At 38.0% G+C, this 50,788-nt stretch overlaps 1 protein-coding gene across 1 annotated transcript; it reads right to left on the minus strand.

Annotated features, from left to right (window-relative positions):
* Positions 1-4,852: 4,852 nt before the first annotated feature.
* IL15 (interleukin 15) lies at positions 4,853-32,465 on the minus strand. The gene is made up of 7 exons (XM_009581193.1): positions 32,412-32,465; positions 12,242-12,379; positions 8,558-8,667; positions 7,215-7,296; positions 6,683-6,724; positions 5,545-5,688; positions 4,853-4,966 (listed from the first exon to the last, which is right to left on the minus strand). Exons 1-7 carry the CDS (start codon positions 32,463-32,465, stop codon positions 4,853-4,855), a joined length of 684 nt encoding a protein of 227 aa, XP_009579488.1.
* Between the last annotated feature and the right edge of the window lie 18,323 nt (positions 32,466-50,788).

Here is a 50,788-nt window from a genome sequence, read left to right on the forward strand (position 1 = left end):
AGATTCACAAGGATGACAGAGCACTTAGTTTGGGTTTAGTGGGCAGTAGAACCACAATATCTGTGATGCAGCTCCCTAGGCAAATGAGTTGACTAAAAATTGTGCATGTAATTTACGTACTTTGAATGGGTAGTGATGTGATTATCTAGTGCTGTGTGTCATAGGAGAGCTACTTTGCAACATGCCTCTCTCCTAGTCGGTTTACCTGGAGGCCATGACCTACTGGGCAGTAGTTTTCCGTGTAAATGCAAATGTCCTTTACCTTGCTTTACAAAATAGATGATACTTCTGGAAACATTCGCTGTTCCTCTGGTGTGATAGGAGGTTAGCATTGTTGCGCCAGTGTAGCCACGTCAATCCCTATGATCTGCTGCACCTGCATGTCTCGTATTCCTACTTAGAGACAGAAGTACTGAAAAATAGAACAGTTCTTTGGTACTCAGAAATGTAACTGGCAAAACGTGCAGGCAATGGTAACTCAATGACATTTTCTGTTAAGGCATGTAACAATATCGCTATTTTTCAGGTACTGAACTAGACTTATGAAAAAAAACTGAATCTCCGTTGAAATCTCTGTTGGGCCTGTTCAGAAAGCTGCAGCAGGAAAAACAAGAAAGAGCAGGCTGTTGCTTTCAGGGGATTAAATCAACATACGCTGTACTGGCTTCTAGAGTAGCTACCCTCCTTGGCTTCTATTAAACTTTGAATCTGGACCCTTGATTGAGGGGCTAAAGCAGTTGAAGCACTTCTTTAGCTGTAGAGAATGCCTGTTGATATATATATATAGCAAATACACTGTTTGTCCTCCTTTGTAAGTGTTACCACTGTACCTTGGGCTGACTGACTCAAATGTTCATTGTTTCTCTGAGCTTTTGCCACACGGAGCTGGAATGGTTCCTAAAGTATGTTTCTGTTATTTTTGTCACACAGCCATATGAACAAGATGGATAATTTGAAATTGCTGCTGAGCCCCCAGCTACTTCACTGCAGGCAAAGAATCCCTTTTTTTTAATCTTTTCCCCAAAACAGTGAAGCTCCCAACAAGACAGAGAGTTGCAGTTCAGAATTTGCCTTTTTCCACTAGCATTAATGATTCTGGCTTTCACAAAGTTCTCATTTCCAAATGAACTAGCATCAGTGAACACTTATACCAATCCCTTAAAAGGGGATTTGAATGGAGAAAAAGGTGAAACCACTCATACCATCACTCAAGTCAAATGAGGAGTCATCTGCTTCTGTCTGGGCAAAACAGACCATCAGCTATAGACCTGCGGTACTCTATTAGCCTGCCCTTTGCTTGCTCTTAAGGTTCCCACGGCGGCTGGCTTCCCACTGAAGGCATCTTGGCCATAAAAACAGCATCTCCTTGGTTAAAGAAGGGACAAATGGACCACTACCTCTGGTCAGTGATTAATTATTACAGACTTATGCATCCATATGGGTAAATGCCTAAGGAGGGCCACTCAGATGTAAAAACTTACTTTGGTTATCAGAGGAGAATACTCCTTCAGTGTACTCAACAGTGATAATGCCATATTACTAGCTTAATTAAATCACTGTATAACCGTGGTCAGAAATTGAACTGACTTAAAAAATTGTGGGGAAACTGTCAGGTGCGATTTTTAAGGTCCAAATGTCTGCTAGGGAAATGAAATTGATAAGACATGCTGTGCCCTGTAATTGTAAAAGACAGTCGGACATTGCAGAAACTGAAATCTGTTGAACATGCAGCATAGATGGACTGCTTAAAAGAAAATCTGGACTGCAGAAATTATTCGTTAAATTCTCTTATGTGTTTTAAGAGGGAGGTATAAATATACTGATGCTGATCCAGAACTGACTTTAAACTGTGAGGACTTTCAAGCGTCTCCTGTGGAATTATCTGCACAGTGCCTGATCAACAGGTGCTCGAATGTTCGGAGCCACTGGAGGGAACGTTCTATTGATAAGCAACCAATATTTATCTTCAGGGTCTAATAAAACAACAAGAAGGCAGAGGATGTCAGACATCATCTGCACTAGTGCTACTTGCATTATCCTGTTAAAATGTAGACAGAAATATGGATACTGAATACAGGGAAAGGAAAAATAGATTTTAAATTATTTTAAATATAAAAGAATTATGTAGTCCAAAACTTCTGTGGAATAGCATTATTCTTCTCTTCTGGTGTCAAAAGGTAGTTATTTTTCTTTCTGAACATAGAAAAACTCTGCTATGAGTCACCTTAGTCCCAAACTGAATTGGATTAATTGGAGAAAATATAATATTAATCTTTTTCTTAATATTTACCAACAGTAGTCGGAAAAGATTAGATACTAAATGCCACACAAATGACTAGACCTTGTGTAGAAGAAATACTTTCCTCAACATAGGGATGTTTACTTCAGAAGTAGGCACCCTGAATTAGTTTTTACTGCTCTGCCTGCAGTACCAAGTCAGATCAGATTCATGCATGTCTTAGTCATATTGAATCTTTTCCTCTGGGACATGTACGAATTCCCTCACTAAAAAAAATACCAACCTGGCCTTAATTTAGTCCATCTTCTATACTGATCAGATAATTTCTTATAACCATAGGATTCAGGATGTAGTAAAGCTTTCAACTGGCAGCTTAGCTCTCAGGAAAAGGAAAACCCCAGGAGAAATATTGGAGAACTAGATTAGCAAATGGCCTTTTTTGGTTTTAGAATATGCATCTGGAACAGGTGGAGGTGAAATGAAATAAAAGAGATATGGCCAATGTCCAACAGAAAGTGGCTAACAGGGTGACAATCTGAGTGGTCAAAGACTTAGCAATATTCTTTTGGAAGACAAATTCACAGTATTTAACATACTTGCCACTGGTAAATGATTTAATGAAAAACAGAATAAAATTGATCAGGTAACTGTTTTTCACAATGGCCAAGATAAAGAAAACTATCTAAGCAAAGGAGCTGTTTGTTTCTCTCATCATGAATATTGCTGGACTGTGTCTCAAGCTTCCTCAAAGCTAGAAATAAGGAAAATCCTTTTATCTTTTTGATTAAAGAACACAGTTGTAACTCGGTGTTACCTTACCTAGGTATTACATGCCTATGCATGTGACATCAAGTAAGAGAAAATCATATTCAATGCATAGCATTGTTTTAAGGAAAGATTTAAGATGTAGGACCAGTTTACTTCATCCAAACTATGTAATAAACACTTCTTTCATTGATGTTTTGCAGTCACAAATAATTTATTTTTCCTGTGATACCTCTGCTATTATTTAATCCTGATATCAATGTGCTTATGAATTTACCAATCAGTTAGTCTATAAGTCACCTGGAAGATGACATCCACTGTGCTCACATTTGTGTTCTTTCTCTTACAGTTTACTGGAGATTCAGCTCCTCAGAGTGCTGAAGATTGACTCTTGGGAGTAACCCAACAATAAGGGAGTACGAGACAGTGTATTTGTTGCCATAATGAGATTGAGACTTCCTTCCTGGTAAGTGGACAGCTGAATGACTCAGCCATTTATCAAATGAAGATAGGGAAATGGAGGCGCCTGGAGGAAAGAATTACTTATTATGGATAGCATTTGGTATGACATGGTTATGAATTATGAAGAAAGCGGTTACTTTAGAAAGAACTGAAAGAAGACTATGCAACATTTCAGAACTACCAGGGGACAGGTGACTTTGCATTGAGTCTTAGAAATACAGTTATCATGATTTCCAATAACTGGTCAAAAGTGATTCCTGCCTTCAAAGTTCTTATCCCAAAAGGAGACCAAAGTTACAAACTCTACTACATAGGAAAGATTTCTACCGCATAGAATTTTTTTTGTGTGTGTAAGAGACTTGGTCACCTGTTTTATTCAGAGAATGAAATTTACGGTACTTTTCTTCGGTTGAAGTTTAGATTTAAATCTTTGGTAATTGCTAAAGGAACTGTAGTAATTACCATAATGACTAAGGTAGTGTCAGAGGTAACAAATGAGTTAACAAAGCATGTTCTGTCGTTGGACAGTGGAACCAAGCACCAGCATTACTGTCTGTTGAGAAGACTGGAGATAATTTTTAATACCCTTACGCTACCATTGTACAAAAGGGAAAAAAAGTCAAGGAACAATCTCTAAATAAATATTCTAATTTTTTACTTTGAATTCTTAAGTAAGACAAGTAATTGGGTTTACCTGAAAACCATAGTAGAAATAAATATATAAGAGATAGCCCATAGACCTTTAAGACAAATAAGCCTCAGCTTGTGTTTTGACACTAGTTCATTGAAGGAATGTAGTGAGAAAAAAAAAAGCAAGGAAAACTGTCAGACATGACTAACAAGAGAAGTGAGAGATGAGCTAGGATCTTCTAGGAGCACAGATGGTAAAGGGATAGATTTCAGATAACAAAAATAGCTATAGCCAAAGGCTTTAACAGGGTATAATAATTTTATATTAGTAATAATAATAGAAGAGCTTTTCTCTGAAACCCCATTCAGTTAGCCCTGAACTGATGTTCATGAGGAGGTTCCCACTGCAGATATCCTGAGATCCTCTTAAAGAATTTTGTTGAAAGGTTGGTAAGTTAGGCAGGATTTCTTTTCCTAAGATGGACTTACCAAAAAATAAAGACACTTTACATCAAGAAGAAGCTTTAAACCCTGTTAAATTCCTTTCATTTATATTTCATAAGTAATATAATTTGTATGTATTCAGTTATGAATACATTGTGAATGACAGGGATTTTATTTATTATTCTTTGTTTATGTGTTATGCTATGTAAGTAGGATTGTAAGTGATGTTCTTTCCAGTTTATTGTTGGCAATAATCTAATTTCTCTGAGGAAGTTTGTGAAAGAATCTTGGTTCCCCGCTTGTGTCTTTTGGTCAGTGCTTGCATTCCTTCTGTATAACCTTTACAAAACTCTCTATAAATTCTGTAAAATTTTTTTCTTCATACTCTTCGCATTCTTTGCATTTTGCTGATGTTGTGGAATTCAACTGAAAAAGAAAATGCAATAGTAAAGCAGGATACTGATCTATTTGTTCTGATAGAGAACTAACCCTTGTTTGTCCTGTTTTTGTGAATAATTCCAATGCAGTCAATGGCTACAGAAAGCATTGCTGGAGGCTTCCACGGTACTTCTGCGCAGTTCCTGGCTTGCTTTCTGAGAAGGATCAGCTTTCAAAGATACAGCACTTCAATGAGAGATGCAAGTGGCTATCCCTTTGAAAATTAGGATACCTTTCTGTATGTGTCTGAGCATACCTGATTTGAGATACTGAAGTTACAAACTGTTATTTATACATACACATTCAAACACCCTGACATATGTATGCATGCACAGTCAAAAGTATTTGCTTTGATGGGAATCCTGAAAGTGTTTTTCTAAAAAACACTAAATTCTGCTTTTTCATCATTGTATGTGTAGCTTTTTCATTGTTATATGTACAGGTTACTGGATCTCATTTGCTTTTATCTGTACCGTCCCACCTTACATATAACAAAAGAGGTATTTCTGCTACTGAAGAAATTCTTTTGATTTGCCTTTTTTCCACAGACTGTTGGTGTTACTTACTTTGTTATTTTCTAAGCTTGCGTTTCCATTTTTCCATATGTTCAATACATCCTGTGTTTTACTACAATTTTTGATAAGACATTCCTGAAGAATCACTTTCGTCTCTAACAAAAAGCATCTCATTACAGGTTCTTGGCATTCTTTCTGAAAAAAATGAAGTTGTAATTGTTTTACGATTAAAAAGGAATAAGTGAATGTAAGATATAATTTACCACAAAGTAGCTGATTTTTATATACTACATATCCCTTCTTACTATTCAAATACTTTTAAATATCTGCAAAGATTGGCTGTAAGAGCTAACAACATAAAGGCCAGCCAATTTGCTAAGATGATGTGAAACACAGTGTCTTGATGAAGAACATAGAAAAATAACTAATTAGTGTAGGAATTTGGGGTATAATTAAACATAGTGGAATTAAATTAGTATTATTCTTAGTAGTTCTATAGCACTTTCATTCAGAGATCTGAATTCAAAATAGGTAGGGGAGAAGAGAAAGTAGGTATTACCTGTATTTCACAAATTAAAGAAAAAGAAGCAGAGGTACTGATTTCTCCATTAAGTCAACAATAAAGCCAAGAATAAATCCCAGATTGTCTGACTTTCATATCAGACTGTCCCACTTCAAGAAAATCTTCCTGACATTGCCAGGTATTAAATCAGCCCTTACAATAGATTAACCTCTCTGGCTCAGTTCAGTTAAAAGAATGTGTGTGCACATGGCAAAAGCAGAGAAACGCACAGGTAGATGCTAACAGTTACTCTCCATGTTCCACTTCTTTGGTATTTTATTCCATTAAATAGCTTTGGAAGTATTTTCTTTGTCACTTTTTTCCTTCCTCAAATTACAAATGAATACCAACATTATTTTAGCAGTGTTTGCTTTGATAAGACCATTTTGGATCATCCTTTTTAATTGATTAATTTTAATAGCTGGTGATTCAATAAAAATAATTAATACCTGCTTACATAATTTATCATAAGTACTTGAACTAACAGAACTGTTCCTTCCAAGGCAAACTACCTGATTTCTGAAACTTTTCTCAAATTAGACCAAGGCTGCCTTAGGAGAAAGTTGCCAATGAAGAAATGAAGCTACCATATTAGACCAGTTTTGGTCAAATTTTAAGTTTACTTACATCCTCATCTGTGTTTGCAGTATATAAACTGACATCAATGTCCTAAAAGAAAACAAGAGTTAGAATTATGAATGTTAACTAAGAAATTTAGAGATAATAAAGCTAACTCTGCAAGACATGGATTAGCTCCAAGTTCAAAGGCTCAATCCATCTAGGTACTGGGAGGCAGCAAGTCATGGGATCTTGAAGTTACCTAGAAACCTGCAGGATGGGCTTCACTGTGAGGAGGACTCATCAGAATTGAATCCCATAATACTTCCTCCAAAGGAGCTAACTCCCAAGCCCACTGCCCCTTTTCTTAGAAAAAGTGAGAAAGAAAATAATATTTAATTTTAGAGTCTGAAGTATTTGGTCAACTCCAATTCCCTTTAACCTTCTATTCCTTTGCTTCCACCCATGAAACAGCATTATACAAACACCATCCCTTTTCCGGCTCCCTGTCACTGACACTTATTAGCTGAGTACAGTGCTAAATATTTAATTATGTCTGCTCCTATGATTATATGAAATGCTGACTTTCCTATGAACTTACTTTGGATGTCTTGATCTGCTCCAAATCTTTCAGAACTTCCGCCCACTTGCAATGACCTGCTGCTGTCTTTGGTACATAAGCACTAGAACAGAAGAAAACCAGTGACCATTAGGCTAAACAGTGGGTATACACAACGTTTATGCTGAAAAGAGTCAGACGTTATTAAGATACTACAGATACATTGTTTATGTATATATATACAAATAGTAAATGTGTGGGGCAAGTATATTCGACAAATCTTAAAATCATATAGATACATTAAAACTGTATCTCAGAGTCACACACTGTATAAAGAGTCAATGTGTTTTTTAAAAAGACCAGTTTTATAGAACATAATGCAAGAGAAAGGTTCAACTACTTAATGTAAAATACTTATAATTCTTTTAAAGCCTACAAAAAAATCACAAATTTCAAAGTCTCTTATACTGAAAATTTCCCCCCCTGCTACTATGGAATTTCTACCTTAAGCCCTGTAGAAATATCATTTGTCATTTTAGATGTAATTTTTTGCGTACAGGAAAGCTTCCTCCTATTATGGATAAGATTTTGCTCAAAGTGAACCACTAAAGGGTGGAAAGAAGATTTCCTTCTCTTTGGAAGATTTTTGGAATGTGAATTGTTTTAATGTGTCCCCACTTGGATCCTTAATTTGCATGCCTTTCAGTACTGCTGTACTATAAATAATATACGACAATGTAGAGAAAGACAGACCAATTGTTTTGGGAAGTTGGTTTAAAACAAGCAGTTGTTAAACATTTAAGCCTTAACCAAAGGCTCAAAAATTACAAGATTTTTGGGAAAGGGAAAAAACGGGGTTTATAACGAGAATCAGAGGACACTTACTTACCATGTTTTTGCCAGGGGGAGAGAGAGAGAAGAAATATCAGATCTTAGCAAGGAGATTTGACTGAAGGGGCACAAGGAGAAAACAAGTGGCGCATGTAGGCCCTAGAAGCAGGGCCAGTTTTCTAAGACAGAAAACTGGAGTGAGAATGGAAGGAGGCGTCTCACATACATAATTCAGCATACATATTTAAAAATGTTCACATGTGGTGTTTTTTCATTGCAAAGACATATGGCAATTGATGGAGGTCTTTAAATGCAACAATTCCAACAACTTGAGGGTTATCACGGAGATTAGGGCCAAGATGCATTCTTGACCAGACTGAGCCTGGTCAAAGACAGAATAAAGTAAGGGACCGTGGCCTGTGAAGCCATGGGGGACTGCATATCATGGCAGGAGAGGATCCACTCTCTAAAGTGACTGGAGGCAAGTAACAGCTGTAATAGTAAAAATAAATAATTTGTATTTATTATCTAATTAACATTGACTTTGTAGTTACCATAGGAAGAAGATGATTAGTCCCATCTCATTCTTTAAAAGGCAAAAGAAATGGCTGTTCAGGAGAAGATACAGCTGATATTGCAGACAAATACTTTTCAGGTGTGTTTTCTGAAAGACACAACCAAGATGATAGCTTGTCACAATCTGATTTCACAGAATTTTGCATTAGTACTGACTTAATTAACTAATTTGACAAGACATCCAATCAAGATAAGACTACCTGTTGTGTCTAGATTGAAAGACCAACTGATTTGTAGCTTGCAGAAATATATAATCACTTTAGAAAACAGTTGGTAGAAAATCAGATGGTGAAGACACACTGCAAAAATCTGAACTCATCCTGGGCTCCCTATTTATTTATGTGTTCATACTGCAGACTGCAATATTAAAGCACTTTTGTTTTGTTTTCCATCCATCTCTCCCTAGCTACCTTTTGCCACCCAAATTCTATGAATTACCGACAGCTGTAACATTACTTACAATGTTGTGTTTGCATATATATGAAATTCTGCATCGAATACATCAAATGCTATATATATGTGTATAGATCTTAAATATAGTATTTAGATATGGTATATATACTTTTTTACATAGTGTATGTATATCTATTAGTGGGAAGTGATGCATTTAAGAATTCTGTCAGTGGAGTCTGGCAACTGGAAATAAGGAGGGGGTGAGAGCTGTGCATTGACCACCAGCAAATGTTTCACCGTGCACAGCCTGGGAACCTTTGTTCCAAAGTCACAAGCCCTTTGATTTAAGCTGATACGGTTCCTTCACAGAGCTAGGTTAATTATCTGCAACTGTGCTTTTGATCCAAGGTTTTATTTCTTATCATATGCGCAACACTTTTTTATTAACTGACTCAAACAATGGTTTTTAGCAGTAGTTTATTTACATACTAACTTGCAAGTGAATATTTAAAAATGGACCAGAGAACATAATAAAACAAGAGCTAGCACTGTACAGTGGTAAAAATATGAAAATGGGAGGTCAATCCATACATTGTCAGGTTTGCAGCTAACTTGCTGAAAGCCACCTAACTGTTATTAAAGCATCTACTGGCAAAGCCAGGAGACTAATATTTACATGTGTCACAGGGGACTTCTGAAGAGTATTTGTAACAAATATTTGTTACTCTCTTAAATAGAAAATGTTTTAAATATGTTGCAATAATTTTGTTTCCAATTATTTTGTTTCCAAAACCCAAAGATATAGCCGAAATAGCATAGTAACCTAATCACTACATAAATTCCACACTCAATAATGAAAAGCAGTGCCAGACCCTTTTATCACCCATGTGTCCAAAAGCTGTTAAATAAGAAGTATGTAAGTGAATGATAAATAGATAATCTAAATTAAAGTAAGGCCAGAGCAAGTAATATCTCATCCATCTTCTGAACTATTTCAGTATGGAACATGCTGTGTTATTGTTACCCAAAGTGTGTCTAAATACAAGACTCAAGCTGTCACTGTTTCCACAACAAATGGAAATCGAAAATATGTGAGTATTAAAACCAAAATATTATGTATATAAATACAATAAATATTTTCCAAACATACAAGAATGTAATGGGAAAGAAATATTGTGGTCAAAAGAGCTAAATCGTTTTGTTATAGTATGACAGAAAGACACTAATCTTTCCACAATTTGATCTGAAATTTGTCATGGTGTTGTTTTTGTTTGGGTTGGGTGTTTATTTTGTTTGTTTGTTTTTTTAAATCTGCATACTAACTGTTTTGATTTGATTAGCCAATCCTTAAAAAATATCCTATTTTGGGTTTTGGCTTTTTTTTTAATTGCTATTTAATTGAAGTTCAAATGTAGCCTTACGGGGAAACTCAAAGTACATTTAAAGAAATTTAAAATCTGATTTGTTGGACACAGCTGAAGAAAACATGTTTTAATCTCATGTTTAATTTTTTTAAAACATGTTTTAACAAAATTATTTGAAATGTATTAGAAACATTTCACAGTAGGTAAACATTTTGATCATTTTATAAGCCAGTTTTTATCAAATGAGATGAGGTGGCTACAAATGAAAATATGAAAGACTTATGTTGGGTCCATAAGCACTTACCAGCTTTGTGTTTCATAATTAGTATAATGGGGCCTTAAAAAGCTGATTTGAGGGAGAGTTCCAGTCCAAATGCGTTGTCAAATCTATGCTGTAGAACAAAGTGTTCAAGGTAAGGAAAATAATACATTACGTACCTAATGAATAATGGGCCAGGGTTATCATTAGTTTGTCATTTGTTTCCTTTTTTTAATAATTGTTCACTGTGATGACAATGGAACACTGTGTTCTTAATGATTAATGAAGTTGTCTTGGTCTTTGGTTTTCTTAAATATGGTAGGTAACTATTTTATTGTAATGAAATAATCATTGCTAATTTAAAATAAAAGCTTCATTTTTAGAAGTAATAGAGAACCTGTACTGCTTGCAAATATATAAAAAATATACTACATGCATGCTTTAAAGAGTATTCCATTTGTTTATAGATAAAGTGGTTCTTAACATCCAGTAGATCGCCTCACACATTCCTTTCAGCAATTCAGGGCCATTTTCTACTTGAATTTCTTAATTATTTCATCCAAACTGTTATTCAACAACACAAGGAACGTTAGTTCACTTACATGCTTTGACAAATTATTCTTGTCACACGTTGTAATTAAAAAATTTCCTTTGGCTAGTGCCAGTTTTTCATTTCTTATTCTGTTTAATCATTAACCAATTCCTCTCTGTCTTCATTACGTCTGTGATACTTACTACTGTTTTATGGAAGCTTGAACTTTGGACAAGGGAGCAGCTCATATTTAAATACATAGATACTTTTATCTGTAGCTTATGTCCTGATAACCTGCAACTCTAGGTTAAGGATTAAAGCCTTTGTAAGTGAATATATGTTATTGCAAAATGCAGTTGAGAATTATGAAATACACAATAATCTGTTTGGAAAAAGAATGCTGTTTTCTTATAATGATGTAAAAATTAAGCACTTCAAGAGCAGTTACCACTGAGTAAAATCTGCGCCACAGTGGTACTGTTTTCTGTTTAAGGAAGGAAATGTATAAGCAAATGACAAAACTTTTCTTTAATAAGGCAGAAACAGTTGCTGATTTTGCTGGTTTGGCTGTCACAAAAACTATAATCTAGGTCAAAAGAAAATATTCATATATCTCTGCAGTATTTAAGTTACATGTGAAGGAAAGTACTGAAAGCTAAAATTACATGTCTCTCCCTACATACCATATATCTAAATGTCTTTATTAAGATTTGCTTATAAATTTCTCAGTGAATCCTTGATATGTGATATTTATAACTAAGAAAGTTTAGTTCCTGTGCAAGCTGGTTTTACCTGCAAAGGTCCACTATTTTTTGTTGCTTATTTTGAACTGCATTTTTATTCTTAGTTAGAGAATTTAGATCCTGAACTTACAAATCCTTGACCATTGCTTGTTTATGTGTGCATATGCTTTCAATACTGTTCTTCAGCCTAAAACAGCTCTTTCCTTCATTGGGGTCCCTCTTTGATAAGTAAGTAGATAGCAGTCTTGTCTCAGCCTCCATTTTGCTAGAGTATTGTACTAGGTCTAGTCGGGATGGAGTTAATTTTCTTTGTAGTAGGTGGTATGGTGCTATGTTTTAGATTTGTGACTGAAACAGTGTTAATAACTCACCAATGTTTTAGCTGTTGCTGAACAGTGCTTGCAAGGCCGTCTCTTTTTCTCACTCTGCTCTCCGCTATCACCCCCAACAAGTAGGCTGGGGGTGCACAAGAGGTTGAGAGATGACATGGCCAGGACAGCTGACCCAAACTGAGCAGAGAGATACATCACACCATATAACATCATACCCAGCATTAAAAGGAGGGGGGTAGTTTTTCAAAGGTAACCTTTGCTCGAAGACTGCCTGGGCATCGGTCTGCTGGTGGGAGCTGATGAGTGTTTCCTTTTGCATTATTTGGGGGGTTTTTTGGTCTTTTTTTTTCTTTACTTATTAAACTGTCTTTATCTCAATCCCTGAGTTTTTCTCACTTTTACCCTTCCAGTTCTTTCTCCTGTCTGGCTGGGGTGGGGAGTGAGCAAGTGACTGGGTGGCAGCTTAGCTGCCAGCCAGGGCCAACCCACTACAATTATGCAATGCAATCTCTTGAAGACATTTGCCTCCATTTCCATGATCTTCCTAGCAGTCCTCATCTGCTTCATTTTTCTTCCAAACAAGTGACCAGAAGCATACAATATACTGAGATCTCACAAAGGATTTAGAAACTGGTACTAATATTTTCCCCTTCCATGGGAAATAGGGAAATGGCTTGTGCCAGTGTTTTCTTCATGACTGTATCACGCTGGTGGCTCATCCTTCAATAATATGTTCCCCTGCCAGAACTTTATGTCCGTTTCTTTCAGAATCCTGGAATGTCTGAAGAATCTTTCACTATTTGAAAAAAAACCTCCCCCTCAAAAAAAAAACCCCAAACCCAAAATCTAACATGCTTAATTTTTGGATACTCTCAATTTATCCCTAACTTCTTAACCTCTAGCACACAGCTTTTTTCTTGATCGGTCCTTTCTCCTTTTGCCTCTGGGCTTTCTGGCTAGGTTCAGCGGTGCTGATAGGCATCACTAGTCCTTCCATTCCTTACTCCTGTAAGTAAATCATCCTCCTCAGACGGTTCTCTCTTAGGACACCCTGTATTCCATTTTTGTTCATCCTTGGCTTCTTGGTTTCCCTCTCTTTTTTGTGTGTTTGATGTGTTGCTCTTCCCTTATTTGTTGCCACGTAATGTTTTGTTTCTGCCCATTTCTCGTCTTCATTCTCTTCATTCTGCGATATACCTGTTCTTGCACATCCTATTTTAGTCAGCCTCTACTTCTGCCCTGTTCTACAGATGTGTGTCCTCAACTCTTTTACTTCTTGTGCAATAAAGGGCTGTAAATATTCTCTTCTTTTCTCTGTTACTACTGCAAATTTCCCTCTAAAATTGTACCATCACCTCCAGCTGTCTCTAGTCCTTGGACGTTTTATTGAGCAACATCTCAGGCATAAAGTGTTTTTTTCAGATGCATATTCAAGTACTGCCTACATCGTGCAGAGCTGATTCATTTGTGATGTTTCTGCAATTCTTCTCCTTCAGTGTCTCCTTTGCCATAATAATTATAGCCTCCTTTAGAGAACTCTGCTTCCTCAACACGAAATCTCATCCTACAGCTCCTGTTCTGCTGTTCTCTGTTGGCTCCACTAATTAATTGTTCTGTCCTCTTGTGCTAGGGCAATCCCTTTTAAGGGGACAAATCGTCAAGTAGCTGCATCTATTTAAGGCTGTGTATTGTGCATAATATTTTAGCTCCTTCTCTATGCTCAGAAGCATAGAGAACATTTTTCATGTCAGAATCTATAAGATTGGGAAGAAAATCAGATGTTTTTCCCATTTGTATTCTAGTCTTGTTAAAAAAAAGCTTTTTTTTTTTTTAAAAGATTTTTTTTTCAGGAGAGAAGCCATGGAGAGTAAAGATTCCATAAACTAATGGAAGTGACTAAAAAAGGAATGGAGCCCATAAAGAAAGCAATACTTCTGAACTAGATAGATGTTTCAGTATTGAGCCCTTAAATAAGTAATTTTGAAATCAAATTTTCATGGATTGTAAGTAAGTTTTAGAGGAAAGACGTATTCTTAGTGCCTTGTTATGGAGTAAATGCTGGAAAACACTGCAAGTCAAAGGAGAAGACTCACTGAAGGATCTCTGCTTTTTCATTCCTAAGTTCTTCTAGACAGTTTAGAGGGAACAACCAAAGGCAAACAAACAAAAAAAAAACCTGAATGTGAATTAGTGTCAGAATGTATTTATGCTGATGGGGTAGAATTCAGAGATAAAAACAGAGAACCACATTAATGTACTCTGAGACAGTAAGAAACTCTGTAACAGATGCTACCTATAGGTGCAACCCTCTAAACACACCTTGAGAGTAATTTCATTTGTGTGTTACCAATATCAACAGAAAGTAATATTTTTGTATGATGGGATCTAGTACTAGGGCCTTAAATCCTTTCCCAGTTTCTACAGATTATTCCCATCTATGGAAGAAACATATTTTACAGCTCTGGTAAGTTCTGTTTTGAACAACGTTTGATGCAGCAACCATTAAAAAGTTGATTCTTTGTTATCATGGTGCCTGAATCCATTATGATTGCACAGCCATTTTAGTTCCTCTTCTCCCTTCCTACCCACCTTTGCATAGAAGCCTAAAAATTAGCCCTCAAGCTCCATCAGGTGTTACCAGCAGCTCTCCTCCTCAAGGTTTGAAGGCAAAGAGCAAGCTTTCCAAGTTTCTGTCTAGCTTGTACTTACTGATCCAGAAAGGAAGTCAGTGGAATTACTGAATGTTAAACTGAATCACATGCTTGAGTGCTTGCCTGGATGAGAGCCAAAACACACCTTAGATTGTTATGTCTTCAAGCCTTTATTCTGCAAAGCTAAAGTGCTTTCTCAGAAGTTTTGTATTTAGCTAGAGTTAGGCAGGCTAAAGCATTTTTGCAGCAGCTATTTTAAAACTGGGCATTCTTTAAATATTATTCCTATTTGATTAATTCCCTTTCACCCCCCTCCCCCCAAGAACAGCTTTCCTTGTTTTTATTGTATAGTGGCGACTCTCCTGTCAAGTACTAGTCTACCTAGCTTATTCTGCTTGTATGTGAGTAGTGTTGACCTTCAAAAGAGTATTCTCAGTAATCAGCATGGCAGGAAACTCTCGGTTTAATCACTTATGCATTTATGTGTTCTTGGTTTGCTTAAATACTTGTTGATTTGCTTTTGACGTTCATCCGATAGGACTTCCTTCTCCTATATGCTCTTGCTAACTGGCATTTATGCCAGAAAGTATAATTTGCAATGCCTGTTTGAAAATTTTGCCAAAAGGTCACAGAGTCATTGCTATTCCGCTCAATTCCTTAAACATCAGAATTTGAAATATAAGAAGTTAAATATTTCCTTTGACCTTTTTTTGCAAAACATGCTTGAGACCTGGGGCTCATACCACTGCTTTATGAAGATGTGTCCTATACTTGGCTATAGGCCTGAGAAGTTTGTCCTTGGTGCAAAGAATGATTTTATACCTTTCCAAAGAACCTTACAGTCACAGTAGCAGTGAAACCCAACAGAAGTGCTGCAGTGTTTAGGGATAAATATTACTAGTTGAATATAAGTATGAATATTGTGAATTAAGAGCTTTCCTTTTAGTCCATCTGTTTTCACTAATTTGTCAGTCACAGTCTCAGAACAATGCATACTCCATGACCACAGGCCTCTTCCATTAATAGCTCTGCTTGAAATAGGGGTGCCAGCTCCCTATTTACATGATTGAGAGACCAGGACATCAAACATGTTGCTTACTCCATCGGTTAGACTTACCTCTTGCCTGTCAATTCAGGATCTCTCTTACGCATTTTTTACCTGCTGGCAAAATCCAGCCAGAAAAGAAAGCTAATACATGCTTCTTTCTTTTTACATCCTTCCATATAATGTCAGTCTTTTCAAGGTATCAATCACTTATTAAATCATGAAGGGTCAACTTAATGTTATCCTGATGCAAGCATATATGACATTAATGCTGCATTTGCTTAACAAACACTGTGATTGATAAACAGAGAAGCCCCAAGTTTTGGTAGTGGCAAAATTAATGAGTTAAAGGCATAGTCAGTAAAGTAAAGAGGAAGTACACAGGAAAAAGATCCTTTGTAGGGCACAGATGGTTAGCTTTGATCATTTACCCCCAAACGACACCCCTCAGGATGCAGTGTACAATAATTAGTGAAAAGGTCTTTCAGAGTATATTCTCCCGGATTAGTAAGCAGCTGAATCACAGGAGATTCGAAATGTAAAGGACATTAATAAAACACACAAAAAAAGAGCCAGAACTAGTCAGCGCTGAAGTTTGTTTAGCAAAATATGTCCTGATCTATATATGTCATTAGGCACTCTCTGTAAATATTATTTGTGATTTTTTTATGCCACAGAAACAAATATCCAACAGGGAAAAAAAATACAATTAGGGATACAATTTTTGTGCATTGAGAGGTAGGTTGTTAACATCTAAACCAGTGCCAAACACAAAAACTTAAGCAGTAAAAAATGTGAAGATGTCATACTGATGTATAAAAGTTGGAAATCCTGAGACCATAAAATGGTTATCATAGGAGCAACTGCTGGACAAGTGATATCTCAGTCTTAGTAAAATACTCAGCTCAGAGACTCTGAATAATATCATATGCTAATAGAGGTCTGTAACACACTTGTAGTAGATAGAAGACTAAAAATAGCAAATGCAGTTCTCAAAATGGTAAACTAAGGCAGTATTTTCAGAGCTTTTTTAAAAAAGGAAAATTATAATCTATGACCCTCTCTTACAGCGATACTTTTGCTGGAATTTACTGGATCCTGAAGTAAACAGGCAGGATGTAGTTTGAAATACTCTACTTTTTCTTGTGCTTTTATTCTTCTTTAAAGAGCAGAATGAAATCCTAATGTGTGTCAATTGCCATAGCTTTACCAAAACCAATGAAGTTATTTCCATTTCCAGAGTTGTTGAGAATTTGACCAAAATGTTAACCTGGGAAAAACAGATTTATTGAACAACTGAGGAAAGCAGCACACAAACTTCCAAAAGAAATATTGTAAACAGACCAATAGGCAGAAAAAATTAGTATCGGGATTCAAAGAAAGAAGAACAAAATTTCTCTACTAGAGATTTGTTTCATATTTCTGTATAGGAATGGCAAACCAATTTATAAAGGAAATTATTTCTGGTTTATATTACTCTAAATCACTTATAAATAACAATGCAGTAAGACTTAGAGCAACTGAGCAATCATCCTTAGTTTCTTGCCTTAGGATACAGGAAAATTGATTATTGGAAAGGCTCTAGTCTGTTGTACAGAAGCCTCCTCCTTTCATGTAAATTTTGAATGTATTTTTGTGGAATGTAACAAATGATGAGATTGCACACTGAACCACTTTTTCTGTATGTATGCAAGTGGTGAGTGCAATACAGTAGTTGTCATTATTTGAGGTTTCTTCAATTTGTATGGGTGATGGTTTTCCTTCATTTCTTGGCAGCCAAACCCAGAATGCACAGAGGAATGGAAGAGGCTATGTGTGTGCAAACTAATGAGAGCTGAAGCAATACTAAATTATATTAAGCTGGTTTCTGTATCATAGCTCTTAAAAAAGAATAAATGGTAGTCATGGTTCTTAACAGTGCAGCACAGCGCACATCCAGAAAACTTCAAGTTTTCTTTCAGAGAGGGTAAGATGTGTCTACTAGCGAGTACATTCATTTAGACAAAAGTGTTTTTATAAAGATTGAAAAAAGTACTTCACAGGGATGTTAAAAGCTTTTGTATATGAAATAATTGGCAATACCGCAAAGCACAAATAAATCCCTGGGTGCCTTTATATTATAAAGCTGTGTGGAACAACATTATTGAAAAGGAGTAAACTTGGATAAAATTACAGGTCCGCACTCTGGGATTGCTTATGTCATTCATTTAACCTACAAGATGTTAAGCCAAAAACAACTCACTGTGTTGACAGTAATTAAGAGATAATAAATGTTTCCTATATGCTTATACAAGATGCAAGATAAATTGTAAGAGATGAAATACACATTGTAAGTTTAACCCATTAACATATTGCAAAAAGTGAATCAATTCTATTAAATTAATATATATGTATATATATATTATTTACAGAATTATGATTAGTCTGCTAAGTAAAAGAAACATTTTGGGAGATAATGCAGCCTGCCAGAAAAATTAATACTTCTTACAAATTGGAAAGTGCACATCTTCAGATCAACATCAATCAATCAAAAAAAAAAAAAGTGTCCAATTTTCAAAACAGACTGCTTTCAGCAGCTCCCACTGAAATAAATGCCTGATTCAGCTGTAGGGAACTGGTCTAGTAAATGTGCCATATCCACCTTGTGGGAAGGCATAAGAGGAGGATAAGCTAAAGATAATATTTCCCCATAGTCTTTTTTTCAAGGAAGTTTTATTCATCATTTTCAAATGGTAAAGCTAGAAATTAGTTTTATGTCATTCTAAGCAAGGGCTGATACAGTGTTTGGTCTGCCTCACAAACATAGTGTCTCTTTCTTAAAAAAAAAAACAAAAACAAAACACCAAAACCAAAAAAACCCCGAAGATATTAATAACTGTGTGTCATACTGTTTGCCTGAACAATACTTGGTTTCCTGAAGGCAATACAGCCCTCCTGTTTTATATAGGCTTTTCTTTGCTCTCCCACCAGGACTGCTTACTGTTTGCTTGCCACCAAAGGAAGGTATGTATTTGTCCTGAATGGAAGCACAACATTGCAAACTAATTTGCTTTATTGTCTTTGTAAGAACAACTAACAAAGTTTGGTTTTGGCAAATATTCACCCACATGCCATGTAAGGTGCACATGGTTGGTAAAGCTAGAATCAAATTTAGAAGTCACCAAAAATATGGCCATTCACATATAGCCTGGCACCTGCTGGTCTTAAAGCCAAAATAGGCATCATACATACTGCACATAGAGACACATGGCAGAATGCAACTGAAATGAAAGCAGTAAGGAAAGTTCACATGAATTATCACAGATTAGTCCCAAGCTGCTACCTGGCTTCTGAAACTTCCCTAACTAAATGTTTGAAGACCTTAAGACTTAGCTTTATACTGAAGTCTTATGATTGCATTCTCTATGACTCATGCTATTAATAATAAATCTCTGGGCATTTCAGTGTGGGACCTCAAGAGGCCAAGGAACCAGCTGACTCTGACGATGTAAGCATTCCTCTTTGTTTTTTTTTTTAAAACTTAACTGATAGCATCAGGTGCCTTTTTCCACATGGGAACAAAATCAGAACAAAATGAGATTGTGTTACACCTGTCTCGGGTCAGATGAACACACCAGCACACTTTTGCGACTTTCAGATTACAGCAACTCCCAAACGAAAACGAGAATTGTCATCAAAGCAAACACTTATTCTAAGGATCAAGATAGCGCAATAGGCTCTTTCACCGATGTTCCTAGTGCCCTCTCCATAAGACATGCAAACTGGATAATCAGCATAGCAGAAAGTATGGCTGAAATGTGTATGCTGAAGAATTTTACACTTTCCTTCCCTAAAATCAGCAACTTCTACATTTCTAACTGAGCTCACTGAGTTTTGCTCCAACTCTCTTCTCCAGAAGTTGAACTTCTGAACTACTGAACTAGACTCCTCCTCTTGAGAACACATACCTGTCAGTTTTCAACACTTCGGCAAGAACAGATCCAGCACCATTTCAGTCCCCAAACCCAAAACTTTCTTCTTAATTTTTTTCAAAATTTTACGTTTGATTTTTCCAAAGGGAATTATCCATTCCTGCCACTCTATAGTACCCCTGCTGTATGCCATCTTAGAAAGTCTTGCAAATTGATTAGGCCAGATTTAATACTATTGTTTGTTTTACACTTGGGTATTGAGCCTGCAAGTTGCTGTGTCTGCTCTTTTCCCACTGGGTTTTCTACCTTTTGCTTTCAGAGCTTGACTGACATTACTGATCTTTGTCTTAGACCTGTATAGGCAGCCAATAACAGTTTTGCATCAGAGTAGCCATGCAGGAGTCGTCTTGTTGAAAGCCTGTTTTATATTAAAGCTTCTTTACACAGCTTCTGTATATTCAAAGGCCTGCAGAAAATCCTGTTGTAAGAAGTATATCACACATAATGACTCTTCATTAGCCCCAGCTGGTCTCCAGGTAGTATGTATCTTATGGGTAAGTTGTAATAGGCAGATGAGAAAGGGATATAGTCCTTACAGGTCTATAAGTACATGTCCCTAATATGAATTAGAGAAGCACATCGAATTTAGGAATAGCACAGCTGACTGTAAGCAAAAGTCCTCTAGGCCTGATGTCTCCAAACGCAGCCAGTCGTGGATGCCAAGGGAAGAGTATACTGATACCTCCCTGATATATCCTCCAATCTCCAGAGAATGCCGATAAAGCTTGTCAGATCTGGGGTTAGTGTTTTCAAGTTTATAACCTCTCTAGCCTTTTTTCCTTGCTGTTTATCAGCATAGGTAAGTATTTGGTTTTTAATGGAGTTTTTAGAATTTTATATAGCAGTTTCTTCTACATAAATATTTTTTTCAGCTTACATTTCAAATTTTGACAGGCAATGTTAAGTTCTAAACTTAAAATATGATGGTAAGTAGTTTAAAAATGCACAATGTTACCTTAATGAGGCCTCTTCGTAATGTAATTTTCTAAAGAGTACTGCTTTTACAAGCACGTATAACCTAATGGAACATATCTTTCATTTTTTAGGTCAGCTGAGTTTTCTAAAAGTTACAATGTCACTACCCTGAGTAAACATACATACTATTTTCAGACATTACAATGGAACAACTGCTGGTATTTACTCTTTTCCCGAAAACAAGTATTTCATTTATTTGCGGTTTCGATCTATTTATTTCTGTTTCAGTTCACCAGGCACTCTGAGAACATTTTCATCATTTGAAATAGCTATTTCCAAACTGAGCAACCTAGTTGAAAAAGAGAAAACAAACTTTCTTCTCTCTTAGTTGCAAACTATGAATAAAAAAATGCATGGAAGAGCTATCATTTACTAATTCTAAATACCGGGGACAATGTACCATACTTTCAAGATTACTTTTGACACCAAGGCAGGCACATACAGAATTCTTCAGAGCACATAGCAAAGTTGCATCCCATCAACCCAAGCTTGTGATCAGCTGAAGGGATGATAAATACCAGTTTATTCTGTTGGTTTCAGTAAGAGTGAGGCATTTATTCTACTCAAATGCCTAACATATTTTTTTCCAAAGGTGCTTCCTGTCCATCAGAAAATCTGAGGGATACTGAGCAAAAAGAATAACCTATTACTTTGAGAATGCTCCTTTTTTCTTCTATAACAGAAATAGTTTAGCTACTCATATTTAACTCACACAAGACAAGATTTAAATATTCTTTGAGCATGTTACTTCCATTCCCATTTCTTTGGAATGGAATCTGACAAAAGTTGTAAGCAAATTACAAAACAAACTAGCAAGCAAAAAAGTAATCATTCACAATCTTACAGGCTAAAAACTTTGTAACAGTTAAGAATCTGAGTGTATAACTTACAAAATTGCTTAAGAAATATGGCACATTATGGTTTTTTTCTGGTTAGAAATACTAAGTACTTTTAAAGTAAAGGTTTCTTTCATTTGCAAAAATTTTTAGTGGTTATGTGAACTAGAGAAAATGACCCTTTCTTTAGAAAATAATTGAAGTATAAACAGAAATCAAAATTAAGTTCCATTATTTGAACGAAGGGGGGTTTTGTTTGCTGATATTTAAGTCAGGACAAAACACGTGTCTTAAACTGCTTTGAGATAAATCAGTCTGTCCCAGTTCTTGGATGCTACCATACTTTCAACATGGTATGAGCACTGAGCTGTTAGGAAAGGTACTGGCAAAAACCTTCAGATCCTAGAAAGCAGAGGATCATTACTAGCCCTCCATCTTGTTGGATCACCTTGTTGAAAAGTCATTTCTACTAAGTGTAATATAGAGCTTGAGTTGGCCTTCTCAACGTTTATACATCAGTTCACCTTCAACGCTGTATCTTACTCAAAGCGGTAGTCAAATTACCTATTAGTTTCTTGTTAAAAATTGTCACATATACGCAGCACATAACTTTGCATTATTGTCAAGTCATTCATCTTTAGCTGGATGAAAACTACTAGAAAAATACTTTGTCCTCACTATGACCCATGTATCTTGAAGTTGCACACAGTTTAAAATGAAACCTGAAATATTCATGTGTCATTTAAATTATGCAAAATAATCTAAGGCATCCATAAAATCTTATGACTCGGAGAGATATTTTCAGTTACATGAGGGCAGGAGATGAGTGGGGGTTTTGTCCTTCAAAAAAAAAAAAAAAAGGAAGACAGAAAAAAGAAGGAATTGTTTTAAAGTAGAACACGAGAAAAGTTTCACAAAGATTCCCTTGGGAAAAAAAGTCTCATAGATACTTGAAGAGTGAATGTATCAGTAGTGTACATGCTCTAAACATTTCTATTGTATCACCATACATTTATAATATATTGAGGTACTGTTAGATAACCCCTAACCAAGATAACAAATGTTAGTATCACAGGGTTTTTTGAGTACAATGCACAAGTCATGTGGTTTTGAGTATGGAATAATAGGAGAGAGTGAGTAGGAAAGCCAGTAAAGCTGCCTGGATTATAGGTATCCAACTGCTGAAGACTGTTTTCTCAAAGCTCAAGATAAATTTGAATACTAGAAAGGAGAGCTACACTTTGTGTTCTGATCAGCTAGAGGGAATGCAAATGGTAACAGCAGGTACCCATAACAGAATTTTCAACTGACTTTATGCCCATGGGGAATTCAGAGCCAGCACATCATAGCTCTTCACTAGGGTTTCCCTATATTCTCTGTAGCTCCCAGCTCCTTGCTTCTACCTGGTAAGGAAATGAAAGCAAATGGATTGATTTTAAACTACTGGCTCCTACAGAGCATGGCATCAGCCGAGGAGCGTGTATAAAATCAATGTCTGTAGTGATGACCCAACTGTTTTATATTCCCAAAACATTTTTGACTAATCAAGGTAGGCGTCCATTCAGTAGATTCACATAGATGTGGTAGAAATCACACCCACACCAGAACACAGGGTATGTTCAGCCTGTGCAGATCACCTTCTAGCTCCTGGTGATACTTTCTGAAGTCATGGTGCTGAACAAAACCTCTAGAAGGTCCCCTTCATCCTCAAGCTAGTAATCAGAAGTATTCTATACTAAATTACATCATCATAACTTATAGAGACAACATAGATGTTTCAAGAGTCCTCCACTTGAAACTGAGACAAAAATCATGTAAATACAGCAACTTGGCATATGCTTTCCTTCAAAAATAACAAATTCCTCTCCTGATCCAAGGTGCCTTGTCCCACAGCTGAGCTCTGAGGCATTTTCTTATACAGAGCTCGCTATTGAGAACAGTCCTCAATTCTCCTCTTTCTCCCTCTGGTCTTTGTCAGCTCCAGCTTACGCATCACTCTTCCTCCAACACATATGCATACACTGTGTTTCTGGCCAGAGGAATAAGCAGATTCCCCTCATAAATTAGGATTGCAAGGGCAGAGACTTGTCACGTCTGTCTCGTTATTCCGGAGTACTAGACCCCAAATGCTTCATCACATCCTGAAAAACTTTGCATTGAAAAATTCTGGCCTTTATGAAAGGGTGAAGCTATTCTTGAGATAAAGTTGTCAAAGAAAATGTCTCCAGGCCACATTTAATGTCTTCAATGTATTTTCTTCAAGTTTTACCATGCAAATTAAATAAGAGTGTGTCCTGTGATAAGCTTTTGTTTCAACTTTTACAGAAAATGAATGCTGGACTGACTCACTAACGTCTTTTTTTTTTAATCTCAAAGTTAGCCTACACAGACTCTTCATAAAGGTACGTGTCTCTTACTCTGAAATAGACTCTTTCCGTATGATATTTTTAATTCTTGTGTATTTGAATTCTATTTTTAGAAATAGTGAATGCAATAACATTGTAACTCTGTAATTTAGCAGAAATGGAATCAAGCACTTTGAATCATGCACCAATCAAAGTAGAATAACTTAACGTATCTCTTTAATAATCTAAAGCCTTGCAGTTTTTATAGAGCTGTGAGATCTATTTAGATGTTTTCTAGCAATGTTTTGGGTCTAGTATAAATTTTCTTCAATAGTCATATTCTGACCTGATAGCAGCATACTGTATATTAGAATCTCAGTAGTATATGAATGGTTTTGAAGATTTTTGGAAAAAAAGAATTTGCCCATTCCTTCTAACCATCTCTAATGTGATGTGGCAGATGTACATTTTTCTAAATTTCCTACCTGCTTTTAATTGTCCTCCATGGGTCTGCAGGAGCTAAGCAGAAGTGAGTAAAGCCAAGCACAAGAGATCAAAATAAATGGAAAAAAATACTGGGAAGCTTCAGCAGTTTTCCTGAAGCTGTGTTTGTTTATTTAATTGTAATGATCTCCTAATGGTGTGAATTTCTCAATTCATAGCATATTCATATACCTTTTGTTTTACAATTGCAGAGGCTACTGATTAACATTCAGTCAGAGGATAAGCTCAGTTAAAGGATACTTATTGAGTCATTTCCAAATTGTGGTTAAAATTTTACTAACAAAATTTCAGTAATACACAGCCAATTCTGTGTGTCTGATTTTTGTCTTTTTTAAAGTGGAGTGAATAATGGGAATTAATTTCAATAATTTTATATGCTACTTAGTTACTTGAATACCAGCGTGATCACTATCAGAAAAAGATAATAGCTTCACTGAAACAAACTGATTGTATTTGCCTCTGAACTAGTTTTTTAGAAAAAAAGCGGAGATATCACCTGCATTTTTGAAAGACTGAAATTTTTTTGAGAACTCATACTTTATGTTAATGCTATACTACTGTTTGTCTAATCATAGCAACTGAAAACATCAACTAAGACGGAACCTAGTGTGCTGTACTCTAAACTATGTAAACCTGTAATTAAGACTAACATTTTCCAAAAGAGATTACAAAACACCTCAACAAGTCAGTCAAAATGCAAAAAGGAAGGAGTTGTTATGTCATTTTTATTGCTGGAGAACTGAGACACAATAATATCGCTTTAATGGCCCCTGGTCATGCATAGAATTTGTGAAGGTTTCGGAAAATGTACTGAATTGTCCTGAAGCCAGTGTGGATTTTCAGGTGAACAAGCATTCTGCTCCTTAGAAATTACATCAATTTCTCCTGTGGACTCACACAGTGGAATTATTCTTGAGAGATTGGCTACTAAACCAAACACTTTGCAGTTAAAATCTCAGTGACACCTAAGCTTCAATGGTTTCATTGGTCTTGAGACACTGCATTGGTTTATGTGCAGTATCATAGTACTAATGTCACAGACTAGAAGAGATTCTGGGAGTCCAATTCCTAGTTCCAAGACAAAACCAAATGCCAATCTCTTTTTTTTTTTTTTTTTAAGAGAGATCTTTGCCTAATAGTACCTAATGCTTCTAGAGAAGATTCTTCAACATTCTTAGAGAGCTATTTGTCTCATAACACATATGACAACTGCATATCACAGCTTAATCTCTTGTAGGAAAAGCATGTGGATTCTTGCTTCTTAAAATGGAAAAGGATATGAAAAAGAAGATTAGAAACTTTCAAGGACATCTAACCATTGCCTGTTGCCAGCATATTCATAAGAACCTCTGAAAGGGGAGCTGCTGGGCAGAATGGGTAAGTAAAAGATACCGCTGAATTTGGGTTATGCCTGACCTTGCTACTGCTTGAATCAATTGTTTTCTGCCGACTAAACAAAAATTTAGGCCTAATTTATTTGGCACTTTGAGGATTTTTTTTGTTGTTGAAGACTGGTAAATAATATGGCCTAACTCAAACTTTTACAGCCCAGAGAATGTACTCTTTTCTCCTGCTTCTTTCTTTGTCTGCCATTGCTGCAGACATCTCCTGAAATTTCCAGATCCTGTAGGTTACTTCACTTGATGCTCCCAGATGGCAGTGTGAATGGGGTTTGAAGAGCAGAGCAGAGGAAAAAACATCTGTTGGGGCTCACTAAATATGAGGAAGATAATGTAGTATTTGCTGATATGAGATATAGGATTTGAGGCCGACAAACAGGCTATCCTGGCCGGTAGGATCATCTGTTGGCTATTCTAAGGAGGGGACATAATATTGAAAGCTGAGAAAAAGAGTCACGGGATATGTACAATGGAAAAAACCTCACATCCCAGATCTTCATGTTTGAAAAAAGAATGGTAGCTGGGAAGGGGAAGCACAAATTATTTCTAATTAATTAAGTAATGATATTAAGTGAAGTGAAAGGCACATTCTGCCGTAAGGCAAACAAAGACAGGAAGAAATTACTTAAGTCTAAAATGCCATAGTATACCTCTCGAATTGCGTTGACGAATTTATATGCAAATCAACAGCAGATGATATGAGAAGTATTGTGGATGATTAATATGATTCAGGATCTTAATTTTGACATATTATTTGGTCATCTCTCCTTTGCATTAGTATTATGATGCAAAATGAAATTCACATTATCTATTACAGAGAATTTTAAAATCAGACCTCTGTAGTAGCACAGGGAGTTGTATCTTGGAAGGACTAAATCCACCAAAATATGCTGGGAAAGTCTATCTAATATCAGCCTAATTATGGCACAACATTTCAGCATTTTGAATTCCGAATAGAAGCAAGAGAGCAGGACAATGGGGCAATTCTCTAACTGTGTGGAACAGGATAATGAGGTGAGAAACATCTCTTGTATGAAACAAAATGAGCGTAACTGCAGGCTCAAAGCCATAGTCCATTAAATAATATTGTGTTTGTCTGGACATGTTAATAAAAAAAATTTTAAAAAAGTAAAATCATGTAGTTATCCAGATAGCTTCTGTAGGAAATTGGAAGTCACAGGAGTCGTCTCACTATTTTTATGTAGCTAGCTACTTCTGGGGAACACAAACAACTGGTTAAATATGCAAAATTATAGAGCAATTAAGGACACAAAAGTGTACAAAGCATACAAATCAAGGTTCTCTGTCTTTGCTGAAAAGTTTGCTTGAAGGTGTGACAAGGACACACCAAGAAACATATACCTGGGATTCAAGAGAGAAGGAAAATACATACCCACACAAGAATTTAGCCAAGACATAAAGGTTACCAATTCTACTTTTGCAAAGAGTATCATGAGACATAAATGGTCTGGTGCATTGTGTTATGTTGCAGTAGAAACAATTACTTTCATAGCAGCCTGTGCTTTATGAGTTTAGTTGGAAGTTGTCTAATAGCATAGACAAGAGAATTGACTGTTAATATCTGCATGGCGAATGTCTTTTTAATATATATCTGTATTTTTTTTTTAATAACTAACAGAATTCATATGAAATAACTGTTATTTCCACAGCTGTTTTTCTTTGAATCAGTAAATACAAATGGCACTGTGAGGTCTTTTCCTCCCCCCTCCACCTCCCTCCCCCCGCAGGATATCTGTTAGAAAGCACTGGGGTTTTGTGATTGTAGTCAATCCAACAAAATCCCATGTTCCCTCCCAAAGCACTTCATGAATCACCTGTCTTGAGCTGAAGTGAAACTTCTAGATCGAATTTAGGGAGGGAGCTTTGTTTTCTTCAAAAAAAAAGTGCTAAAACACTTCCACTTGAAGTTGCTTTCATTTGAAAGTAAGTTGCCATGCTGAAATTTTCCTCTCTTTCCTCCAGCAAAAAAGCTGTGAATAAACTTTTCCTGGAGCAACTTCATTCAGGAGAGCATTATTTCTTGGCTCGGGAAACTACCGGTGAATGTTGGGTAAGAACGGGTGATTCACAACCAGGCTGTGCTGGGTAGTGATACGATAGCGAAATCACTACATGGCATGGAAATGAAGCTTATTATCATAAATATCCACTCAGAGACAATCTAGAAGTTAAAACAGTATACCAATGAGACAATTCCACCTCAGGGCATAGTTTACTACTAATCCTTAGCTCACCGCTTTGATGAGGACAGATCAAACACCAAGGCTGTAGATGAGTAGATTACATCAGTTAAGTGGATCCTGAAATCTTGGCTTACAAAATTTTGCAATGCATGAGTGACAGATGGATTTGCACAATTTGGATTGCCAAGCTACATCAAGACCGTTAGGACTCCTGTCTGCGCAGTCCTTCAGGTCTCGCAGTCCATCTGCATAATATTCCAAGGCTCAAGCATTTACTACAACCCAATACTCTGCCCCTGATCCAGTCGCCAGACAAAATGGATAGGAGGGAGGATCTCAAGAAGCTGTAGAACGAACAAAAAGTTTTCTTCTGGGAGGTAAAAAAGGAGTTTGCAATGGTTAATGATGAGGCTAATTAGTAACATACGAAGGTGTCTGCTTCAAGTGCCTGAAAAAATTTTCCTATTTGACACAATACCAGGAAAAACAAGGGAGGGGACTTCCTCAGTGACTGGGAAGCAGAACTGCTGAAACTTTTGTTGTTCATGCAAATTTAATCCCTCCTGCCAGCTGAGCACAGCATCAAGGTAGTCTGCAAGGAAGCTAGAAGTTGAAGGGTTTTATGCAGCTGTTCCTTTAAAAAACACATTATGATGCTGCATTAAGCCTTTGTCAAATATAAATGTGTTTTACCAGAAAGAAAACCCCACCAACAATGCAAACCTTACAGCATGAAGTTCAGCCTACAAGAATAAATATTTCAAACATCACTGAATGTAACAATGGAGATGCAGTGGGCATGCCTGCAAGTACTGAGGCCACAGGTTTGAGTTAGTCTACGCTACAATAAAAATAGTATTTGTGTCTGCTGTTCTTGACATACGTGCAGAAAGGCAAGTAGCAGAAAAAGAGTTGAGGTTGTCAGTGATTCATCATCTTGCAGCCTGAGTGGGGGAGACGTGCACAGTTGTTCTCAGCATGTCATTAATTTTAGGCTGTAGGGCTTTTCTGGACTGGAGTTTTAATAGGAGTATTCTCCAGCAGGACCAAAACTTTCTGCAGTTACTCCAGCAGCTGCTTCTGGATGTTCCTGTGTTTCTCAGTACTGTCTTCTGACAATTTTCTATGCCTCTCCCTTTTTTCAGAGAGGCTTCTCTCTTCTTTCTGTGGTCTGATCCCTCTTCAGGATACGATAATTGAATTGATCTTACTCTACAGGCATGGATGGTGAGCAAGACGGATGGGCCCCTCACTACAAGAAGGGCATTGAGGTGCTGGAGCGTGTCCAGAGAGGGGCAACGAAGCTGGTGAAGGGCCTGGAGCACAAGTCTACAACTACCTGAAAGGGGGTTGTAGCGAGGTGGGGGTTGGTCTCTTCTGCCAAGTAACTAGCGATAGACGAGAAGAAATGGCCTCAAGTTGCGCCAGGGGAGGTTTAGACTGGACATTAGGAAAAACTTCTTTACTGAAAGAGTGGTCAGGCCTTGGAACAGGCTGCCCAGGGAAGTGGTTGAGTCACCATCCCTGGAGGTATTTAAAAGACGTGTAGATGAGGCGCTTAGGGACATGGTTTAGTGGGCATGGTGGTGTTGGGTTGACGGTTGGACTCGATGATCTTAGAGGTCTTTTCCAACCTTAATGATTCTATGATACTATGATTCTATGATTCAAAGCAAATAAGAAAAGGAATATTAATCCGATCCAGCTGATCTCTGGAAACTGTTCTGAATCTTCTAACATTATCAGAATATTCTTAGTTAGCTTTTGTGCAGTAGTTTCTAAGATAGTATTTTATATAAATAACCTCTGTTAAAAATAAGCGAGAAGATAGCTCAACTACAAATACATCATCCAGTTCAAATCTTTATTGATCACTGAAGATTTAAAGGAAAAAAATCTTCACAAAACTATTACAGAGTGCACAAGAATATATTCTCAGTAGATGGAATTCAGTCAGCTTTCTTCCTCATAGTAGACTATTCTACCTTAATTTGCACATACCTTTAAAAGGGGTAGTGGTACAGTTGTATTTAAAAATGTTCGCTGGCTTTGGAAGCAAACAGAATCGCTTCCAGAAGACATGAGACTTCTTTTAAGTTATCATGAAGGAGGAAGGAGATTAAATAGGTAAGTTATAACAGAGGCAACATTACTATGCCAAAGGGCAAAATAAACTTTCTTACTGAGCTAGCCACACAATCCTGTGTCTGCATCTTGCTACATGAGTAATGGCTTTTTATATTCTTTAAGAGCAGTAGGGGAAATATGGTAGTCAAAACAACACTGATGGTATTTATATTTGAAATGCTCAGCATAAATAGAAACTTATTTGCTTGTGATGCATTTGATTTTTTTACAGGCTTAGAAGAGTAAATAACCTTAACTTGACTCACATGTGCTACAGGCGATCGTTGTGGAAGAACTGGCATGCAATAACTTGTACCTGCTCAAGACAGTGGCTCATGACCTGCTTTGTCGTTATCTTATATCATATCTTGAGCACCATCTGAGAAGTGCTAGGACCTGGTTTTTTATATGATAACATGGCAGGAGACTGAAAATGTAGGGACAAAGGCTCAGGGAGTTACAGTCTAGTGTGGAGAGATGGAATATGATGCAGGAGATGGTAGAAGCATAGATCAGAAAAAATGAGCTGTAGAAGTGGGAGTTCTATAACAAGGTGTGATTTTGAAAGACCTGTGACAAGTAGGTCCATGCAGTAGTCCAGATCACAGTACTAGCAGACACCTGAAGCCAGCCAACAAGCGGAAGATACTATGATCTCCTAAGAGTGATGTTTTATCTTTTACCCCAGTCTCCCAACAGAATACAAACAGCAGAATGGTAAGGAATTAGATAAAGACAAGAAACAAACCTTATAACAAGTGACTCTCTCAATACATGAGAGAGATCTGGGTGATTTAGCTATGCTATATTCTTCACCTGTCCCATAAACTGCTGCTGTCTGCTCTAATTCTCCTAACTTTCCATAGGCTACATGAGGTTTGATTTCCAAATTTTTCTCCATAATCAGGAGGGCTATATTTTTCCTGCTTTTAATAAAAGCTAAGATTCTGATGAAATCACTCCAGCACTTTGCATGAAGTCATATGAAGCTATTGGGTAATCGATTAACTCAGTTCTGAGCGGATTGTTTGTTTCTATGCCTTCTGCAGAAAAGCAGCTGGTAAGCCAACAGGAAAGTTGGGCTATAGTTTCAAGTATGAGCAATTACACGTTGAGAATTGAAGAAGCTGAAGAAGCTTTGATCAAAATTCATTGTAAAAAAAAATCCACCCTGTTCTAAGCAACAACTTCACTGCTGTAACTAACATGAAGACTATTCAGACAATTCATGTTTGCCTTTTCCCCACTACCTGCATATTTAGGCAGACTGGTTTTGCACAGGGACCTATCCATTCACAGTGCAGCACATGACAGGGAAGGGCGGGTGGGATGGGGCTGTGGAGTCGTCATGGAGGTGCCATGGTGGCAGGGCTATATGCCCGGTGCCTGCCTTGGAGCCCCGCTGCGACCCTTGCACAGGGCACTCTGGTTTTTTCCTCCGTGGCAAGGTACCGTGCAGGCAGCCCTCTGCTCTGCTTGTTGCCATGGGACAATCAAGTGTTTGAAAGTGGGAGAATCCCACCTCAGGCTGTCACGTCCCTCAGCAACAGGCCCCGCTGCTCAGGAAAGGAGCCTGCCCGGAGGAAGGGAAGGACTGGCCTGCCAGCGCGGAGCTGCCTGCAAGCCTGGGGGTACTGAGTGCCATATCTAGTGGCTTTTGGGTTATAATGAGGTCACCTGGCCACACTGCATACTGGAAATGCAAGTGATACAGAATCATCCAGAAAGCCTGTTGGAGAGCTCTGAAGAGGGCTGCAGGTGCCGGACACTTACAAGTATTTTCCTCCTGTATTAAACACCCTTGAGGGTCAGGGGTTATGGCCTTGCATGTTGCGAAAGGTCAGCTGGGCATAGGCATTAAGCAAGAGGGAAAGTCTGCTAGAACTTGCTGTGCCAGGAATAAACTGTGAAAAACACAAATGTGAAAAAATCCAGACCTATTTACTATGTAATTCTGGTATAAGTGAACAACAAGGAGTGGAAAAACCAAAGCAGAAAATTATAGGGTGCTAGTGATCTCATCTAAAATACTGGAAATGTTTCCAAGCCTTAAATTTGCTGTATTGCCTAATTGTCTTGTTGGGCCGTAAAATAACATTTAAACCTTTTCTGAAATTTCCTAAAATGTCATGTTGTTTAAGTGACGCTTACCTGACTCTCCAGCCTGCTCAATGCTCCAGCAGAGTCTCGTGTTGGCCGCGCCATCCCCAGCATCCCACCTGCTGGAACATTACTCAGAACAGAAACACAGAATCTGGATCACGAAAGTACATTGTGGGACCTAGACGTGGAAAAAAAAGTATGTATAATGTTGCAATAGAGTCCTGAGTGGCTCTCAGCCCATCTATTAAGGATATTCAAAGCAGGAAGTTGCTGAAATTTTGCAAGTAACGTTTGCAAGTCCCCTTCAAATGTTCTAAATTAATGGAAAACACAAGACACAGACTTTTTAAAAGGGTTATTTTTATCTAGATAACAGAGACCCATCTTTGAATGCTGCAATACAAGGGGGGTTCCCCATGGAAAATTTATATTGTCATTAAAGGATAATTTTTGTGACTTCTGATAACAATCAGAAGAGAGGTTGTAGCCCAGGCAGCTAGTGTTAGAGTCACTAACATCAATATATTTCTGGTTTTTATAAAGGACTGGAAGAGTTCCCCTAATTACTACAACACAGCATGACAATTGGTTTTAATAGTTGCCTTTTACGTAGACACAGTACAGTCCAGCTATGCGATTTTACTTTTGTTCTCCCCTATTTTATGAAATAAATTAGAAGAGAATAAATGAGGCAAACCATATGGAACCAAGGTCAGGTCAGCAGCAATTCACTATACCACCTCCGTTTAAGCAGTGTTTTCATAGTAAAGATCCTGGCAACTGTCTAAGCAGCTCATTCCGCTTTTAATTACCTTTTTACAGATGACACAATAAAAGCTAATTGGAATGTTTCTCTTCTCTTTTAGAAACTTCTTTTTTTCCTAGCTTCACTTTCAAATCTTGCAAGTATTGGGTTTGGAGAAACAAACAAATTTTTGTTCAAACAACTGGGTTTGTATTCATAGCAAGACCTTGAAGAGATACAGCAGAAAATGATGAAGACATGTTGACAGAACAGTTTATTTGGACACTAATATTAGTATTTTTTATAGAAGGAGTCCCAATGCAATCTGCAAGAAAATAAGTTTGTGAAGGAAGCTGCCTACAGAAGTTGTGGAAGCTCCGTCCTCAGAGGTGTTAAAAAATCAATAAAGCCTGGAGCAACCTGCTCTAATGTTGAAGTTAGCCCTGCTTTAGGTGGGAGGCTGGAAGAGGTGACCTGTAGATCCCTCTTCCAATGTAAATTATTCAATGAATAATAGTCCTTGAATTAAAAAACGGCATGGAGGAAGGAGGCAGAAATATGCAAACATGCACAGATGTGTGATTGCATAAGCATTATTTTCTTAGAAAATTAAATTAAACACTGATAATTTCAAAGATATGGGCTGGGAACATTCCTATTTCTCTATGTGTAAGGGGACTATTGCTTACAGTTTTGTTAGGGCCTTCTGCAGTCTCAAACAATAAGACAGTTTCAGTTGCTTTTAGTTTGGTCAAGCTGAAATTGTTAGAGCTGAAATTTCCTACACTGAATTACTTACTCAGGCTAGCGATTTTCTTTTAGGTCCCCTCAAGAGTAGTTTAGTCATTTCCAAAAACAAATTAGCAGAAATACGCATTTCTTTCATATAAAGAAAATGTTTATAACCATTTAATTAAAGCTGTGCTTTTTAGTACTGTGTTCAACTTTGGCAGCCCAGAAAACCTGCATAAACTTGGCCAAGTCATGAGTGGCTTAGTTTATATAATTGCAGAAGAGATTTGTTGGCACTGTGTAGTTGGTCTCCAGCAGTCTCTTCACAATGAACATATTCCATCTCGGAGCTTCAGAGGCAAGCAGAACTCTTTGTATGTGAAAAAAAAAGGCTTCCTACAGGAACAATGTGGTGTAGGCTGAGGAACAGAAATCAGTGATGCTGCTGGTGCACAGCAGTGGAATTTGAGTAGTACGACTGAATGGAAAGCACAGCAAAGAATTAAGACAGGGTGGAGGTGAAAGGAAGGAGGAAAGGTTGAGTGTAGCAGAAGCGGGAGGATTTATGAACACTAAAGCATATTCTTCTCGAGAACTTGAAACTCAATCCTGTGCTCACTGCCTTCCCATGAATTCATAATTTTAAAAAGGTATTAAATCTTTAATCACAGTATGATGTAACGATTTCCTTTTTCTCTCACAGGATTTATGAACAAAATGGATTCTGTTCACCGAATGGACAAAGCTCCTGGAAAAAACTGTATAAATGTCCTTATTTGAAAAAGGAAGGTGTGTGGAAAAGGAGACAGAAGATCACAGAAAGAAAAGCATGGGTTCAATGACAAAGGCAGCTGAATGCAGCCCTCAGAACAGGAGTCCTGTCCCTGCCTTCATCTCACCGTCTGCCTGTGATTTGGGCAAGTTCCTTAACCCAAATTTTTCACATGCGACAATCATTTTCTGAGTTCCCTCCTACAGGAAATCTTGACTTTAAGTTGCTTTGTATATTTGTCCTTAGCATGAGATGATTCATGCTCCTCAGCCATGTATTTCTAGTCGTTATAGTCAGCTAGCTCAGATGCAGGTTTCTCCAGTGTAAATGCTACAGTTTGAAGAAATGAGTGCCCTCTACAGAGCTTAGTTCAAAAAAGCATTGAGTTCTCACAGCTGCAACAGAACACACTGGGGGCTATGTGTGAACACAGACAATCCTAGAGAATGCTAAACAATCTCTTAAAAAAAACCCCCATCTCCAGGTATCGCATACTGGACCCAAAATCATTAGGTTCTTCCAAGCTTTTTCCATTTGTTAAGTAAAATTCCCATTTTCTTATCCTTCAGGACTTTTGAGAAAAATGAACTAATTCATGTTCAAGAAGCAATTGGATACTATACTGGTAAGTGCCATAAAGGGAGGGCAAAAAAAGATGAAATTAATTATTCTGGATTTACAACATGGTGCAAGGAATGTGCAGCAAATCAGACATGGCACCATACAGAAGAAGAATACATGAAATACAGAATATTTACTTTTCACGGTTTTCCTGAGTTTTTAAATATATATATATACACACATACATATATATTTTAGCCAGTAAAACCACGTCTTGTGCCCATGTAACTAGTTACTATAAGATACAGTGTAACTAAGGCTGTAGTCCTCTTTTTATTAAATAAAAAAGATTTAAAAGTAAATAAAATGAGTGAAAGAAAGCTGTAAGCAGCGAGGCAGCATGTAAACCCCAGTACAATGACTTTTGCCGTCACCAGCATCCAGCGTTGGTCATCGCAGGGCAGGTTTACACTTGGAATCCCCAGGCTGAGAACAGGGACCAGTGCAATCCCAGGTGGGCTCCCAGTGCCGCCCTCCTTCCCATCCCCTCTGCTGCCCAGCAGTGATCTACGCTGCGCGTGGCAGCCCTGAGTACAACTAATTGCGTTAACTCTAGTATCAGAGCTAATCTAATCTGAGGAGTGTGAAACACTATCTGATCTATATTTACCCTGCCAAGAAGCAGCATAAAGAAAAACTCCACCTAGCAACTATACCATTACCAAAGTACACTAGCAGGAAAACAAATCATACTCTCTGTTTTTCTGCCGCAGGCTGCAACAGATGAGCCTGCGAGAGTTACTGTGACTCCCATTCCCTTGTTCTTAAAAGCACACTACGTGCACTCAGTTTTAACAGATATGCAGATGTCTATTATTCTAAAATACTTTGACACAGCCTAATATGGCATTCAAACCGAGGCTACATGACTCAGGAGAGAGCCAGTATGGCTTATACAAACAGATAAAATTAGTTATTTTTGAACAAGTGTCCTTACGTTGATACCTTTTACTCTTATAAGCAGGTTGGTGGCAGTAACCAGCTGCAGCTTTCAGATGTCAGGCGCATAGATTTCCATGTTCCTGCAATACCTCTACTCAGTCCTGGAAGGGCAGGTAAGGTTCCTAGTTCCCCTTGCATGAAGACACGGTGACACTTTGTCACTTGCTGAAGATACACGCAGGCACCACTGGTGCAAGTGCCGTAATTCTTAATTAGCCAATACACCGTCAAAACAAGCCACAGAGTTCATGTCTAATTTTCTATCATGTTGGTTACAGAATTGCTATTACGTTAATAGTTAACAACATATTAACAGTTAATATGATATTTAAGATACGTGGAGTGAAACCTTGTCAATGCTGTTATTCCTTTACATAAAATGGATCTTGTACTGCAATAGTCGTTCACAAGATCATTAGCTCAACAACTGCATTGTCATATTTTGTATCTGCACAAACAGGATCTGCGGCAGATGGTGACCTGACATCATCAATGAGCTCAAGTCCTTTCTCCAGCAGAGACAATAAACTTCTCCACACTGTCCTCAGTTATAGCTTAAACTCCAGGGAAGAAAATTGCTAAGCACTTGCCATTCACAACCTTCTGGCAGTCTGCAGCCAGGGAAGGGTGCAGTGGGAGCCATTTTTGGCTAGCGGTTTAGAATATGGCAATCCCTCCACTCAAAAATACATTACGGCCAGTAAATTTGCTTCACTTGTGCTTTTATTTACAAAAGGGCACCTTAAAACATTTGATAAATTCTAGTCATGGGTGGGCCGGTTTAGCAACTTTGGTAGAAGATTTTTTTAACTGTCACAGAGTCAACTCTTCTAGTCTACAAGTATTTTTATAAAGCAGTCTTTTAAAAACAGTTCCTCAGTGGGCAAAAAAATCAGCCATTTTTTGGTAAAGAATTTTTAAGCATTGGCACTAGAGTTAATTGATAAACTATTAAACTGTTAAGTTGTAATTTATAGTAGCTATAATGGCAACAATGTCTGAGTGATCACCCTATGCTGCCACTAAAGACATACCTCATCTGCTATAGCATGAAATACTGTAAGATGGTTTGTAACAATGCATATATCTTGTTACCTGCTGATAATAACCTATCGGCAAGGACAACAGTTTAATTATACAGTACATCTCCTGCTGGCTTCCAAATATTTCTGCTGCTCTTCACTAATTTCTTAGCTACAAAAGAATCAGTCTCCTTAATTTACACTAGTACATTAATTTATGAATGGAAGACAGCTGCTGAGATGCCCCAATTATTTGTGTTGTCATCATGATATAAAAATCTAGCCCCAGCTGCCCATAAATCCTGATAGATGGTGGAGAACAGGCCCCAGATCAGCTAAAGGATGTGGAGGAAATCCCAGACTAGACCTCTCACAGAGATGTGCAGAATATTATCTCCAAGGTGGCATTCAGCCCTGGCCAAGTGGGATCTTTTGCTTACACTGATACAGTAAAGGCAGCTTGGATGAAATGTCTTTCTCTTATAGTCCCTTCTTCAGGTTCGTTCTGAGCGTGGATCATAGCACCCATCTTGGGAACGGCACTGGCCCAGCAAGAGCAGAGGAGCCTTCAGTACGCAGGAACCTTTGAGGTGGGCACCAGCAGCTAAGGTTCAGTGTTTGGCACAGAAGCAGTGAGAAGGTAAGTTGATCAGGGATTAATGATGCAGAATTGGAAGTCCTTTTGTCTGTGAAAGAATAATCTCTGCATCTAGGTACTGGGGACCTCCAACATAGTCCTATCCCTTTGAACTCCTGCTCAAAAAGGAGTTTTGAGCATATATTCCCATGAGGACCTGTTAATAGTGCTTTCTACCAGAGTTTGGTCTTTGCAGAGACAAATATATCAGCATTTACTCCTGGAGTGAACTGCTGTCCTATCAAAGCCTGTAAAATGGGAATCAGAAATCTGGGTTGAGGGAGAAGAATGTCTTTAAATTTGGGAACTACTTATAAAAAAAATAAGATGTTGCTTCATACACATTTCTCTGAGTAATAAGTAGCCGATAACAAATAACAGATAGTAGGGATTTCCCCTCTCCATTTCTGAGCAATTAGTTTTGAAATACTTCTGAAAATTAGAAATATTTTAGCATGCATGCACAGCAAATGGACATGTTTGAGATGTTCTTGCTTTGCCTAACACACTATTATTTGGTGTAGAGAATTGGAAATGTATTATAATAATGAGAATTGGCAGAGCATTACAGTTCTGGAGTTAAAATAACCTTTAAAGTCACTATCTTCCATTATGAGTCTTTAAGTGCACAGAAAGACCTCATGAGCAAGGGTTTTAGCTCCTACTGATGGTGCAGTGATGAAATAGAGGATATAGCACGAGACCGTGACATGTAAAAAACGAGAGGAATAAAATATGCAGACCAACAAGTTTGTTCCAACAACTGAGGTTGGGCTACTGTGCTTTACTGATCCCTGCAAGAAATAACACTGGGCTGGCCTGGAGGACAGTGATCTACTTTACACCTCAAAACACGTTATTTTGATAGGACAACGTGTCTCACAGAGGGGCTGTTCCAGGTTGTCCTTCCCGCTGCTGTGCTGGCTGCAGCAAGCTGAACTCCCTGAGCACAGAAGAGGGAAACATTTGGCTGACAGAACCCTGCACCTGACATTGGAAGGTTTGTGTCAAATATATTACTGGCCATGGCCTGGAAGAGATGCAAGGTGAAGTGAGAAGGAACTTTTCACTCTTCAGAAAAAATCTAGCCTTATGTTACCACACTGCCCAATTACTCCACACCAACCTGTACCTCTGTCCCCTGTGATGCCTCTCTATTTTCAGTGAAGATCTAGGAAGCCACAGAATGGATCTGACCATAATATTCTTTTTCCCAGGGAATTCAAATATTCTTAAAGACAGCAGGATATAATGTTACACTCTAAAGAGCTGGCAAAGCTGACAGTTGTCATTTGAGTTCGCAGAGCTAAAATGATTTTGATAGGCTATAAAGTCATACTACATGTTCTTAGAGTTTACAACAGTCCAGTAGGCTCATCAAAGAATGAATTTGATACCTCTATTGAGCTATAAAGATCATTTGTTTATACTATAAACAAATTAATAATAAACTAATTAATAATAAACTAATTAAACTATAATTAAGTATCTTCTTCCAAGATAAAACAACCAAGTGATACCTTTCCATTTATCTAGTACATGTCAAATAAATTGGTAACAGTAAATAGAAATAAACACATTCATAATGGGCAAAGGAAGTGCTGTGCTATTGACTGTTTGGAAAGTATAGCAAAACATATTGTGATAATTATAATCAGGAATTTGTTCTGCAATATCAAACTCTTTTAAAATTTAGCAACACAAATATACCTGCTGTATACAGAAGGAATCACAAGGTAGTAGTTGTGCACAGCAAGGAGAATTTCCTGTTAACAATACAATCCTTCACAAGTTTCTGCCCTACATGTCCTTTTCCTGCTACCTTTTGGTTTCAGTGGGTGGAAAGTGGTATTTTTAACAGCAGACTCATAAATCCATTTGCTTACTCAGGTTTACTACTGGCTAATACCTCCCTATTACACTGCCATCAGCTACAGTATCTCTGTCTCACTATTTGCAGTAAGATTCCACTTGACTGCAGACTTTCAGTTCCCTGCCTGCATTTCACGCTCTTTCAAGTGTATACACTAAGATGGTAAATAACTTTTCTCCCAGCTTTTTATCTCTGCCCTTGCTATGTTAACTAGGCTCACAGCAGTTATCTTTGTTATCTACTCATTTTTGCGTGTGAATTTGTTAGAAAACAACGACAAATTTTCACCTGCTAGCACCAATTCTTAAGCTATGCCTTTTATATTTATAATAAATCTTACGAGACAATTTTAAAAAACATTAAATAATGGGAAGCTAAGCAGTATGAGTTCCCTTATCTTTTTAGTACAAGAAAGAAAGAAAGAAAAGCAAGAGGATATTAAAAGTGTAAAATACTCACAAGTCTCGGAAAAGCTGTGCAGCAAGTTGGAACAGAAGAAGTTGGGATAGAGTTTGCACTGGTGACAGCAGCAAACGCTCCACCCCTCCTCCGGTCTGTTTTACTTTCAGTTGTTACATAATTCCGTAGGACTGTGTTTGTATCTCACACAACGTGGAAATTATTCTCACCACAAATAGCAGATAGTAGGGATTACCTGCTGCCATTTCCGAGCCATTTTCAAACTTGGGAAAAAACCCAAAAAACCATGGGGAAGGACATATGCCTGTGATTTAGAAGGCAGGCAAGTGACTGACAAACACGAAAGGCAGCTGCTTGCTGTCCCAAGCAGCCACATTTACGCATGCTACCTCTTATTCTTAAGTGAATAAGAAAGAAAGTGCACAGTTTGTACCCTTGTCTCTGCACAGTCCCTTCCCCCTTTGTAGCTTACGTGTATCCTCCCAACCAGAGCTCCGAAGAGTTGCTTACCTTGGAAACAAACGCTGTAGCTTTATGCTGTAACTCCTCCTCTTCTCTGCAGCCTGAACAGTATTTTACTGGGGCAGCCCCCACAGGAGGGAAAGATAAGTTGCCTCTCAGGGCAACACCAAGAAAGAAGAGCACAGCCATAGGAAAGGATTGGCAGGACAGAAAGGAGTTTCTCCAGAAGGTACAGCATCTGGCTTGCTGTGGGACGGCAGCGCAGAGGGGTGTCATAGGCCCAGGAGACGTCAGAAGAAGATCCTTATAAAGGAGCTGAAAAAATACTCTGCAAATTGCACTGAACTCAAAAGTTGTGGATTTTAACTGTTAAGATAAGTGTGGGTTTAATGCCTATGATAATCACAGGGCATGGCAGCTGTAATCCTAAAGTCCTGCTTAGACACCTCACGATGAAGAACCTTTCTACCCTGAGCTACACTTTAATGTCCTGAAGATGAGGCTCAGCAGCTCCCTAGAATTACTTTCAGGTTTCCAGGAACCATCACCAATGTAAGGGTCATGCACTCCAGTGGCAACAGTGAAAATGGCACTTCCCCTCTGTGCAATCTTCTTTTTGTCTTCTTCTGCGTTATTCTGGGTTGTTATTGTTATGCTGGTCGTTATTTTGTGCATGTCACACTCTGTGAGGTGGTAAAAATACTCTGCAGCTAAATGGGAGGGTTTTAGAAATGGCTGTGTCTCCTTAGAGAAGAAGAGATGAGTTTCTAGATTTGGGCATTTCCTTCCTGTTTCTCAGTGAAATAGCATTTTTTCAGGAACACTATTTATAAAACCTGGTGAACAATACCCGTTAGTTCCCTGTTCTGGGATATATTCCATGACAGCCAGATTCAGAAAATCTACTTAAGGACCTAAATAAGACTTCTGAATCTTCAACGAACAGCTGTCAAGAGAGAGAAACAAGGGCTGGAACTGAGTGTTTCCAGAGAGTAGTTGTAGGTGGCTGCATGATGATTTCGTTACACGAGGCAGCTTGCTGCCATTTCTCAGCACCCCTGTGCACCGTATCCTGTGGTCCGACGCTTGGGCCCAGCATCTCTTCTGCAGAGATTTCACCGCAGTGAAATGCAGAAACGCTGATTAGCTCCTGTACAGGATCTGGTTTGCAGTCACTACCACTGCAAAGAACCTTCCAGCAATTTAACACAAGACAAAAAAGCAGAACTCACAATTTCATGCTCTCCAGGGACTCTTGTCTCTCTCACATGACACTGTATCTGTGTCTCCAGAAAAGCAGCTACTCACGCTCTTTGTACTCTGTCTCAGTATAGAGTGTTAATATCACTTTTTAAGCAGTTGTGCAGACATGGGAGGTGAAATCTGCCTCAGCTGGCAGCTGTGAGAAACCTGGCCAGGATTTGAAAGAGAAAATAAAAGTACAGACTTGGCTGGAATTCTTGCTGTGACAGAGTACAAAAATATAAGTGAAAAGGAGGTATCAGCATTGCAGGAAAAAACACCAGCCTAGATAAATATTTAAACCAAAGGAACATACTCATTTATTCACTGTCTTGTGACAAGGGCACTTCCAAGACAAAAGTGTCATAAACACCTCTGTTTCCTCAGTTTACTCCAGCTCAAAGAAAGAGAGTAAATGATTTCAAGTATACATGTGAGTGTATGTATTTGGACTTGGGATCCCAAAGTCTCATATTTGTCGCTGTTTAAAACTAAAAGAAAATAGATTGTTTTCCTTTTCTCTTTGCTTTTTAATGTGATACTTTTGCTATACTATGATTTGTCAGAATTTTCTCAGCTAGGAAAACTTTATAAGCAAACAGCCAAAAACAAGCACACAAAGCTTTGGGTATTCATGAACTATGTTCTGTGGGAAAAGGGGAAGAATCACTCATTTAATTTTTTTTTTTTAATTGCTTTCCAAACAGTTTCCTTTGAACACTACAAAATGGAAACACTGTATATAGGGTGGATTTTTTTTTTTTTTTTTAAAACTACTTCTCTGGCTTTGTTTTTTTTTTAAGAACTATGTTTTGCTGGCATTTCTGAAGTTAAAATATATCAATTTCTAGCTCAATATAAAAACTGTTCCTAAACATTACAGTAGTTGTATATAAAAATAATGGAAGTGTCAGTATGTATTACGTTACAATAGGGTGGCAATGCCACCTGCACTCCTCAAAATTTAATTCTTGTTCATTTTCTTAATTACATAAAAATGTGCTTCCTAATTACACAAGGGACATTTTATAGTCATCTAAACACTACTAGCCACATCAAGGTGTTTATTTATAGCATAAATTATTCTTATACTCTCCTACGAGCAAAATACCCCTTTCTAATTTATGCAAGTTTCATTTATAGTGGACACAGGCTATTTGGCAAGATATTGGCAATTACTCTCACTAATGAGCTACTAAATTGTAATTTAGTATTATAAGTGCAGTGACAAAGAATGTGAATAACTTACATCATGCAAACGGTAAAGTGAAAACAGATGCACGAATGTCATTTTGAAAATAACACAGGATAACTGAAAATTCAAACATAACCATCCTGATTTGAAGCAACATTGCCCAAACGTTCTGTGTGGCTGCACGACAGCCAACAACAAGTTTGGGTTTGCTGTACTCTTAAAAGTTTGCCCGTATTCTCATGAAATTAATTCCTTTGCAATTGGCGTTAGTTCTGTCGCTGAACACCAGGAGAGGAAGTATTGCTACAGGAGCAAGTGTGAAGAAGTGGGAGGGAAGAAGGCTTTTTCAGGGCGATGTGATGTGGACAGTTATACAAAAATGCCATATTTTCTGAAGGTAGTCTGGAAAAAAATGGCAGTTCTTGCAGAGCCAGACCCCTTCAGGATGGCCTCCAACCGACCCAGCTCAGAGCCAGATTTCTTTGCTAAATTTCTGAATGCTTAAAGATGGGACTGCACTATGCTCTTCTCACTTACTGTCTCAGTATGAGTTCTTTTAAAAAAGAAATTAAATGGAGGCCTTCTCTGATAAGACGTGAGTTCTGATAAGACATTATGCTCTGATAAGCATAATGATTTTTTTTTTTTTTTAAATTAATTACAAAATTTTTAGAGAACCTGAACCCAAATATACAGGCAGATGCAGAGGACAGTAATTGGAATTTGAACAGTGTCTCTTCCTGGGTATCTTTTTATTATAGTGTTCCTCCTGTGTTTGAATTTTTGCTGCAGGGCTGAACTACTACACCTTCAGTTGTCAACCTCATGAATTTCTGCATAGGGGAATGAAAGAACTGTTGTTTTCTTCCTCTAGGTGACAGAGTGGATATAAAGAGCTGTTAAGCAGGTACAGCTTTGGCTTCCCCCGCTCTCAGTGAGGCAGCCAGAGGAATTAACTCGGGGGGAAACAGCCTTCTGCCTCTGAGGAGTCACATCCCAGTCATCCCACCAGCATTCACCATTACTGCATGTTGTTTCAGCTAAGGTGAGCCTTGATTCTAGTGATAGCGGCCAGCAGCAGAGTGCCTTACTCCTGAGCAGGAGAGGACAGAGGGGAACTTGGATGATGAGGGACTTATGTAAATCTGTCTTTGATACATGCTAGGAGGATGCATTTCTGGAAATTACAATCTTCAGCAAATCATACACATAACTGAATTTGGGAACTGTCCTGCACCAGTGCTGTAACAACACATAAACCAGTATTCAAGTCTGAAATAATTCTGTGGTGGAGTTATTGCTGTAATAGAACATGTAGTATACTAAACACGTGACTAGGTGGGAATGTGTGCCTTCTGAAAATCTAGGCAACTTCTGTTTCATGGCTGGTATAGGACTATAGATAATCTGTCTCTTTTTTTTTTTCATACTAAATTATAATGTGTCCTAAATTATAGACTCTTCAGATGGGTTATTAAAAACTTCTGGCATCTCAAAAATGCTATTTAATTTCTAGACACATCTGGAGAGACATTAATATTCTGCCTTTTAGAAGCATGCACAATATTTCTGGCATGTTATAATTTATCAACTGTTGCCACTAAGCATGAGCTATTCCTATTTAAAGAGATAGTGTTTCCAAGCAAAACCATATCAATTGCTAAGTTAGCAAAAACAAAACAAAGGGAAAGGCATTTAATGCTTAAAATGAGTAGGAATATGTTTCTGAATCTGTGAAAAAAGCTGACGCAGAGAAATGTGCAGCTCTTAGTTAGAGTCACGTGAGGAACCATAATCTTAAGTGTTTTGTTTAGTACCCTGTGAACAAGCACTATCCTATTTAGACAAAATATTTGTAGTATTGCAGCCTAAAAGTTTTCCTAAAAGAGCTGCTCCCTAAATTGCATGATAGATACAGAAAATCCTACACAAAATAAAATAAATAAGTGAATAAAAAAGCTGGCTAACATCCCAAAAGGCATGTCTTCACTATAGCGGTTCTCTCAAGTTATACTTGTGTTATTTCTCTCTGTGTTAATCAACCCTGAGTGGAGTGGCCAGACCATAAAACTCTTGCAGTCCATGCTGTCTCAGTGGCCTCTGATGTAGAGAGCTACATGCCAAATCCACAAAACTGCTGGTGAATCTAATCCTTATTTAAGTTCCCATAGGAATAATTCTCTACTCAAACACTTTTTTGAAGTTAGGTGCTGTGCCACTTGACTTCAGATGACTGGACACTTCCTGAACTGGGGAGCTGGAGCCCAGTGCAGTTGCTTTGGGAGTCAGGCATATTTTGCTGTTAGGTTTCATGTGCTGAACAGAACACTGTCTAAATTAGCCAATTAGCAGGGCTGGGAAAAGCCTTTTGAGGGTTTAAGTGCCCTTGGCTGCACAGGCCATGCTTCCAACCAGGATCCATAGCTCATGGTCCTCCCCTGAAAGCAATACCATTCTTCAGTTTAAAGAACAGCATCCAAGACATGTGTCAGTCAATTATTTTTTTCACTAGACAAGCATTTTATAAGTGTTTCTCAACAGAAATTCTGGAACAGTGAATTGAAGAATCAGAATGTTACATTATAATAATGACACGGAATTCACTTGGGGGGGGGCAGGAGTGGCTTCTTTTCTTCAAAGCTAACTGTTTGTCAAAACAATTTGTCAAGATCTCTCAGTCTTAGTCCATGCAGACACCCTCTCTCAGGTTAACAGCCTGCTTTGTGGCTCACTTTGCCATTTGTAGTTGGAGCTTTCAGGAATGGAGGAGAATTAGATCCTAACCCATATGATGATGCAAGTAAGTCAGTCCTATTAAAAAGAAATAACATACAAAAGAGAGGGCTGAAAGAGGAAAGAATGCAACTGAGTAATGATGTGCATTCCATCAAGATTATTTCCCTTTTTTTCTCTTTAATACTAAAATACAGTAACCATGACATATGTATCGTATTTCTCATTTGATAATACTGTTTTATAGTTTCATTATACTGTAATACAGCTGGTCTCTTTAATGCTCAGAGCTTTTGTGACAAAGGTAGAAATCACTCAGTAGAAAGTAATTTCTATATAAATAGAGAAAACAAGATATTTAGCTACCATGTGGACAGAATGTATTCTAAACACTTGAAAATTAAGAGACTCTGCACAACGTACTGTATTTAGCCAAAAGGAAGGAAAGGGCTTCCTCCAAGTAGTTTAACTTAAGAGCCATACCAAATTCAAGGTTGTCACTTTCAGGTTACTAGGGTATATAAAGATCTTTTTCATATATTATGACACACTTGTGCAATATTAAACTCCCACATCACCCCACGATATTTTGTTCACTCCTTTACATGAAAAAATCAATGTGCTTTCTGTAGGGAATCTTAATATGTAGCATACTATGTACAGAAGGGATGAATGCACTGGGAGTTATCAAAACTTTGACTAGTTGATGAAAAGGTAGCGTTTTGAAATTTACTATCAATAATTGGTCATTTGTCAGAAAGCTTATTGTCCTCAGACCAGCAATTTTTCCCATCTGTTATTTCTTACATTTCCCCAGAGCACCTGTTATTCAGAAGCAGCAGCTTTTGCTGGCGCCGTGTGGGACACAGAAATGTTCAATATGCATAAGAACAGAGATTCCCCATTTTTAACCTCCGCTGCTCACTCTGAATTCTTCTATCCTCTTCCTCATGACTGTCTAGCCTAAGTCACTGAAATTCATTGTAGGAAATCATACAATGGCATGTAGCAACAGAAATGTACAGGGCATTTCCAGTCCTCTCCATTTCCCTGATTATTTATCTGCGTGGTCTTCATGTACCCTGAAAACAGCAAAAGATAAGGTGTTTATGGACAGGATTTTCAGAATCAGGCCGTTGAACTCTTTGTCTAGTAAGCAGTTCAGATGAATTGTCTATATCAAGGTCCAAAATGGTGTTGGCTTGCAGATGCAACCAGTGGCCCACAGAAGCAGAGACTGCTGAGCGTGACTTTGCAGCTGCTCAGACCCATGGCCAGGCCAGGCCCATCCACAGGGAGATGAGAAGGACCCTGCTGCCCAGACAAGGCATAGGAAGTGACTTTTAGCTGTGTGAAAAATTCAGTGTTTCCTAATATCGGCATGTCTAGCTATCCCTGATCTATGACTTGCAGTTCTTGTTACTATTCAAGGAGATTCACAATATGCTCGAGATTGCTCAAAATAGAGAAAGACCAAAGACTGACTTCTGGGCTGTATCCCAGCACGGAGCATAAAGGAGCAGCAGCCCTTTAAATTGCCACTGCAATAAAGTGCGTCCAAACTGGGGAGACTGGCAATAAGCCAAAAACTTTTGTCGGTGTGGTTGGATCAAAGTTTCTATGCATTAAAATAAAAGAAGAAAGGCCTGTATGAAGTCAATTTTAATCTACCTACTCTCATACACATATCAATAGAAGCTTAGACCTAAGAATCTGATAAACACAGTTGACTTCTGGAATGCCAGAGGAGCAAGAGATCTATTTAATCTTTGGCAAGGAGGAAGGGCTAAGTCTTTGCACTGAATGTATGAAAAAGTGATTTGAAATTTTGATCGTGCAAGTTCATTATACCCTAAACCACAAGGTCTCGGGGGCCTTTTTCATTGCCAGTCACCCCAATTAGCAATAGCTATATTCAGCAACTTTGAATAAAATCCCGTATGCTCTACTTTGGCTGAAATAGGAGGTTTAGCTTAAAATGATGGGTTTTGTTAATTTGTGCATTTCTCAGAAGCAGGGTGAATATATGAAACTGGTGACCTTCTCAAGGCTGCCTAGGGAATGTAACTGGCCACTGTGTGACTGCTGAGGGACGGGTAGTGTAACGTGAGGGTTTAGAAGTACTAGAAATATTAATATAGTCCATCTGATAATTTAGAAATAACTGCTTCCTCACCTGAAAAGGAGAAGAGATGATTTCCTGCGGTCATTCACATTGTGATTTCTGTCTGCCTAGGGGTTTCTCTATGCCCCTCCGGTGGTTGCTGAAGATCTGCTCACATTAAATAGGAAGCTCTGCTCTTATAGCGTTGGTCTCCAAATATCGTTTTTCCTTTCCAAAACAAAATTTAGATTTCATGGTCATGTTGACCCATACTACCGCCTTTGAAGATGAGCACTGCTGTCATAAGGAGGCAACTTCAGTCTCCATAAACATTGGTCAGGAGCAGAAACCTTCCTGTGCCAAGCAAATAGTAATTCAAGAGGTAATGTTGGATATTCATGTAGTCTCTGTCTAAAAATATTTGTTAGGATCTGAGCTTTTATCAAAGACTCCATTATTTATTTTCTCTCCTTCCCACCTCATCTCCAAATAAGGAGATTGGCCCTTCAGATTTAAATGAGTCTTTCATCTGTGATTGCACCTTATTTTAATAGTTTGCTTAAAAATGCATCACTGATCTTTCTGATGTATATAGAGTGTTCTTCAGTTGTGTATACAATACAGTTTTAGAGTTATCTGTGTTAAAACAGATCGAAAATTGAGTTGTAAAGGTTTTGTGACATTGTTTAGTCCATCCTTCTGCCCCAAGGCGTGGGCGCGTGTGCCTAAACCACACCTAGTGAATATTTTATTGAAGTGCTCTTCAAAACCTCCAGTGTGCTGAAGAACTTCACAGGGATGTGGCATAATATGGCCTGCAAGAGAGTTGCACAGGAGAGGTAGAATCCTGTGGCAAATGCAGGGAAACTGAGAGAATGAGAATACACAGAACAGAGAGCCAGGTCTTAGAGGTGGCCGAAAAGAACTTTTAGAGGACCAGAGGAAAGTGAGCACTCTATGCTCTAAATCAGGACCAGAATTGATGTTCCTCCATGCAAGGATGAGTGGGCAGGGAGGGAGATATGTTTAAAATATCCGTTCTTTCTGACCTAGTGACTCTGAGTTAATTTGAAAATGTGGGTATTTTTATGCCTTGGGTATTTTTATGAGCTGTTCAGAATCTTTCGGTGCTGTTTGTGATTTGTTGACTGCCCTCTGGCCTCTGGCTGAGCAGCAGATTTTCTTCCTGACTTGTGTATAGGCTACTCTTGGTCGCTTTTTTTTTCCCTTTGCATGCCTCTGCCAGCACATGGCTGATCATGACTGGCTGTCTTCTCCAGAAGGTGTGCCATGGCTCGTTATCCCCATGCCATTTTTGAGCAGCTGACTATTCGGATTTTGCACTCAGTATTGGTGTGTTGCAGTTTGGGTCACTTCTCCAGTTTTTCAAGATTGTTTTACAGTCTGCTCTTCCCTTCCAAAACATTCATTTCTTCTGTTTAGTACTGTCTGAGATTTTGTCAGCAGAGCTTTCATTTGATAGCTGCATCACAAGTGAAAGTGCTTGAATAAGAGTGGATGACCTACCTGTATTTCTTTCTTTCAGTTACACTAGTTCCTCTGTGAGCAGCACTCCTGAGTCCACCTTTCCAACAGGTTGTGCCCCCTCACGCTGGCAGATTCCTTCCTTGCTTGCTTATATTAATTTCATATGACAGCATGTCGACACAGCTACTGCTTCTCCTCTATCACTTAGACTTGTTATCCTGTCATGAAAGGAAGAATAATTTGTCATAATTTGTTTATAACAAAATGTATGGGCTTCTTCCTCCTCCGATTTCCATTTTCTTCGAGCATTTCTTCTGGTAGGTTTTCAAGAATGGGAGACCGCCTCTCTGGACTGCAGTGCCCTCACTCTTTCTGCCCCCATCTTGAGGACAGTCACTCTGCGCCTGTTTTCTACCAGCTTGGACCCTAGCACATCAGTCAAAGTTTCTGAAAGGGAAGGAGATAGGAAGCCCACACTCAGTCAAACCAAAGGTCTGTTAGCCCAGAATGCAACCTGACTGCTCTCCGCTGGCCAGACGCACATGGGGAGGGTGAGAGCAGAGCGAGGGCACGGGGACCCTTCCCCAGTGATACCCTCGTGTCCTCCAGAGATCTCAGACAGCTTGTCTCTTTCAGGCAGCAAAAAGCTCTGCAAGCTGTCACAGTCATTCACATCAGATCTTAAACAGGGGTCCCATTTTGTTCACAGTTGGTCCTATTTGTTTACTATTTGTTCTCTACAATTTTCCTGCTAATGAGAATTTACTTTTTATTTTTGGTGACATGATCTGTTCTCTGTCATAACCAAAGTTAAATTTTTAAATTTTATCACTGAAGCTCCAAGTGATTTTCAGCTGTTGTGTCTTGATAAGTGAAACGTTGTATATTATTTTTTAACTATTAATTTACCTAAAAATTATGGTAACGCCTCCTTTTGCATCTGGTGGTAAATGCAGTATTGTACAATACTTGCAGAGGCATGGAAAGTACAGCTATTTCATTATATGAATGCCCAGTTTGGCCCTAAGTGAGTATATGTTTGGTTCATAAATGCTGACCTAGGTATATCTGTGCTGCACTTTCAGAAGCAATTAAACCTTTCTGTGTAAATATTGGGACATTTGGGGCCTGGGATTTTTAATAAGGTGTAGGACGTTGCATGACAGACTGGCTAGTCTAATGCTATAAACCGTTGCAAGTAAATGCCTATATTTCATTTACCCTCATGTCGTCTATCACTTGTTCGCACTTCAGGTCTTGACATGGTCTATTGCTACTAATTTGTAGATTATACATCTAGAAAAATTTTAAACAGAGGCAAAGTAAAAACTATTGTCTGTCACTGAAATATGTGCTTCACTTATAAACCTATCCCAAATAGAGGATCAGGAAAAACAGTAAGCAACAGTAATTTAGAATAGAATAGAATAGAACAGA

Source organism: Fulmarus glacialis, unplaced genomic scaffold, assembly GCF_000690835.1.
Source record: "Fulmarus glacialis isolate BGI_N327 unplaced genomic scaffold, ASM69083v1 scaffold23657, whole genome shotgun sequence".
NCBI classification, from domain to species: Eukaryota; Metazoa; Chordata; class Aves; order Procellariiformes; family Procellariidae; genus Fulmarus; species Fulmarus glacialis.

Bases quoted from the DNA above. Each gene is read 5' to 3' on its own strand.
- IL15 (XM_009581193.1), bottom strand. From the start codon at position 32,465: ATGGCGCGGCCAACACGAGACTCTGCTGGAGCATTGAGCAGGCTGGAG. The intron at 7,297-8,557 runs GTAACTACAAAG...CTTCTGTTCTAG, and splicing joins CTAATCATCTTCTTCCTATG to TGCTTATGTACCAAAGACAG. The intron at 5,689-6,682 runs GTAAGTAAACTT...CATTTTTTTCAG, and splicing joins CTGCAAACACAGATGAGGAT to AAAGAATGCCAAGAACCTGT.